At 43.6% G+C, this 70,023-nt stretch overlaps 3 long non-coding RNA genes across 3 annotated transcripts; 1 reads left to right on the forward strand and 2 right to left on the reverse strand.

Annotated features, from left to right (window-relative positions):
- Nucleotides 1-24,095: 24,095 nt before the first annotated feature.
- On the reverse strand, nucleotides 24,096-27,019 carry LOC139081434 (uncharacterized). Its single transcript, XR_011536540.1, has 2 exons — nucleotides 26,913-27,019; nucleotides 24,096-26,629 (listed from the first exon to the last, which is right to left on the reverse strand). It is a non-coding gene; the product is annotated as an uncharacterized lncRNA (long non-coding RNA).
- LOC139081433 (uncharacterized) lies at nucleotides 25,774-32,824 on the forward strand. Its single transcript, XR_011536537.1, has 4 exons — nucleotides 25,774-26,841; nucleotides 28,182-28,434; nucleotides 28,806-29,077; nucleotides 30,386-32,824. It is a non-coding gene; the product is annotated as an uncharacterized lncRNA (long non-coding RNA).
- Nucleotides 32,825-45,916: 13,092 nt separating this feature from the next.
- LOC139081432 (uncharacterized) lies at nucleotides 45,917-60,013 on the reverse strand. The gene is made up of 3 exons (XR_011536536.1): nucleotides 59,105-60,013; nucleotides 57,756-58,087; nucleotides 45,917-46,043 (listed from the first exon to the last, which is right to left on the reverse strand). It is a non-coding gene; the product is annotated as an uncharacterized lncRNA (long non-coding RNA).
- Between the last annotated feature and the right edge of the window lie 10,010 nt (nucleotides 60,014-70,023).

Here is a 70,023-nt window from a genome sequence, read left to right on the forward strand (position 1 = left end):
CTGCGCTGAACCTAGCCTGCTTGGCTATATTCCCAACGCCTGTGTCAGCTCTCATTGCCCTGGGTGTCAATTCTCATTGCCTATTTCCTGCCTTCCCCCACCCTTGAAGAGTTAATGTCATGAATTGGACATATGTTCCTCCAGCTGAAGCCACATGGTTGCCTGATGTATGGAATCTTTAGCTGTCATACACCACTCCCGGGACTGGACACCCAAGTTTGGATTCTTAGTAAAGTGAAGCCTAAGCTTGCCTTGCATCTGGGACATTGTGCCTTACATGGCATGTCTACACTTGGCGGAGCAGCCTCTACAACTGGGTCAGTGCTCCTCCGCAAGCAATAACTTATACCTGAGGAAATGGAACAATGTCAATACCCGCTCATCTCCACCTCTGGTGTCTTGTCATCCTGTGCCAGCATGCTTTTCACTTGACTTATGATGGCACAAGGGGTACCAATTAAATAAATGCCTTCTTTAAAACAATCAAGAAGTCTAGCTTGTTTCCGGTTTCACAGTCACTTCTGAGGATAAGAAATATCCTAAGAATAATAAACAAATGCAATTGATAGACCATGAGCATTTTTCCCAATGGGTGGCACCCAACGTCAATTCAGCTCAGTGCATTGGCCAGAGAGTGCCACCTAGTGGGGGCAAAGCTGCTTATCCTGGAGATGCAGAAAAATAAAATGGAGAGAGGCTAAAATGAGATATATTAGTCATATTAGAGATGTTTGGAATCCCACAAAGACAAATTATTCTGCTAGAAACAGGAAATGTGATGAGTCTCTTGAAGATACAAAATAATTCGGGCAAAATTATTTTGATACTTTTTCAGAATAAATACACGAATATATATTTTCAGGTCGACAGTTACGCACTTTGTTAGGATATTATATAACTGAACTTTATACTCCCTATTTTTAGGCAAATGTGCAAATAACAAGTTAAAAACTTACCATAGTTCTTTACTGAAGTAAATTATATCCAATATATGTCAGAAAATCCAAACCAATTAGATTCAATGCCCTGCTTCCTAAAGCTTCCGTACATGTTAATGTTCACAGTGATGAACCTGGAGCAGTGCTGCTCAAGTAGTGCACGTAAGAGCCGTGTTTGTAAACATGGCAAAGTCGTTTAAAGTCCATATTCTTGGTCTCTAATAACAGCCACTCAGACTCATTGGTCTGGACTGGGGCCCAGAGATCTGCCTTTTTCACAAGCACATGAAGTGATTCTAATGCACACGGTCTCTTGCCAGGCTTGGAGTGATGACTTAAGGCACTGTAAAACGCCGCAGTTCCTTCTGAATCGTTAAAGAATAATGAAATTATGTGTATTCAAATGTATTTCAGTGCTGGAAAGCCAGTAGCCCCGTGTGAGTCATGTGTTACAGCTCTCTGCAATCAGTGTACTTAATACGAGACCGCTCCCTGCCTGAGCTCGTTGGGCGACAGGTAACTCACCCCTGAGTGTCAGAAACAGGGTTCTAGATTCAGTGTTCCCGCTGGGGAACAGAGGTGTAGGGAGACTTGTTACCTGCCTGATATCTCCCCGCCCACTAACCAGAGCACATTTCACAGCACGTATGTTCTGATTTCTCCCTACAGTCTGCCTCGCCCCCCTGCTGAGCCGCTGCCTCATCTGCAGGCTCAGCTCTGTGGCCTCCCTAGCTTCACTCTGAGGAGGCTCCACTACCCTCAGAGGAGCCCCCAAAGCGTTGAAAGCCAGAGACGTGAGTACTCCTGACTTCTTTAAACATCTCCCTGAGGCTTGAATAATAAAACTAGATTCTCTCCAAACAAATTAACCAATTCAGAGAGTACCAACTCTTACCTTTAGCCCAATTTTATCACACTTTTCTCAAATATACATGTACAGGTGTCCTCCAGTCCTTCTGCCTCAGCTATTTAGGGCAGTGATTCCCAACCTTGGCTGCCATTAGAATCATTACAGAAGCTTTTAAAAATTCCAATGCCTACCCACCAGCATATACAAAAATTGACTCAAAATAGATCAAATATCTAAACTTAAGAACAAAAATGATAAAACTCCAAGAAGAAAACATAGAGGTGACTCATCAAGACCTTGGATTTGGCCATGGATTCCTAAATAGGACACCAAATCAAAAGCAATGAAAAAAATAGATAAATTGGACTTCATCAAAGTTAAAACCTTTTGTGCATCAAAGCACACTATCAAGAAAGTGAAAAGAGCACCCACAGAATGGGGGAAAGTATTTGCAAATCACATATCTGATAAGGGTCTAGTATCCAGAATATATAAAGAACTCTTATAACTTAACAACAACAAAAAGACAAGCCACCCAATTAAAAAATGGGCATAGGACTTGAATGGACATTGCCCCAAAGAAGATATACAAATGGCCAACAAGAGCATGCAAAGATGCTCACCAACACTAATTACTAGGGAAATGCAAATCAAAAGCACAAAGAGAAACCAATTCATACCCACTAGGATGCTATAGTAAGAAAGAGGGCAGGTAAAAATCACTTTTAGTAAAGATATGGAGAAATTCAAACACTGCTGGTAGGATTCTAATATGGTACAGCCGCCATAGAAAACAGTTTAACAGTTCCTCAAAAAGATGAAGATAAAGTTACCACGTAACCCAGGAATTCCACTCCTAGGTATACAAACAAAAGATTTGAAAACAGATATTCAAAAAAGAATTTGTACACAAATGTTCATAGCAGCATTATTCACAATAGCCAAAAAGTGAAACAACCCAAATGACCATCAACAGATGAATGGATAAGCAAAATGTGATATATCCGTACAACGGAGTATTATTCAGCCATAAAAAGGAATGAAGTACTGATAGGTGCTACAACATGGATGAACCTCAGAAACACTATGCTATGTGAAAGATGACAGACGCAAAAGGTCACACATTGTATACGATTCCATTTACGTGAAATATCCAAAACAGGTAAATCCACAGAGATTGAAAGCAGATTAGTGGTTGCCAGGAGCTGGGGGAAGGTCGTGGGGAGATGGGGAGCGACTGCGTAAAGGGTGCAGGGCTTCCTTTGGAGACGATGAAAATATTTTGGAACTACATGGAGGTAATGTTTGCACAACATTACGAATGTACTAAATACCACCGAATTGTTCACTTTAAAATGGTGAATTTTACCTCAACTAAAAAAAATCCCAATGCTGCACCCCAGACTTGTTAAATCTTGATTTCTGGGGTGGGACCTAGCCATCAGCATATTGTGAAGCTCTCCAGGTGATTTCCATATGTGGGCTGGGTTAAGAGTCACTGACGTAGAGAGTCAATGGCTAATATATATCTCACCCTTCCCAGAGTCCCAGTGGGATTTAGGATTGGTGGCCTACAGGTGTCCAGGTGGCATCTTTGTTGAGCACACCAACGGCCTTTTGTCTTGGCTCCCTTGGCTCTCCAGGGTTTGCCAGTCCTCCTTCCAGGGGCTGGTGTCCAGGAGGAATCTCGCCTGTCATCCCCAGTCAGCTGTGGGCTGCTTTGTTCTACCAGATGGTCTCTTCCATCGAATCCTGAAGTGGAGCACAGACTTGGATGAGTACAATCCTGATATGTTTTCCAATGGTCTGGAAGGAATTCTTACAACGACCAGGCTTTGCAGTTGCTTCTCACACTGTCTCCACCATTTGCCATTTAAGCGACTGTACAGAGTCTAAAGCCTTTCCTTCCAGGAATTCTAAACTTACAAGTCATGAGGAGAGGCAAAGGTCTAGCTTAAAATGCCAGGTACTCCCTGCAGCTAAGGTGTGGGCATGTCACTTGACTTGGCCAATAAGAAGAGCCCATTCCCAACTTTGAAAAGAGCGAGGGATGCAGAGAAGCAGCAGTAGCAGGGAAGCCCCCTGGGCAGTTGCTGGGGTCTCAGTGGTCGTCGTCCAGTGCAGAGGGATCAGCCGTCCAAGCTGTGGGATCTTGTGCTCAGCAGCATGAGCAGCATGGGTGTCCAACCAGTTCGGTGCACGGGTTAGGGCTGGTTTCTGCCTGCATAGTCTCTGATATTTTAATATGTTCAATTAATTCTTAAATAAGTCAGAGTTGATTTCTTGAACTAGAAGTATTATATCCTTTTCGTTTGCATTCAGACATTCCTCTGTTCATCTGCCCCACATCCCTCCCCTTGCCTGCCTGACTTTGGCCTAGACTGACTGGTGGTTCAGGGTGTGGAGAAATACCTTCACACCCTCTCTTTTGTCTTAGCTCCTGCCAGCTCCTTGTCTCCTTAGGCATGGCCCTCCCTTGCTCTCAGCAGGCCTCCCAGCCATGACAGCTGAACGGGGGTGACTTGGATGGGGAATGCTAGCCTTAATTGAACCCCAGAGCCTTGGAGTCCTCTGTGGACAGTGTCACACCTATATCTACACCTAGATCAACCCATCCCTCTGCTCAGTTCTGTAACTACTCATTCATTCATCAGACATTTTTTGAGTGCGCACTCTGTGCCAGACACTGTTCTAGGCCCTTGGAGAAAATGGGGAGAAAGACAAGGTCCCAGAGTGCATGCTTTTTAGACTTTATGGGGAAAAGACAAATAAGCAAATTAATTCAAATGATGATGAGAACTATGATGACGATCAAACAGGACAAAGGGGAAACCATATGACAGCATGAGAGGGTGGGATAGGCAGTATGGCACACTGATTACTGTGGTCAGGGGGTAACACTTGAACTGACGCTTGAGTCATGAAAAAACCAGGCAAGTGACCATCTGGGAGAAGAGCGTTTCTGACTGGGACAAACTAAACAGGGCCACACATTCTTTCTCTCTCTTCCTATTGAGAGATGGGATCTATGAATCTGGCTAAATCTTCTGAATCTAGCTGCACTCCATAACTGCCTTGACCAATAGAATGTGGCAGGATTGACACTGGGGCCAGTTTCCGGGCCATAAGAGACCAGCAGCCTCCATTTCCTGTCCCTTGGGACCCTTGTTCTGGGGGCTCTGAGCTACCAGTTAAGAAATCGGACTCCTGACTCCAACTAAGTGGAGAGCCCCTAAGAGTGCCTGGAGAGAGAAAAGGGCATGGCCTTCCAGAACCTTCCAGAGCCTTCCAGACATTCCTATCCAGGGAGGGATGTGTGAGTGAAGTTATCTTAGACTCTCTAGACCAGACCAGCCACCAGCTGAATACTAGCATATTACCCACATCAATACCATGTGGAATAGAATTACCCAGTTGAGCCCTGCCCAAATTCCTGACCCATAAAATCATGATAAATAATAAAATGTTTGCTGTTTTAAACCACTAAATTGTGGGGTAATCTGTTATGTAGCAAAGGATAACGGAAATTCAGTCCAAGGGAATGGCTGATGCAAAAGTCCTGAGGCAAGAACAACTTTTCGAGTGTTCAAGGGACCAAAATAAGGCCATTGTGGCTGACACTAATGAAAGGATAGAGACGAGTAAGAGGTGAGTTGGGAGAGCTGAGCCAGGACAGATGGTGTGGTGCCTGGTGGTCCATGCAGTGGGTGGCCATTGAAAGGACTTTAGTAGATGAGTGCTATGGTCTGAATTATGAAAGTTCTTTCTGGCTGCCTTGTAGCAAACAGACTGTAATGGGGCAAGAGTGGACAGAGAGCAACCAGTTAGGAATCTGCTGCAATTGGCGATTTTCCTGGTTGGGAATTTGGCCTGATATGTGGAAACTCACCTTGCAACACTGTCATCTACTTCCTGACCTTTGTTCCAGTTCCAGCAACTGGATCTCTGCCTTATTTCCGTAACTTGTCCTTCACATTGCATCTCGGTTCTATCGACGTTGTCCCTGTCATGCTCCTCATTGTCCAATGTTAATGGAGGCAGCAAGGAGGAGAATCTTTCCTCCTTCTGCTGGTTCTTTATATGTAGAAGAAGCCCTACTGGTGTGCCCTTGGGGAGGAGGGTGACTTATTTGGGAAGAATAAACGTGTTGGGCATTCTCGGCTCAGCTCCCCACTGCCCATAGATAGCACTAGTCCTGATCTGCTTTCCTCTGTGTGAGGAAATAGCCCTGTCCCTGTGGAAGAGGCCTAGGGTGGCCAAGTGCTGCTATGACTGAAGGGTAAGTCCACCTTATTCTGGGATTCAGTATTGGGATGCTCCCTCACCTCCTGACATATGCCACGTTCTTCAATATCAGCTGTATCAATAAGAAAGGTGATATTTTGACCTCCATTGCCTGATTTCTATCTCTCATTTGGATTCAAACTCAGATCGAGAAAAGGGGCACTATTTAGTGGGACCCCAAATCCCTAACACCTGAGATCCTGTGTCAATAATCTGTCTGGTAGTCAGGACCCGGGCCTTGCTCGCTAGTGCTCCCAGGAATTACCTGCCCCAGACCTCTCTGTTGGTAACTACCTGGTCACCCAGCCGGATTTTCACATACTTCCTGTCCCTAGATTTTCCCATTGTCATATGACATCCACTTCTCCCAGTGCTTGCCCGTCACTTCTGGTTTGATTTCCCAGAGTGGACTGTTTCCCAGCCTGTCACAGGTCGTCTAACTCTGGAACTGGGCGTGGACTTCCTCCCACTAACACCAGTGGGCCTGCTCCTTTACGTCTGTCCCCATTTGGGCTGCAGTAGGTGTGTCTTATTCACGTGTCTGAGTCCCTCCCATTGACTAAACCCACAGCCTACTGAGCCACGAGCTCCCATCCTTATAACACAGATAAGAGAGGATAACACAGTGCTGTGAGTTCTAGAGTTCCACGAGGTCCTAACTCTGTGTCCTTTAGCTAGTTTCTTAATCTCTCTATGCCCCAGTTTCCTCTGAGGAGGGTAGTGATTATAGCATCTACCTATTTCTGTGAGAACTGAAATAATACCTGTAAAATACTGAGTACCTTGCCTAGCATATAATAAGAACAGGATGAATACTAGCTGATACTGGACAAGGCCCCTCCTCATGCACGTCAGAGCTGGTTTAGAATCTGAGTGGAGAGAAATGTAGGAGAGCAAGGCGGCCAAGAGCCACTCAAGAAGAACATGAATTTCGCTCTAGGACTAGAGATGAGTTCATTGAAACCGTGGGCTGTGGCTTTTCATTTCTTGTGTCTCTGACACATAGCTTGGTGCCTAGCACAGAGTAGGTGCTCAATAAACGGTTGCTGAATAATTCCAATGAGCATACATCAAAGAATTGGGCATGACTGGGAAAGTCACCTCACAAAAACTCCAGAAATGGGACATTTGACCAGATATGTGTGCCCCGAATTCTTCTCTCTCCCCCTTCCCCTTCTAAGCCCAGATGGGGCAGACCCAAGGGCTTTATTCTGAATTTCTGGGTCACTGTGGTCCTGCATTTATAGATCCGGGCTGAGGCCCAGCCATGTGAAGCCAGCAATCTCCCAGAACGTCAGCCCCAAGCTGGGCCCCGCTGAGGCAGTGCTTCAGGCGATGCTCTGTTCCTGCAGGATGGGGCAGGCATTATAATGAGAAGTGGAAGCTGGAGAAATAACGAGGCAACGCCAGGCCTCCTAATCTTGGAAACTGGTGCCGTTTCCAGCGAGCAGCAGCGGCGGTGAGAGGTCAGGGCAAGAATTTGGATTCCTGCTGTGATTCATTCTGCAAGGAACTGGAGGGTTTTCTGTAAAAAAAATCTCCTTGTAATACCAGATGCCGATGACTATGGTGAACTCAGAGTGGGTGAGTAATTGTCTCTTTTTTTCTTACTGGTTCCTGTTTTACTTGAGCCCCCCTTCCATCAACAGTGCCCCCCACTGATGTCAACAGAAGCACAAATGTATGAAGAGAGGACATTGGGGTGACAGTCTCAGGCTCTGGGTTCTCAGCTCTACAGCCTGCCCCCTGCTGGGGGCTCTGAACAAGCCATTCACCTGCCTCTGCCCCAGTTTCCTTCTCTGGGAACCCAGAATTCATAACACACAGGCCATTCCCTTTGTCTGGGTGAGGTTGTGAGCAGTCTGAGAATGGCGGGCAGAGGCAGGAAGCGGTCTGCCCTGGAGGGCAGCAGGGATAAACGATCCTCCTATTTCTAAGCGCTGCTCTGTCTCTCGTGCAGACCATTTCCTCCCAGTGCTGTGCCATCGTGCCTTCACCCCCTCCTAGCAAGAGGTCCTGCGAGAGCGCTAATGTTAGGATGATAAGGTCCCTCTCAACTGAGAACCTCGCACCCATAACTTGGCACCAGCTTCGCAGTCCCCAGGCCATTCACCAACGCCTCCCCCAGCTCTCGGTCTAAGCATGGGCATGTTCTTTTTTCCTTTCTCCCCTGCTTTATGAAGGTATAATTTGTATAAAAAAGACTGCATATAATTAATGTATACAGTTTGGTGAGTTTGGACATAAGTATACACTCGTGTTAATCAAACTAGCAAACACATCCATCACTTTCAAACCTTTCCTCGAGTCCCTTTGTTGTGTGTTGTTTTTGTGGTAAGAACACATAAGATGAGACCTACTCTCTTAATAAATCTTTTAAGTGCACAATACCTAATTGTTAACTATAGGCACCACGTTGTAGAGCTGATTTCTGGAACTTACTCATCTTGTATAATTGTAACTTTATACCCGCTGAACAATAACTCTCTATATCCCTCTACCCCTGTCACACCCCCCCGGTAACCATCATTGTCTTGTCTATCTCTGTACATGTGACTGCTCTAGGTACCTCAAGTAAGTGGAATCAAGCAGTATTTGTCCTTCTGTGACTGGCTTATCACTTAACATAATGTCCTTGGGTTCCTCCATGCTGTGTGACAGAACTTCCTTCCTTTTTAAGGCTGAATAATATTCCACTGTGTGGATAGACCACATGTTCTTTATCCTTTCATCTGTGAAGGGACAGTTGGGTTTCTTATTTACTCTCAACACCCCCATGCCTCTTACTCTCATCTCTGGAAACCACCCAAGTCCACGTCGCCTGTCGGTGGCAGAGGCGAGAACACAGCACCTACCAGAGCAGGGCAGTGCAGAGGTTTTTCTTTCAAACACTGCCAGAGAGGAGATGGGGCTGGGAGTCATCCTTTGTAGGTCATGTTTGGGAGCTGGGACTCAGGGTCAGAGATGCTGGCCAGGCAGTCTCCAGGGTTCTGCTTTCCCCGGACAAGCTGATAGAACCAGCGGAAGTTGTGGCCGAAATTAGAGGATTCACTCCTCTCCCTTTGGTCAAGGTCAAAAACCAAAGCCCTTCGTGGAAACTCTGCAGCCTCCATCAGGACCCAAGTTTGACGGGGAAGCTCCATCTTCCCTGGGGCCCGCGGGGGTGACGTGACAGATTTTCCTCAGATGGAATCTGGTGAACTCAGCTCAGGTGGTGCTAGAACTCCATCCATCTTTGTAAAGACTTTTGTCTTAAATCTACATCTTAAATTTTAAACACCATTATTTTAAGTAAAGAAGTAACATATATTTATAATAAAAAGTCCCAAAAGCTTTTGAAATGCAAAAAAGGAAATAGAAATCATTTGAATTCTTCTACCTAGAGCTAATCACAGTTAACATTTTGGTTTATTCCCTTAGAATCTATTTTATTGGTACCACATACATATGTTTTTAGGTGGTTAATGTAGGAAGAATTACAGATCCTAGATGAACAATAAGATAAACAGGGGCTTAGTTGTGTAGGAAAATCTAAGTCCCTAAAACTAAATAGTGATATAAGACATAAATAGTGGCTTTCTCTTGGTGGTAGGATTATGAAGTGGTTCCTACTTTCTTCTTTTTACTTGTCAAGTTTCCAAATCTTCCGCAATGAATACTAATTTAGAGATAAGAAAAAACCAAAATTATTCAAGAGGCAGATATCCTAATTCACAAATGTGTATCAGAGTGGGGCTTTCTGGTCTTGGTTTTCCCCACCTCCAAACCCCTTCTTCTTCCGTCTTCTCACTCTTTTCTGGAAGTGAGTCTTTGGTGAAGACTCTGGCAGCCTCAACACTGCTCAGGCTTGCAGGGAAGGAAGGCTCCCAGGGCAAGGGAAAAGGTCCGCGGTCTCAGGGATGCTTCACCCTAAGGAATCTGACGGGCTTGATGTCCCTCCACTAGCACACAGGACTTGAGGGGCTGATGTTGCCTCCATACCCAGCCCAGGAGCGAGCTAGGAGGACAGCACAGGGATCAATAAGGCCATTGTGTGCGGGAGCAGAGGGAGGACGCCTGGGGAGAATGAGAATTTAGAAGCCTGGGAGGAACAGACTCCAAAGGGGCTAATGGGTGACTAGATGGGGTAAGTAAATAAATATGTTATACCTCTGGACTCCAACAGTCTGTGATACAATAATAGTATGGTCGCTAAATATGTTAACAATACTAAGAAAAAGAGGAACATGATGACCACCAGGTGGCATATTAGTTTGTCAAAAGTCAAACAAAATAAAAATAAATTATACTGGCAAAAGAATAGACAAACAGATCAATGGAACGGAACAGAGAGCCCAGAAATAGACCCACATAAATATAGTCAGATGATCTTTGACAAAAGGTCAAAGGCAATACAAGGGAGCAAAGACAGTCTTTCAACAAATGGTGCTGGAACAATTGGACATCCACATGCAAAAGAATGAGTCTAGACACAGACCTCACACTTTTTTAAAAAGTTAACTCAAAACGGATCACAAATGTAAATGTAAAATGCAAAACTGTAAAACTCCTAGAAGATAACATAGGAGAAAATATCAATGACCTTGCATTTGGCGATGACTTTTTAGGTATGATACCAAATGCTTGATCATGAAAGAAAAGGTTGATACAGTGGACTTCATTAAAATTAAAATTTTCTGCTCTGCGAAAGACAATGTCAAGAGAATGAAAAGACATGCCACAGACTGGGAGAAAATATCGTAAAGGACTTATCTGATAAAGGACTGTTATCCAAAATTTACAAAAAACTCTTAAAACTCAACAATAAGAAAACAAACAGCTGGATTAAAAAAAATGAGCCAAAAATCTTAACAGACATTTCATCATAGAAGATATACAGATGGGAAATAGGCATATGAAAAGATGCTCCACGTCGTATGTTATCAGGGAAATGCAAATTAAAACAAGAATGACATACCACTACACACCTATTAGAATGGCCAAAATGGGACACTGACAACACCAAATGCTAGCAAGGATGTGGAGCAACAGGAACTCTCATTGCTGGCAGAAATGTAAAGTGAGGCGCCGCTTTGGAAGGCTCTTTGGTGGTTTCTTACAAAACTAAACATACTCCAGTCATACAATCCAGCAGTCGTGCTCCCCAGTATTTACCCAAAAGAGTTGAAAACTTATGTCCACACAGAAACATGTATATGAATATTTATAGCAGCTTTATTCATAATTGTCTAAACTTGGAAGCAACCAAGATGTCCTTCAGTAAGTGAATGGATAAATAAACTGTGGTACATCCAGACAATGGAACATTATTCAGCAACGAAAAGAAATGAGCTATCAAGCTGTGAAAAAACATGGAGGGAACATAAATGTATATTATTAAGTGAAAGAAGCCAATATGAAAAGGTTACATTCTGTATGATTCCAACTATATAACATTCTGGAAAAGGCAAAACTATGGAGACAGTAAATAGATCAGTAGTTTCCAGGGGTTATGGGAAGGGAGGGTTGAATAGGCAGAGGACAGAGGATTTTTAGGGCAGTGAAAGTACTCCGTATGACACTGTAATAACGTATAGATGCCATTATGGATTTGTCGAAACCCATAGAATATACAACACCAAGAGTGAACTGTAATGTAAGCTGTGGACTCTGGGTGATTACGATGCGTCAATGTAGATTCCTCAGTGGTAACAAATGGACCACTCTGGTGGGGATGTTGATAGCGGGCGAGGCTGTGCACGTGTGGGGGCAGGGAGTCTACGGGGAGTCTCTGTATATTCCTCTCAATTTTACTGTGAAGCTAAAACTGCTCTAAATAAAGTCTTTAAAAACAAAAAAAATTAAATTAATTAAAATAAAAATTAATAATTCCTGTAATATGAGTTTCTTAGATGCAGAAAATCACTACCTGAGTTCCAAAACTATGAAAATGTCTATTATCTTGGTCTATGCAATTCTTCCTAGAAGATATGGAAAAAAAAAGTTCTTTCTTCTCTAATTATCTTAGACCAGAGTTCCAAACGTGTAAAATAAAACCCTTTTTAGCTAGTATCTATCACTATCAGTTATTATTTCAAGTGATCATCGCAATAATAACGAAACAAAACAAAGCATGCTAACCAAGGGTAGGAGGATAGCAGGCAAGAAACGCATTTCCCGGCCGTGGGAAGGAGTTGAAGCAGATCAGCAAGAGCTGAGGAAAGAAGTGGCTTGTTGAGTTTCATCCCCAGGCTGCAGAATTCACCTGAAAGGATGCAGTCCGTAAGGATTCCTCAGTTTGAACTCAAACCAAGGAAGTTCTTCACCTGGAGGTCTTTTTACAGAATGACTTACCCATGCTTGAGTTCTTAATTTGATCCATCTTTAAGTTGGCAGTATTAAGCCATTTTTCTCAAGAAGAATGCAAGAGTGGTATATTTGTGAGCTCTGCATATCAAAGAATGTCTGTGTTACCTTCACACATGAAGGAAACTTTACTACATATAAAATTCTCAGAACACTGTAGTTGCTGGTACTTGATATTTTTCCAGCGTTCAGCTGTGCAGATGAGAAGTCCGTGGCCAGTCTGGTTTTGTTCCCTTTTAGGCTACTCGTTTTTAAGCCTGAATTAATATATAAGACATTTTTCTTTATCTTTGTCGTTCAAAACTTCTTCCAGGAGGTGAGATGCTATTTTCAGAGACTCACTTTGAACCACAACGATTCTTTTCTATTTATACACAATGCTTTTTTCAAAAAGCTTTCCTCAATTTCATCTTTGATTGTTGCTTCCGAGTTGTTCTGTTTTTTAAGGAGCCTCTGTCATCCTTGAGTTAGCTCTCCAAACTCTATCATCCAAATCTATTATTTTAATCATCGCTCACAGTTGTCTTTTCCCTTATGTTTCTCAAAAGCTTTTCAGATTTGTTACTCACATCATTGACTTAGCTTATCCACTATATCAGCTCTATCTTTTGTAGCTTCAAATGAAGGTTTTAATATTGCTCTGATTACCTTCTAGATCTTAAGCTGTCATTGATGGCAGTTAACCAAAAATTTTGACTCAGTTCAATGTACATAGTAAGGAAATCTATTACTTCTCATAACAAGGACTTCTCAGACCCTCAGCTGGATATTGGGATGACATGCCTGGCTACTAACCCAATGTCCCTCATTTGGGAAGTCATCATCTACTCTGTCTTTGCTGGATTTAAATGGAATCCTCTCCCACCTCCACTGCCTATTTCTCTGATTTAATCATCAATTGAAATATATGAAAAGATATAATCCTGGAGATCTGTTGCCAGAACTTCCTGTCTCCAACTTTGCCTTTGGTATTTCCTTGAGGGTATTAATTGTTCTTTCCAGGACACACCAGGGTGCAATGCAGTTCTCCCCAGGGTCAATTCTCTGTCTCTCTCTGTCTCTGTCTCTGTCTCTCTCTCTCTCTCTCTCTCACACACACACACACACACACACTTCCTGTCCATCTCTGGGAGCTGTAGTCACTGTATGGGTATATTTTGAACTGTAGTAAATGAGGTGAGGATGGAGAGGGTGGAATGGTGATCATGCTGTGGGCTGCCTCAAAGAGCAGCTCTATAGAGACAGCTTCACCATGCTTTGCTTGGTTCAAGTCTTGAGGGTTTTGTCGTTTTTCTGGTGAGGAAGATTAGCCCTGAGCTAACATTAGTGCCCATTTTGCTCTATGTTGTATATGAGATGCCGCCACAGCATGGCTTGATAAGCAGTGTGCAGGTCCATGCCCAGGATCCGAACCTGCAAACCCCAGGCTGCTGAAGCAGAGCGTACAAACTTAACTATACCACCAGGCTGGCCCCACAAGTCTTGAGTTTTTGATCCAGGGTGAGGACTAAGAGGCATGAGCCCTTATTTCAAGCTGGCAGCAGACTGAGGATGAGTAATTCATTCATTTACTTTCAAAGCGATTCCCTTGGCCTTGTCTGTAGTAGACACTCCTTGCAAATTCAGGCATTACGCTGATTGTCAGTACTAGTTTATGATGATTAGCAGGTGATGGTCTTTTTCTGTGTCATAGATACAGGTATCTTCATCAGAACTTGAAGAAATATGCTACTTTCTACAAAATCCACTATCTAAATCAGAAATCTACTGTACAAAATTTGCAAGCCTGAGCCAGTGAGCACAGTGAGCACCCTGAGGGAGGGTTACAGGATTTAGAACTGTCACCTTCCCACCGTCCCCCATGGACGAAGCCCTTCGTGATTTCCATGTTAGATTCCCCAGGGCACCTGGGAGCGCCAACAGCCTGGATCCAGGGTAGATGGAAACCTTAATGCTTTTGACATGTTATTTCATTATTGACTTAGATTGCAGTACACGGCGCCGCATGATGCAGGGTCAAGATGTAACTGTAAGTCACATGGCTCAGCAATGTTGTCTGCATCCCACAAAGAGACCCACTGATGAGTTCCTTAACTGTTATGTAATTGAGGCTTCAAAATGCTTCATTTTATTAAAAAACTCTGGTGAGTTCTTATATAGATGTTTATGAGTATCTTAGTGGTGTTTTTTTTTAATTTTCAGAAAAAAGGTAGTTGAGGTTTTAGATGACCGGGGAAGCACTATTATTTTTCCCATTTAAAAAAAATAAAGCTCCCACTCTCTAAAAAGTTGTTATTCAGCACATTGTCAGGGAAGAGGTAGCTTTGGGTATGAGGAGAGGACTGCGTTTCAGTGGGAGTTGGGAACTGTGACAAGCACTCCTAGCCGATGACATCTTCCTGTCCCTTCTTGACCTGCTTGTCTCCCGTTTCCCTTCCCAGCCACTGCAGGTGGATGTGCCTCAGTTTTTATCTCTGTAATTTATTGGAACTCCAGGGCTATACTGCTGTCAACCTTTGTCTCTAATGACTGACCGCAGCAGCCAATTTTCCTTCTGGTGGAGCAGGCTACGGGCCGAGCATGAGCAATAAATAATGGTGGGCTGCAGATTGCACAACGAAGATCTGAAGCAAAGCAAAGGCTGGATCGGTGCCTGTAGGAAAGAGGGCACCCCTCACATGCCCCACACACCTTCTCTCTCTCCCTCTCCCTCTCTCTCACACACACACACGTGCACGTGCTACAAACAGCAGCGTAAGGGGTTAAATAACATCAGAGAAATGAATCCATCCTCCCTCTTTCAAATCCTCCAAGCCTGGCAGCTGGTAAAGGTTGCTCTCACAGGCGTCATGTGTCAGTGATAACTGAAATGATCTCATTATTTCCTCATCACAATAGCATTTTCTAACATCACCATTGGCAAAAACAGGCTTTACCAAAAAAAAAGGAAATTGCACTAATCCAACAATATCTGATTTATTTTTTTAATCAAATATTCAGGCTTAAACCAAAGCTGATAACAGATTTTTGCATCCCCTTTCCCCCTACAAAAAGAAAATCCTGCCATCTTACTTTTGAAAAATTAGGGATGAAGGAAAGTGCATTCGTTTATATTTACATAAGATATCATACATAAGATATTTGCAGATATTTATTAGCTCAGGAATTGGCAGAATACAGCCTGTAGGCCAAATCCAGTCCACTGACTGTTTTTGTATAGCCTGCAACGAAAAAGAGTTTTTACATTTTTAAATGGTTGGGAGAAAAAAATCCAAAGAAGAAGAAGATTTTGTCTCGTGAGCAAATTATATAAAATTCAAATTTTGGTGTCCAGCAATAAAATTTTATTGGAACTCAGCCACATCCATGCCTTGACATGTTGTCTATGGCTGCTTTTGTGCTACAAGAGCAAAACTGAAGAGCTGTAGCAGGAATCAAGTGGCCCACAAAGCCTAAAATATTTACTATCTGGTCCTTTGAAAAAGTTTGCCACCTCCTATGTTAGCCCATTAAAATAAGTAAACAAAAAATCAAAATGGTACTCGCATGGTATTATTAGGATACATTACATGATTAGTGAGCGAAGCAACTGCGTACCACAGAGCATAAACCGTCTTAAATCAAGACTCCAGGGAATAATGACCCTCTCTCTTGATTTTATTTACCTACAAAGAAGTTCGGAGACGTCTGGCAAAAGTGGGTGAGTCAAAGTCCTAGAGAAGTCAGCAGCAATCACACACATGGTGTAGTGGGTTGAAAACCCTGTCCCATGCGTTCAGGGGGCCAGAAAAGTTTACTCCTTTGCTTTCTATAACCATTACTCCGCTTTTCCTTGAAGTGGAAAAGAGCAGAGGTTGGAGAAGAAGGGTGTACGGACTTGCCAGCTAAATATATCTCCATCTTTTCCAGTTTAACACTGTTTTTTTTGGTTTACTTTAGTCTCTTGCATCTTTCAGGATTTCTGCCCTGCTCCCACCCCCACTTGCCCTTCAGTTGTTGTAGGGAAAAGCTTACAGGAGCTTTGCCCGGGAGAAGACTCTCAGACCCCAGTGTGGTCCTTATGCAAGAGTCAAAGTTTCTCGTCCGTCTTCGTCACGGGCACACTGCTTGTGCCTCTCCTCCCAGTTCTGCCATCTTGGCTCTCTCTGGCTCTCGCTGGCTTTGCAAATGCTCTGAATCTTGACAACATTCTCCTTCATTCCCACAGCCTCTGCTGTAGGGTCCCAGCTGCCCCAGGCAGCCCCATAGGCGGTCTCCTGGCTCTACTCAGCTACCCTTACATTCTCCACCAGGAGCACACAGGACCATCAGGACCTTTTCTATGCCACACAGGGGCCTAGAAACACGTGCAGAGTGGGACTGTCTCTATCCTCTCTCTAACTAGGCCCTGCATTCAGCCCTTTGTAACTCACCCCCTGGGTGGCATCATGTTGGATGCAGCAACCCTCTGGGATTGGCATTTTTCCCGTCTGTACCTGGAAAAGTGAGGAACAAAGTCACTGCTCTGGGATTCCCTCAAACGACCTGGATGTTTCTAACACAGCCTCTTTCAGGGGAAGAAGCCAGGACACAGGTCTGATGATTTTACTTCCTATCTTCCTCTTCCTGTCCAGTCGGCTCCTCCCTTATGAAATAACCTGAGTTCTCTCTACCTAAGGCTTGTATGTCTAAATGCCAGCCCTAACTCCCCGTATATAAAGGGAGCTTTTAAAATTCAGAAAATAAACATTTTCTCTCTCATAAAGCCTGGCTTTCAAAACTATTATTTCAATATGGAGTCAACAAAGTCAGCTTTTGAAAATCAAAGGCCATCAATGGCCTTTTTATTCCAGACACTCCCCTCCCCTCCCCTGCAGGTTGTGGCTTAGCATTCATGGTAGAAGGCTTGGGAGTGCCTGACTTACTGGGGTATGAAAACTGGGTCAGGTTAATATTTCATAATATTATTCCTGTTACCCTTACAGAGTGAAAATCCCTTGTAAACATCATTCTTTAAAAAAATTTACATTATACCTCAGCAGAACGCTTTGGATTCAGCTATTGTATCAGTCTGCTCGGGCTGCCATAGCAAAATGCCACAGACTTGAAGGCTTAAACAACAGATATTTATTTTCTCACAATTTTGGAGGCCAGAAGTCTAAGGTGTCAGCAGGGTTGGTTTCTCCTGAGGCCTCTCTCCTTCGTTTGCAGACAGCTGCCTTCTCGCTGTGTCCTCACGTGGTTTCCTCTGTGTGTGCTTATGCCTGTGTCTTTCTCTCCTCTTCTTATAAGGACACTAGTCACATCGGATTAGGGCCCACCCATACGACCTCCTTTTAACTTAATCATCTCTTTAAAGGCCTTGTCTCTAAAGACAGTCAAATTGAGGGTCAGGCCTGCAACATACGAATTTGTGGGGGACACAATTGTGTACAAAACAGTCGTCAAGGCTAGTATCAAATGAAGATTTTATATTATTGCTGCAGGTACCTTTTTTGCAAAAGGATTACAGGAATGCAAACTTCAGTTGACAAATGCCAGTTGATCACTTGAATTTTCATTTGCTTGACAGGTTCTCGGTACTGTGTAAGCCCAGGGTCCTCCTGGGTGAGCAGCAGTGACAATTCACTTTGCAGCAGTGGTTCTCAACCCCGACTGCACATCAGAAGCATCTCGAGAGCTTTAAAAACAATTACTTGTAGCAGGTGAAAAAGCCATTATCTTGACAACTGCCACCAGAGTTCCTCTTAGGGAAGGGAACTTTCTGTTTAGGAAAACATCTTGAGATTAAGAGTGAGAAGGGAACAGCCTCTGGAGATCAAGATTAAAAGATCTGGAGCACAGAAATAGCTAATTGTTGTAAGTAAGCAATAAGCTGGAATTGGGGGTACAGGATAGAGAACGAAAGAAAAGGGAGGAAGAGGGAGGGAAAAGAGAAAGACCAGATGACAGGAGAGGAGGATGGAGCCTGAGGAGAAAGGTGTCCCATGGAGGGAAATCCCTAAGGCCAGGGGATGCGTTCATTTGCTAGGACCACCATAACACAGTGCTGCACGCTGGGTGACTTAAACGAAAGAAATTTATTGTCTCCTAGTTCTTAATCTACAAGTCCAAGATTAAGGTGTCAGCAGCATTGGTCCCTCTAAGGGCCATAAGGGAGAATCTGGTCCAAGCTCCTCAACTTGGCTTGTAGTTGGCCACCTTCATGCTTACATGGCGCTCTCCCTGTATGTGCACCTGTGCCCACATTTCCTCTTCTTATAAAGGTATCAGTCATAGTAGATTAGGGCCCACCCTCGCGACCTTATTTTAACTCATTACCTCTGTAAAGATTCTAAAAGGTCACATTCCAAAGGGATTAGGACTCCAACATATCTTTTTTGGTGGGACACAATTCAACCCATAACAATGGGCCAAAGAGTATACAGTGATGTATAATATTCAAGGCAGAGTTGTTTGTGTTCTGGGGTAAACCTCTATTTCCTCAGAGGGAAATCACTGGGGATTTGAGGTCTGGCAGCCAAGAGCATCCTGCCCATGTCCACCCTCCACTGCCAGCCGGAAGGTGAGGAACAGTGATCAGAGGCAAAGGAAGGCTTTGCACAGGTTAGCAGAGAGGCGCCAGGAAGCAACTGTGCTGAGACCAAAACTTTTTTCCCAAATAGATAATCTCAGAAAGAAGGGAAATTGCCATCAGAGCCACATATAGACATACAATCGGGCCCCACCAGACCTACAGAATCAGAATCTGAGGAATCTAAGAGTTTCTAAACCCGCAAAGTGATGCTGACTCTGAGTTTCAGAACCACTGCAATCGCCTAACAAAGAAAAGGGTCGGGTCACATCTGTTTTCTCTGGAACTGTTTAGCCCTAATTTTAGTTCAATTCTTCACCCTCGTTACCTCCCAAGGTATAGAATCTCCCAAAAGTGAACAATCATAGAATTGACACCATTTTCAAAATGGCGGCCCTCTGTCTCCCCAAAATTATGGCTGAATTATTTGAGAAAGGGGATGTCATGTCTTTTGAAATCCACCCCAGCTCTTCTTCTGATTGAATCATTTCTCATAGAGTCTTGTCAGAGGATTCTAGTAGGTCTCAGATGCAACTCTTCCCCTGCTGATCATTTTCACAATGTTTGATAGGACTGAGAGATGGCCAAGACCGCCTACAGTTTTGTGCTGTATTCACTGATTTTTTTTTTTTTTTTAACAAATTGCTGCTTGAAAAGAGATGGGCAAGCCAAATGATCTTTCCAGTGTGAAGATAAACCAAGCCAGGCTGAAGTGGTGAGGACCGATCGTAATTGGTGATATATATCCTATTGCAGGAGGGAAAAAGCGCAGCGCGAACTGAACTAAGTGAACTCTGATTTGTCCAGAGGTCACGGGGACGTTTTCAAGGAGGAATGAGGAGATGGGGAGGGCGGTAAGTGGGGGCTCAGCAGGGTCAGGAAAGTGAAAAATTACAAAAAGGGGAAGGAGGTTGGTCCCTGTGAAAGCTCTCTGGGTTTGCTACCTGGGGCTTCTCCAAGCTAGGGTCCTCCCCTCCCACAGGGGCCCTGTCTTCAGGTGTTGGCTGGAACAAACAGTAAGTTTTCTCAGCAGTGAAGGTTCTGCACTCATTTCCAACATGTGGGGTCTTTCCCCACACCAAGCAATTCTCTGACACTGTCTGGGTGTCCTGCAATTTAACTCAATTCTGACACTGTCTACCTGGAAATAGTGTCAGATCCCACAGGTTAAGGGCTTTGTCCTACAAGACTGCTCCTCCCTGCCCCACTTCAGATGCCAGTGGCAAGTCTAGGTTGTCACCTGGGCTTCTGACCAACTGACTGTAGATTGGAAGTTCCAACCACCCTCTGCTTGGGTTTAATTAATTTGCTAGAACGGCTCACAGAATTCAGAGAAATATTTTACTTACTAGATTACCAATTTGTTGTAAAAAGATATAACTCAAGCACAGCCCTATGGAAGAGATGCATAGGGCAAGATATCGGGGAAGGAAGGCTTGCTGTCTCCAAGCACAGTGCTCTCCCCAGATGTCCATGTGTCCACCAATCCAGAAGCTCTCTGAACCTTGTCCTTTTGGGGTTTTATGGAGGCTTCATTACATGGGCACGTTTGATTAAATCATTGGCCACTGGTAGTTGAACTCAATCTCCAGCCCTCTCCCCTCCTACGAGGCAGGGTGTGACTGAAAATTCCAACCCGACCTTCTGATCTCATAGTCGGCTCCATTGGCAACCAGCCGCCCCCCACTTAGGTCACCCAGGGGCTTTCCAAAGGTCACCTCATTAACATAACAAAAGACACCTTGATTGTTCTCAACACTTTCCAAGATCCAAGGATTTTAGGAGCTCTGTGCCAGGACTAGAAAAGCAAATATTCATTTCTTACTATAAATCACAGTATCATAGCAGTCTTGAGTTTTCTCAAGCTTTAAATTCTCTCAGACTTTAAGGGGGACCAGGATCATTCTGGGGAATGTGGCCTTGAGCTGTTAGAAAGTATGCTAGCATTTGTTCACGTCTTTATGGGCCAAGGTTGAGGCCTAGTCAGGAAGAGGGCTCAGAGGAGCCCGGCTGGGTTTGGTCAAGGAGCAGATCTTCATCAATCTGCAGGCGGAGAACTCACTCAGAGCCTCGTGCCTGCCAGCATCGGGACAGAGGCGACTCTTTGTTCTGACAGACAAATCCAAAGGGTAACGGGACTGTCTTAACGTCTTGGGTGTTTTTAAGTTTACTTTTAAACAAGACACAGCCGGTTAGCTGAACTGTGTGCATGGCTGCAGCCACAGCAAACAGAGACTTCCGTCCTGCTGGTGATGTCTGTTTATTACTAAGAACCAGAAGCAGCCTTAAAAACAACTGAACTTGCTTCCCAAGCTGGAACATGGGCTTGATTATTATAATTACAACATGAGATGAAGATCTGTGTATTCTGCTGTATGAGCCCATGTGATAAAGTTAATTTGCACATTGGGACCCACAAAATGGAGGCCAGCCCAGTGGCCTGGCGCATGTCACAAATCTAAACCTAAGTCAGCCTTCATTTACGGGAAACGCTGTCAAGGAGACCTGACATACACCAGTCACAATCCACCAGCTCAGCTTTGGCTAGCTTGCTGTCCCTTAGAAAACAGGATCTGTCAGTCTCCCAAGGAAATGCCCTCCCTCCTAGCCAGTCAGGCCCTGTTTCCATATTTCCTCATCTAACTTTCTCTACAAGACTCCCTCTGCCCCAGATCCCTCGAGAACAGTGCTCTACTGCTTGTGAGGCCCTGTACTCCCCCAATCCGTGAATTGTTTTGCCTCAAATAAAGGACAGCAAACTTGTTACTAAATTGTTAGAGTTTTGTCATTTGACACGTGTATCTAACATTCTCAAAATGGTAGAATCATAGAAATAGAAAACACATGACTGGTTGCCAAAAGCTGGAGATGGTGGGGAGAGGATGACTGCAAAGGGGCAGCACAAGATGCCACCGCTCGTGTTATTCCTTTATGGTGGCCGTGGAACAGGTCTTCACTGAGTCGTGGAGGACAGGTCTGTGTCTTGACTGTGGTAGCATTGACAGGAATCTCCACGTGTGATAAAACAACACAGAACTATGTACACACATTGTACCAATGTTAATTTCTTGGTTTTTATTCTGTACTACACTGATGTAAGAGGCAACCATTGGGGCCACAAAAAAGACAAACGCTGTATGATTTCACTCACAGGAGGTACCTAAAGCCGTCAGATTCATAGAGACAGACAGTAGAATGGTGGCTGCCAGGGACTGCGGGGAGGGGCATGGGTACGGAGTTTCAGTTTGCAAGATAAAGAGTTCTGGGGATTGGGTACAAAACTATGGGAATGTACTTCACACTCAACTATGCACTTAAAAATGACTCAGATGGTAAATTTGCACATTTTACCACAATTAAAAATACAAATTAAAAAAATATTTAACTTAAAGAAATGTAACTAGGGACAGCCCAGCGGTGTAGAGGTGAAGTTCACACACTCCGCTTCAGTGGCCCAGGGTTCATGGGTTCAGATCCCAGGCACAGACCTACACGCCATTCATCAAGCCATGCTGTGGTGGCATCCCACATATGAAATAGAGGAAGATTGGCACAGATGTTAGCTCAGGGACAATCTTCCTCAAGCAAAAGAGGAAGATAGGCAACAGACGGTAGTTCAGGGCTGACCTTCCTCACCAAAAAAAAAAAAGTAACTATTGGAGGAAACTAGGTGAAGGGTAACTGGAACCTTTCTATAAAATCTTTGCCACTTCCTGTGAATCTATAATTATTTTAAAATAAAAAGGTAAAAGAGCCAATGCATCAATCAACGTGTACCCCACATTCACTAGAGTTTAGCTATTACATCAGACAGTAGGTTAACTCATCCCACTAAATGGGGGTGGAGGTAATTCCTGTGGGCACATCGCAATGGGTTCCCCCTCAATCAGATGCTCTTCAGGAGTTTCAACCAGGCTCTTTTATGGTCTGAGAGCTGTTCTACCTACTTTAAACCATTTTAGTATGGAAAGTGTGCTATATATGTGTGTTAGTTGGTTTTATTCTACGTCCCAGGAGTGGTGAGAAAGCATCTGAAGTACCCAGTCACGACTGCACCCTCCAGGTGTGTTGGTCACCATAGGCAAGAACCAGAAGACCATACACCTGTGGCAGCTACTGCAACTATTTTTTGTTAATTTGTCTCAATACTAGAGGATTTATTAACCAGCATGGTGATGTTAAAATTATTTTTAATTGATGAAGTGTGTGATATTCAAGATCTACAGATTGGTTCAATATATTGGAAGGGTGCCTCCACCTTTGCATGAACAGGATATAAGAATTCGGCCAGCCCAGGAGTCTATACTCCCCGGAGTGGCACCCTGGGCTTAGAACTGTTAGATCTGGGACAGGCCATTAGCAGGGGATTCTGTCTCCTCGTCCAACTAGAACATAGGTTGAAACGTGACTCAAATAGCATTCCATTTGCCTCAAGTAAACTTCATTAAGGTACTTATTGCTATGTAGGAAAGGACAGAGAGCTACAACTTCATCAAATTTACAAACTAAATGATTATATGACTCTATCTGTGTTCCTTGCTAATAAACGTTGATATATATATAGCAGAATTCAGTGTGATACAAATTTTCCTGGAAGCATACCACTTGACAGCAAGGTGGAAGGGAAGACACCTGTAGCCCCCCATTACCTGTAATTTTTGAGGCTACTGAGCTCTATCAAAGAGACTCAGAATTGCAGGCAACCAAATTGACTCAGATCTGTTCACAGTAGGTACTCAGCCTTGACATTTCTCTGCCTCAAACCATCTCTTTCATGTCTTATGACAGAGTGTTCACAGGGGGTTCAACTGGGTACTTCTTACAGAACTTGAGTAGACTGACGTGTGTGTGTGTGTGTGTGTGTGAGTGTGTAAATTGCCTTATGCTCCCCACTCCATGTAGCCTCCCCAGACCTCCTTTTCTGAGCCAGTGAGGCCACTCCTTCCCTCTGTGGTCCACACTTCTGAGAAAACATCCATCACACTGCATTACCATCTTTTGTTTGCTAGTCAGCCTCTCGTGTGAGGCTTCAAACTTCTTGAGGCCAAAGATCTTCTTCATCTGCGAGGCATCAGCTCCAAGCACAGAGCTGGAAAGCATTTGAGTGATGTAATATTGACATAAAGACGGAATGTAAAGACTATATTATCCAGGGGTCACGTTACATTCTTCTCACAGTGCTACAGCAGACACACTCCAAGGCCCCACATTTTATATATTTATTCGTTTGTGTTTATTTATATAATGATGAATTTTATAATTGATTTTAGCAACCAAATTCGAGCCCATTTAAAATCTTGTGATATTATACACTCTCAAGAAAGATTTTGGGGCTGATCTAAGGAAGTGTGAATAATAAAGGGGCAGTTGGTTAGGAAACAATATCTATAATACTTCCAGCCTTTTCATTTAGAAAAAATCTGGTATCTGAGTGCTCCCAGCCAGATGCAGGTCAGTCTGAAGCAAGAATGTGAACAGAGTGTCACCCCAAAATCCCGTTGGTGAGATGCCCAGGACTTGTGCTAGAATCACTCATTTTGCTGAATGCTAAAAATACAGCTTCAGTTTTAGGTGATTGCCTTGAAGTGATCTGATCTCAATTTGTTTAGGATGCCTGAGCCCATCATTGAAGCTAGGAACAATAGTAACTGCAATGGCCGACATTGGGGACAGGAGCAGAAATCCCTACCTGGCCGCACTGGCCAGACCACAGTCGTCAGGTAGTGGTGGCCAAAGAGCCACCGGTTCAGTGGTTTGAGGATTTCCTGTCGGAGGGGTGAGGCCGGCTGTGTAAGGTTGTAGGCACAGGCGGCATTCAAGGTTGGTCAACAGCCCCTCGCCTCCAGGGAGATGTTCCCTGGCGCCTGGTCATCATCAGTGACTAAGGGAGATAAACCACTGATTCTCAGCCCCACGAGGCCCAATGCTCCTTTTTATAATAAATATTTTGTAATACTCCCATTACTAACCTAAAATGAAATTAATAGCTTATTTAAGCTACTGATACATAATTTAAAAGAAAACAAAATGCCGTAACTTGGGAATAAAAAGGAATGTAAAACATAATAAAATAATACATATTTCAATATGTGAATGTTCAGACATAATTACAGTAGAAAACATTAAAGCATCAAATGCTTGCAGCCATGTTCTATGTAGCAGTTACAAACAGACTGATGGATGTAAATTTTATTGATGATTAAATACCACGCATGGCCTTGTCACTGGTGATGGTAATTTTCCAATACCATGAACAACTCTTGGTAAAGTTTTTGATGAAACAAAGGACAGATATTATATGATTCCCCTTATACGAAGTACCCAGAATAGGCAAATTCACAGAGCCAGAAAGTGGATTAGAGGTTGTAAAGACCCAACGGGAAGGGGCCTGGGGAGCTATTGCTTAATAGGCACAGAGCTTCTGTCTGCGGTGACGAAAAGTTTTGGAAATATATAGCAGTGATGGTTGCACAACATTTTGAAAGTACTTAATGCCATTGAATTATACACTTAAAAATGGTTAACATGGTAAATTCTATGTTGTGTATTTTTACTACAATAATAAAATACCCAAAAAAGTCTTGCAAAAAAAGTATTTTGTTTATATACAAAACAGAGTTAGATTCTAGTTCAGATAATAGTAAATGGCCTTTCACTTACATGAACGTCCTGCGGGACATTTGAAAGTCATGCAAGACAATTCTTTGTCGTGCAGGCCTATTCCATCACTGGCCAATCCCACGCAGTACCAGTAGGGCACCCCTTCGCTGTGATGAAAATGCCCCCGCCGTGTTCCAATTGCCGTAGGAGGATAGCATCTCCCTCTCGAGAACCACTGAGATGCCGGAAGCAGAGCCACGCAGGTTGCCTGGGTTGGGACCGGCCAGTGCCTGGAGTCCTCGTTGGGACGAGAGTGCTCGGTCCAGAAACCGCAGAAATTCAGTTCTTTGAAGGATCAGCATGGAGCATGAGGAGCCAGGGGAAGAAGGATGTGGGAACTATGACATGAAAGCTGCCGCCGGTTCTGACCCCTGGCACCCCGGCTCCTGGTTTCTCACGCAGAAATGCTCACGGCAGTCCCCTCCCAGACGGTGGAGCTAGAGAGCCTGGGACTCGGCTGGGTGGTGTGGGCTGGCGCGGGATGGGGCAGGGCTGACTCGGCCATCCACAGATGATGCGGCAGTGCTGCTGACTATGACGGTGGCAATAACAGCTGCTATTTATTGAATAATTAGCAAGTTCTTTACTATATTTTCATGTAATTTTAACAACTATTTATTACAGGTGGGAAAACAAGTTCAGGCAGCTGGGAGGTGCTCGGAAAATCAAAAGTCATGGAGAGAAGGCGGGAGCCCAGTCACAGAGATTCCTAGCCGACAGATTCGAATCTGCTCGTTCTGAAGTCCCACGTGCGGATGCGGCCGAGTTCCTCCCCCCAACCCCGCGGTTTGCTGGGGCGTCAGCTGGGGAGCCAGTGCCGCCGGCCGTGCGGGGGTCCAGCCACTTCCCCGCCGGCCGAAGGACACTACCAGCGCCCTCTTCTCCCGCTTTCCTCCGGTCGCAGGGATCTGACTGATGGAGGGGCGCTCAGCCCGCCACCGTGATGCAGCGCCGCTTGGAAAGCACTGACTTCTCCCAAGAGGCTTGGAGCTCCTGGGGCTAGAATGAGTGTGGTTGGCTGACAGCTGCTTCTGGAGCGGCCTCCCTCTCGGACTTCACGCCCGATGGTCGCCTGCAGAGGCTTCCGGGTCCAGCGTGGGACCCCAGGCACAGAAGCAAGACTGAAGTCCCTGTCGCTACTCCTTCCCCTCGTTACAGGGGGCTGGAAAAGCCCACCTCATGCCACTTCCTCCCCCAGAGGACCCTTTAACGTAAACCTTTAATTTTAACCCTTTCCCTGCCGTATCCTGCCCCCGCACACCCAGCGCTTACCGGGACTCACCTGTTTGTGAGCGCTGACGGCCGCAGTCATTTGCTTCTGTGCACAAGATCTTTGTGCGCAGGGCCAAGCCTTCTGCGTCCTCGAACCCAAGCCCGTGCTCCATTGTAATTAAGACAATAATTAGATACGTAGCACTAATAATTAGGGCAACTGCCTTCTTCTTCTTTTTTTTTTTTTTAACACTTTCACACACCTCATTTGATCCTCTTGACAATCCTGTCAGGCAGGTGTTATTGTCATTCCTGTTCTACAGATGAGGAAACATGAGGCCCGGGTCACACCCCTGGAATCCGGCAGAACTGGGTCAGGAGTTCAGGTCCTTTCATTGCAAGCCCCAGTGCCTTCAGCAAGGGATTTGTGTGTCTGCTGGAGAGTCCTCTGAGGGAGTCTCTTGAAAAATCATTCTGCCTCAGATTTTGATGTCTCAAGTACTTTAGCAGTTTCTTCAAACAGGAGCAAGACTTTGTACTTTTTCCTCAAAGTATTTCAATTATTTCACACTCATGAACCAGTTTAAGACTACAGAACTTCAGTAAGACTCACACAGCGGGCGTTGTGTTCTTGTTTCTCTGAGGGAGCAACAGAGAGAGTCATCCACGTCTATGGGCCCGTCTGGGTTCCTGGACCAGGAGGGAAATGGAGAGTCCAGCCAGGGAAGGCCCAGACCCCTTCCTGCCTCCAGGGTAGCATTTGCAGCCAATGGGTAATTATGAAAGGTGTGCGATAAAGTTCAGAGGCACACATGTGGATCCAAACAGGCATAGCAAGACAAGGAGCCAGAAGGCCAGGCCACGCACAGTGGAGAGCACGAGAATCGAAGGAAATCAAAATATGTGTTTATATCCATAGGACTGCCTGGAGGCAGAGGCCAGGAGCTGGGGAGTTAGGCTCCAGGAGGCTGAGGTTCTTGGGTCTCAAGGTCCCAGCCAGCTCGGCTCCCCACACTGCTCCCCACGGTCTTGATGTGTCAGGTCAGAGGGCCAGAACCCCCAGCTTCATCACAGGGAGCAGTGCACAGAGCTCAGGAGAAAGGCTAGAGCGAATCATGAATCCAAAGGGACAGGCAAACAGGAGAACCCAGACAGGAGGGCACACCAAAAGGAGCCAGCGGATCCATTCCTCGCGGGGTGGGGCTGTGACAGGCAGCAGCGTGGATCGGTAGCCACAGAAAGGAACAGTCAGCTCACACCACGAATAGGTGTTCACACCAAAAGAGTTCTAATCTTTTGACAATCAATCCGATTGCTTTCTCTTCTGTTCCCTCTCAAGTTGCAGGAAGTCATGATTTTGAAGGAGGCAGTTCTCAGAACGTGATGCTCTGATTGGCCCCCAAACCTCCATCCTGAGCTCCAGCCTCCGCCCTCCTGAAGCCGTTGGATTACCTGCTGCTGCTATGAACAAGGAGGGTCTTCAGACAGCTTCTAGAATTTCAAGCTGGAAACGCTCCCAGGGAGAAGACATGGTCAACCCTACATCTCTGGTGAGGCCCAACCACCCTCCTGGAACTCAGAGGCAGCCTGAGGTATGTGTGAAGGAGATCTCAGAACAGGATCAAGCATTTTATTACTTTTATCTAATAACTCTTATTCTTTATTAAATAAATGACACAGAGACATAAATTAATAGAACATCGAGGAAAGGAAAAAGTTTACCCACGCTATCAACACTCCAGGTTGAACCGGTTTTCATTTGTTCCAGTTCCGGTTCTATTCATTAGCGTACGTCATTTTTATGTAGCTGAAATCATAGTAGTGTGTAATGTATTCTTTTTATCACTTAAAATGAAACCATACACTCTTTTTTATGTTGTTACGGACTCTTCATAATTGTTTTTGGCTCAATACAGCTCCTGAGAGGTTGTGTCCCCTCACGTGCCCGACCTTCTCCCTCCAGGGCTCTTCCACACTGCTTTCAGCTCTTCACCACTGTGCCGAAGACTACGAGGAACACGTGAGCGCATGACTCAGAAGCCTCAGGGAAGATGGAGGGCGAGGTGCTGGCAATTTTTCCGGCAACTCTTTGCGTGAGATGACATGCAACAGGGAGCAGGGCTATTCTGGCCTTGTGGGGAGAGAGATTGGAAGACGTGACATTTGTTCCACAGCTGGCTGGCGGCACTGGTTCTGAGCTTTTGTAGAGAGGAGGTGAACAGGCAGCAGCAGAAGGTGTGTTTTTGATGAAAGGTCTATGAGACCTGGGGCAAAGCACTGTCACTTTCTGGTCCAGGTGTGGAAAAGACAGTGGCCCTAGGTCAGGGAAGCAGGGCGCATCAGCAGGCGTTGCCGTGCCCCTAAAATGGCGCAGATGGAACCTGTTCATGTGGGTGGAGCAGCTGGGGTAGAAGCAGAGTGCCCCCCTCCGAGAGCTTACAGGCTGAGGGATCCACGAGCAGGCAAGAGCAGAAAAGAAGTAGATCTGGTCCTTAGCATGCATGAGACACTTGCAAGGGACTCTAAGAACTGACTGGGGGCTCTGAGGCAGGGGCTTGAAGTCCTCCAGTTGTGCATGTGGGCCCGGAGTCAAGGACTCTGGATGCCATCGCTATCCGATTCTCGTCTGTACCCGTAGGCCGGATAGGCTGGGAAGAGTCCGGGGTTGGATCTTTTCTTTTGATTATTTTCCTAGGATAGCTTCCCAGAAGCAGAATTACTGGGTTAAAGGGCACCAAAGGTTTTTGCCCCTGTGGGAATTCCCAGCATCAGTTCTCAGGCCCGGCTACCATGTTCTTCTTTTCTCTGCCCCAGTCCCTTCCCTACTCTCCCTTTCTCTCAACACTGCCACCCCTCTCTACACCCATGGGGGTGCTCCCCATCCAAGACCAACCCTACCCCCTCCCTCCTCTCTCACTGTCTCTGAAGACAGACTCGTGGGTCCATTGCATTTTGAAGCACTGCTCCAAGGATATAATGAGGGAATGACTGGGACATTTAAAACAAGCGAAAAGGTGCAAAAACTTTAGAAGTCTTGTTAGGACTATTTCACTTATAATCCCTGATTCTTTCTTGAGACAGTTACTAGATATCCATTTAAGACATCAGATCCTCTTCACCTGGGGGCCATGGTGAAGATTTGGGGGTCTAGGTCAGCCAGGGGCCTGGTCAGGAAAACGAAACCACACGAGTTATGTTTAACAGAGAGAATGTAATGTAAGGAACTGATTAATCAGGTACTGAGTGACTGAGAGTAAAAAGGGAGACACTAGGTAGCCCAGAAACAATAACTGCAGGAAACAGCGCCCAACCTGGACTAGGGGAACTAGAAGCTTGGAGAAGGTTTCCACGGAGTTGAGACTCAGACTCTGAGGAGGGGTGTTATAGGTTGAATTATATCCCCCCAAAAAAGACATGTTGAAGTCCTAACCCCTAGTATCTCTCCATGTGACCTTATCTGAAAATACGGTCCCTAGAGAGGTAATCAAGTTAAAACTAGTTTATCAGGATGGGTCCTAATCTAACATAGCAGTGTCCTTATAGAAAGGGGAGATGTGGACACAGAGACAGAGGCGCAGAGGAAAGATGAGAAGACGCACAGGGAGAAGACCGCCGTGTGACTGGAGTGATGCATCCACCAGCCAACGAAGCCCCAGGATTGCCAGGAACACCCAAAGCGACAAGAGGCAAGGAAGAATTCTCCCCTAGAGCTGTCAGAGGAAACACAGCCCTACGGACACCTTGATCTCAGACTTCTGGCCTCCAGAACTGTCACAGAATACATTTCTGTTGTTTTAAGCCACGCAGCTTGTAGTGCTGTGTTTTGGTAGCCAAGAGAGTGCTCAGCCAGTGCTCTCTCTGAGGGGACACCATGAGCTGGTTCTGAGAGTATGGAAGCAACTGGAAGCTGGAACCAACCACTACTAGAATCACCTGCCACTACTAGGATGGAACACTCTGGTTGGCATGACGCTGACAGAGACAATGAGCAAAACAGAAGTGCCCTCTCTCTCTTCCAGCCTTCCTGTCACCTCTTATTTGCTCCTTGGCCAATGCCCATGTAATGGGGGGCCAGCTGTCAGGGGAGAAACATTGTGTGCCAAGTCCTGGCTTCACAGAACTGACTCTGGCAGGTGGAGGGGGAGCTGAGAGACAAGAGCCTAGTACCCAGCATCGGGCATGGAAGCTTGGGTGGGGAAAAAAACCTCATCTTTATTTTCATTATCCTCTCTCTGAGATCTAGCATTCCCTTCCCTTATGAATATGGGCCAAAAATAAATGGAGAAAACCACAGTAGTATTAGCAGAACCTATAACTCTGTCACTAATGTTTTCATTGCACGTTAGAGTTGCTGCAGATATTTCAAATTATCATTTACGCTTATCACCACTACTTAAAAATTACGGTAGGTGTTAGACTTGCTGCTAGATCTGGTAATTCAATATGCTAATAAAGGGGCAAACGGATTACCAGCATGATTTTGTTTTTTAATGTTTTCATAACTTTATTTAGTGTATGACTTCCTTTTGTACTTGAGTTATTATTGTATTTTATGCATTAAAAATCTTATTTTGGAAAGATGACCAAAGACTTCACCAGACTGACAAAGGAGTCCATGGCACCAAAAAATAGCTGAAGTATCATTAGGAGGAAGGAAGGATAACCAGGCAGAGCAGAGGATTTTGGGCAGTGAAACTGTTCTGTATGATACTGTAATGATGGACACGTGACATCATATATTTGTCCAAACCTGCAGAATGGACAACACCAAGCATGACCCTAACGTAAACCATGGAGTCTGGGTGTTAATGACGTGTCAATATAAGTTCATCAATTGTAACAAATGGACCGCTCTGCTGGAGGATGTTGATAATGGGGGAGACTATGCATGTGTGTAGGCAAGAGGTCTATGGGAAATCTCTGCACCTTCCTCTCAACTTTGCTGCAAACCTAAAACTGCTCTAAAAATTCAAGTGTATTAAAAAAGGAGGTGACAAACCTCTGACACAGATCCTTTCCTCTTTATTCCAGAAATTGGGTCTCATCCACTGGTGACACAGACACTGGTTCAGTGGGTGGGGGCTGGAGTTCTTATTCCAAACACAGACATGAAGGGGGTGCATTGGGAGTGGTGGTCTGACCCCAGCCTTCTTTGGTGTGACCTGGTGCACAAGGTTGCTTCTTTCTTGGGCATCCACTGGTAGAGTAGAAGGTTTACCTTTCCCTTTCTCCCAGGACTCAAATGCTGGTCACCGCTCCCAAGCGGGCCAGCTCCACGGACGTCCACCCAGGGCTCCTCACTCCAGCGGGCCGTGCACTGGGTTTGAAGCTCTGCTGTTGATGTCTTAAATTCTGAACAATTTTAAGCAAGGGGTGCCTCATTTTCATTTTGCACCGGGCCCTACAAATCGTGTAGCCAGTGTTCCTCGCAGGAAACGTGTGGGCTGGGCTTTGAGGTCCAAACATTTAGGGTATAAGAGACTGTACTTTCATTCCTCACATGAATTAATAATTCAGTTCTGCTACTTAATAAAGGCCAAGCCTCACCCCACTGACTTCTCCCAGTCATTCTCATAACGATTTGTTTTTCTACCTGAGGAAAGGAAAAATAGTGAAAGGAAGTGGGGTTTTTGTATTATTCAGATACTCTTGGTCTCGACATCTTTGAGAACTCCTAATTGAGAAATGGATAAAGCGTTTGTAAAATGACGTTTGACGTCACTTCTGGATGTACGGCAGATCAGAAATTTGAGACTTGTATACAACCTCCGGGTGGTGTGGGGTTTGCTTGGCTTTTGTTATTTTGTTTTTTAACATGTCTGACTGGAGGTGCTATCGAAGTCCCAGAGACAAAACTTCGCAGGTACTGATGGCTCAGTCCCGAGAGCCGCGGTTCGAAGGCCTCAAGCTTGCAGTGTCTTCAGGAAGATGCGTCCCTGGGCCTGCGGCAGCCTGAGAAGCTGGCTCCTTTCTTCCTGCATCTGGATGGGGCAAAAAACCAGTGGTGGGACATCCACAGCCTGGACTGCAGCACTTCACCCCACCAATTAGAATTTTAAAAGCTTTCAAAAAAGCCAGGGGGTGGCTGAGCAGTTAAGTTCACATGCTCCGCTTCGGTGGCCCAGGGTTTCACCGGTTCAGATCCTGGGGCAGACATGGCACCGCTCATCAGGCCGTATTGAGGCGGCGTCCCACATGCCACAACTAGAAGGACCCACAACTAAAAAAAATATACCACTATGTACTGGGGAGATTTGGGGAGAAAAAGGAAAAAAAATTCGCAATAGTTGTTAGCTCAGGCTCCAATCTTTAAAAAAATTTTTGAAAGAAAAATAAATTAAAAAAACCAGCCGTGGAATTGTTTCATTGGCTCTTTCAATGGGTACCTGTGTCGCCGGCTGAGGGACAGCACATCTCCTCAGGCACATTTCAGAGCAGCAGCACCTTCCTCCTTCCACATCAGGGACCGTCTCCCTGTGAGTGAGCTGTCAGAGATGGAGCCTGGGGAAGCCATGGAGGAAATCCACAGGGCAGGCAGGGTTCCTCAGCTGGATTCTGATGCTGTGAGGTTTTCCTCACACCTGAGCTCACTTGCTCCTCATCTAATCACTCAAACACATATTTAGGAGCGCATGCAGAGGGCATCAGAACACAGCTCTGCAGCTAACTCTGTAGCTAGACCAGCCGTGTGGTCCTGGGCAATGATTACCCACACTGCTCTGGGGTTCCCTGTTCACACGATGTGGATAATGAAGGCACTTCATCAGCTCCACCAGGGCTGCTGGGAGGATTAAGTGAACTAACTGACATAAAGCACTAGAACAGGGCCTGGCACACAGCAGGCATTCTGGAAACAGTAGCTTGAAAACACGCCTGAGGGTTATGCACATCTCTCTAGGCGCCTGGGAAACGTACACCATAGTCTGTCTTCTAGGACTGGGTATTTACATCGTGCTTCTCGGATCCTCGGGGTTCCAGTGAAGGGCATCCATGGCCCATGGGAGATGAGGAGGGGAGGACAGGAAGCAGGCAGCACCTCACTTCTACTCCACTTAAGACAAGAATCTTTTGGGCCAGCCCCAGTGGCCTAGTGGTTAAGTTCAGCACACTCTACTTCAACATCCCAGGTTCAGTTCCCAGGCTCGGACCTATACCACTCTGTTAGCAGCCATGCTGTGTTGGCAGCCCATAAACAGAGGAAGACTGGGATAGACGTTAGGTCAGGGCAGATCTTCCTCAGCAAAAAAATTTTTTTACAAAAAGAGTCTTTATCTAATGTATATATTGAGTTTTCAGAAAAGATTTCACTTGAAGAAAACCTCCCAAGCAAGGCCATAAAGGGTTTGAAACCACTGCTCTTGGAACCTAGTATCTAAATGGAGACCCAGGAAATGCACCCAGGACACAAGCAAGCAGTCCCACACGACTGAACATAGTTAGGCTTCGTATCAGTCAGGGTCATGGAGGGAAAGAAGTGGCACACACTCAAATGGGTTATTAGAGGAGTGTCATGAAGGGTCTATCAGTGTAGGTAGGGTTTAGGGAAGCGAGGGAGAGATGACGTGGTGCCCGGAGCCAGCACCCCTCATAGGGCTGAAGAGGGACAGGCAAGGAGTGTCTGTATTCCAGAGAGGATGGATGTGGAGAGGGTGCCTGACAGCAGCTGAAGACTTTGTAGAGGGAGGCACCCAAGCTGGGGGAACCCGTTAGGGACGGAGCCAGGAGAACGGATACTCTGACTACACTCTCTTCCCACCCTTCAACCCTCTTCAGGTGCCTCCCAATGTCCAAACCCAACCAGAAGCCAAAGGGGCAAGGGAGGCTATTGATATATTAACATAGCTCCTGTGGTGTGCTGGTAAATAAATATTTAACAAGCTCTCTGCGTGTGTGCACACTTATTTATAGTGTTTGCCAATTTCCATGGTGCAAATATTCCTACCATGGTCACCAAACATGGAGCTAAGAAGAGATGCACATAATCAGCTCTCACGGGCTCCAGCACACCACTCAAATGGACCATATGGGTCAGGCTCCCAGGTCACAGAGCAGGGTGGAGAAGGACAGAGAACAGATCTGGAAGGACAAACAAAAGATGTCCGGTGCTTGTGTTGCTGCCCATGCTGCAGCTGCCAGTATTAGGCCAAGGGTTCTGTCGTCTGCACCAAGGATGTCAGTGCCTCCATCTTCAGCATCAGCATAACTGCCATTTGCAATGCTAATAAATAATGGTATGTTCAATAAACATTCAGCAGGTCAGTAGTGTAGGTGAGAGAGAGAACGAGACAGGGAGAGAGAGAGGGACATGTAAATTGCACTCCAGGCTGGGAAACGTCTGCATTCCTCACAGATAGCCACACTGCCAATAAAGACACAAGGTGGGCAGTGGTGGGGAGCTGTGCTTCTCCAACTTCAATTAACTTCATCTGATAGCTCAACAGTATCCTATAACTAGCTAGGGATACGTCTTGTGGAGGAAGGAGGGGTGACACACTAGAAATGGGAGTCCCAGGGGTGGGGGCAGGACAGAATACACCATCTGGCATGAGCTCCAGGTTTTAGAGATCATAGCACCACCTTATGTAGCTGCAGAGCCGTTCAACTGTTCTGAACCTGTGTGGCCCATCTTGACTGAGCCATTGCTCGAGGGACCAAAATTCTGTGATGCTTAGGAGTAGCTCTCTGGGTCCTAGCACTGTTTCTCTGCATGTGGAAAGCATAGTTCCAATTCTCTGGGCAACTGTGTGAAATAGGAGCTCAGCAACGGCCACCACCTACCCACCAGACCTACCACAAATGGTCTGTCCTGACATCACCATTATCCACCACGACAATGTCTCAAGTTCTGCTTCCAAGACAGAAGCATCATGAACTTACCAGGTAAAATTGCTTACCAGGTATAGAGGCTGGCCCAGTCAGAAAGCCAGGTCCAAAAGAGGACTCTGTGACAAAAGAAATGACACAAAAGTGAAATCTTCCCTTCCACTCCCAAAATCCACTTCTGCATCATCCGTCTCCATTCTCCTCTCGGAATTATGTACTGATGAGCAGGTAACGTGAATTTATATTGACAATCCCTCCTTAAGATTTGAGAGGAGAATTCTAACAGCATCCACTCCTATTGCTTATGGGAAACCAAAGGCACTGGGCAGACCTCTACCAGAGGGCTGGTAAAGAGAAAAGAACCAGCACAGGGCCTGTGAAAATATCCTGGGGCACAGAAGACAGAGCACAGCTCTCAACGCAGAGGAAGAGCACAGCCTTGAGCACTGCTTAATACACAAGACAGAAGAAAATGCCAGAAAACAGACTGTAAACAAGACTTTAACAAAAATGAGGGGGAATTGAGATCTGTGGATCTGGCTAAGAGGCAGAGAAACAGAAAAGGAAATTGATGAGATGGGGAAAACGAAAAGCTAAAAATTCAATTAAAAAATTAAATCTGCATTAAAATCAGGAAAGAGAAACCAAAAACCCGCAGAAAACATAATCCAAATATAAAGAATAAGTTTGCCTAAGAGGGTAGATCTTAAACTTTCTCATCACAAGATAAACAAAATTTTGTAACCGTGTGCAGTGATGGATGTTAACCAGACTTATTGTGGTGACCATTTCACAATATATACAAATATCAAATTATTACACTGTACACCTGAAACTAATATAATGTTATATGTCAATTATACCACACTCTAGAAAAAGAATAAGTTTGCCAAGCTCTATGATAATATAGAAGAAAAAGATGACAAAATGAAACTAGCAGATATAAAGACTACACAAGAGGGACCCAATATATGGGCTATTGTCTTGTCTCTGAAAGAGAATCAGAAACCGAGGAAACAAAAGCAGAATGCTAGATATTATGTAATACAGGAGTTCTTTTTTCCTTTGGAAAAACAATTGCATGGTATAGTGACTAACAGCTCAGACCCTAGAGTGAAGTAGACCTACGTTCCTCTCTCTTCTGAGAGAGAGGGGTCCGGGGGAGACCCTGGATGCTGAATGCTGTGCTGGGGCAGCGGGTGGAGCCCAGGCCTGGAGCAGGCAGATCAGGTCTCATGCATCCAGGGGCACCGAGCAAGGGAGAGGGGCTCTCGGAGGAGAGGCTGATGGAGCATCAGGAGAGCAAATGAAATCGAAGATTCAGAGACAGGATGTTCTGCACAAAGAATCTTCCTTCAGGCCCTGCTACTGCGTCTCAGTGCCGTCGAGTCCCGAGGGTTTGAGCTGTGGGGGGAACACCGCCGACACGGGCGTCCTGTGACGCGCTCACAACTGGTCATTTCTGTCCACAGTCACGCAGCTGCTCTCTCCAGCCCAGGCCAGCACCTCAAGTGTGAGAGGTTTTGAGGCAGAAGATTCCAAAACCCATGAAACTGCAAGACAATCGATGTTTATTTTTTGAATACATTCGGGGTAATTTGTTATGCAGCAATGGTTAATTAATATATAACTCTCCTGAGGACGGATGTATTTAGGACTTGCCCAAGGCCTGTTGACCTCCTATGAGCGCTGGAACTCCATCTCATCATCTCTGAATGGGGAAGGACAATAGCTATCACCTCATAGGGTTGTCACCAGTGATACGTACAGAGCACTTAGCACTGTATCTGGCAAAAGTTTCCACATTTCAAAGGGGTTCACTGAGTACCAAGAAAAGTTAACGACAAGAGACCAACCCATAGATACACATGACAGAATTTGTAAATATCAAGACTGCAGGAAAAAAATCATATAAGCATTGAGGGGAGAGGGATAGTTAATGTAAAAAGGAAGAAAACCCATGTGACTTCAAACTTCTCCCATAAATCCATGTTAAATGCGAAAAGAACGTGTCAACCGTTACAGTTTTGAGGGAATAGGGTAGTTAATCAAGACCATGGACTCAGTCAAGTCCTGTATAAAAACAACAAAGAAATAGTCTCAGCTCTTCACGCACTTGGAAAGTCTGTCTTCTCTATACGTCCTTCTTCAGACAAGGACTGAAAGGCTTTTTACAGAAACCAAGACACAGCAAATAAAGAACTCAACAAAGGCTAATTTGTGTTGTGAAAGGGCAGTGGTGAGCACTAAAACCTGTTATATGTTAAACGAAGCCTAAATAATTATTGGAAATATGATTACAAGATAGAATGCAAATGTCAAAAAAATAATTAATTATAACTTTGATGAGACTCCAGATTATACCAACAAAGGTAGATAGGCGAGAAAGTAGATGGAAGTAAAAGCATGCTAAGTTTTTACCTTACTCAGGGGGAATTAATAGATACTGTTTCATTCTTGTCATTGGTGATAACAGAACGATGAGTCAAGTGTATGTTTAGAGATACAAGTAGGCACTAGCACTATTTTAAAATATTGCGTGTGTTAGGGTAGACTAACTGCTAAAACGAAGAGTCCCACAATCTCAGTGAGGCTCAGAGTAAAATCTACTTCTTGCTCATGGCACAGTCCAGCGCAGGCGGTGCGGAGGAAGCAGGGGGTTCTACTCACAGGCCCCACTTAGCTGCAAGGACAGCGAGAAGCGTGGCTCAGCTGTCCGCCCAAGAAAAAGGAACGTGGGTTCGAATGAGCGCCAGCAGTCTGGTCACCAAATATTTATACTTCCTTCTTCCTTCAGAGAGAAGGCCTACCTCTCCCACTATCAGTACTGTACTAGTCAGGCTTCAGTCAAGACAACAGAAACTAGTCTAGTATTTCAAATGAGGAATGCAATTCAGGGAACCGGGTGCTTACACAATCATTGGAACCAGAGGTCAGGGAAAACCATGGCTAGCTGTTGAGAAACAATGTGCAGAAATTACAGGAAGCTACCATTCATGACCTCGGCTGTCTGAGGCACCCGAGCAGGCAACACGCAATGTCTCACTGTACGGTGGCTGCAGCCCGCGTGTAGCACAGAAGTCAGGACACCGCCATCCGTCCGAGATTCCACCTGCTGCTGCCGGAGGAACATGTACCTTCTCCTTCTCTTCCACCTTCCTAATCTCAAACGAGTAATTCTCAATGGCAGAACCTAAACTGGAACCTCAATGGCAAGGGATTCTGAGAAATAAGTGCTCAGAAGGGGGTGAAGATAAGGAGGAGCTGACCGCTGACCTTCTAAGTCACTGAGAGAAAAACCGTAGAAAACAGTGCAATCAGTTCTCATTAGCCACTGTAGTTATGTTCTGTAAAGTCACCGCGAGCACTGAATTAGCAAATGCTGAGCCATTGCTCCTGGGGAAACACAGGGTTAGAGTCCTGTGAGCTTCTGGTCACAACAATTTTGTCAACTGATCACTACATAACCTTATTTTATGTGTGTTTCTGTGTAAAGACACCTTATTTGATATATATTGTTGAATGAAGTCACTGAAGTCACTGCCAACAGCACTGTAACTCATGCCTGAACGAAGCTGATCTAACACGTGTATTTTACCTATAAGGCACATCACAGCTTCCTTGGACCAGGGAACACTTGACAGCTCTTCAGCACTATGCTTGGTGGTCATTCTAAACAGTGAAATCACCAAAAAAAGGCATGAAAATGCAAAAAGCATGGCACTAAATAGGCCACACAAAGGACGCTTGTTTACGACGAGAGCTGAAACGAGAAGGCAGAGCGTTGCCTTGTTCAACCTCAGCTGGGAACTTGTGTGTTGAGCGGCTCAGATTTTCCCTGCTCTGCACACGTCTGTGTAGGACCACAGAAGGGCCTGCAAGTTGACTTTGAGGTTACAAATACATTTTATTCAGTAAGTGAATTCTCAAGTAGCAAGCCCTCAAACAATGAGGATGCACATATATAACAAAAGATAGAAAGTAGAGAAAATAAAGCACTAAAATAGAAAACAACAAATAAAACACACATTTAAGATATCCAGTGTAATCAAAGGCAAATGAAATTACCAAGGCAACACTGGTCATCTATCAAATTGTCAGACCAGAGGGGCTGGCCCCGTGGCCGAGTGGTTAAGTTCACGCGCTCCGCTGCAGACGGCCCAGTGTTTCATTGGTTCGAATCCTGGGCGCGGACATGGCACTGCTCATCAGACCACGCTGAGGCAGCGTCCCACATGCCACAACTAGAAGGACCCACAACGAAGAATACACAACTATGTACCGGGGGGGTTTGGGGAGAAAAAGGAAAAAATAAAATCTTTAAAAGAAAATAAAAATAAAAAAATAAAAGTGACACATTTATTTATAAAAAAAAAAAAAAAATTGTCAGACCAGATTAGAATATTGGTAAGCAATAATAGAATTATTGGTAAGCTATTAACTTTCTCAAAAGAAATTTCATAGAAATATCAAAAGCCTTAAAAATGTTCAGACTCTGGGGGCCGGCCCAGTGGCGCAGCAGTTAAGTTTGCACACTCTGCTTCAGCAGCCCGGGGTTCGCAGTTTCGGATCCCGGGTGTGGGCCTACACGCAGCACTTGGCAAGCCATGCTGTGGCGTGCGGCCCACATATAAAAAAAATAGAGGAAGATGGGCACGGATGTTAGCTCAGGGCCAGTCTTCCTCAGCAAAAAAAGAGGAGGATTGGCAGCAGATGCTAGCTCAGGGCTAATCTTCCTCAAAAAAAAAAAAATGTTCAGACTCTGATCTAGCTGCAAATCTGGAAGCTCCATCCTAAGTTAATAGGCCTGGAGGTACACCAAGATCTAATTACAAGAATATTTATCTCAGTAAAATTTACAACAGCGAAAAGAAAGTATAAATAACCTAAATGTCCTATAAGAGAAGACTGGCTAATAAATTATGGTCCCTCTGCACAATAAAACACTATGCAGCCTTCAGTCATAATGTCATAGAATGATATTAAATCATGGGAAGAGGCTTATCATAAAAGTCCACCAAAATTTAGAAAATAGTATATAGAGTTTGATTTCCTTTTTTTATCTAAAAGAGAAAAAGGAGAAACTTACATAATTATTTAAATAATGGTGAAAAAAGACATGGAATTAATTTAAAGGTTATCTTCTTAAACGCTTAGCAAATTAGGGTGAAATATAAGTATATTTAAGGAATTAAATGTTCCAATGCCAATATCATCTTTTGATATGAAACTGATTATGTTAAAGTAAGGGAAAAACAAAGATACCACTATTATTTAAGTTCTCATCAATGAAATAAGATAAAGAAAAAAAGAAGTACAACATCATTATTGAAGGAAGGAAATAAATATCTTACTTACATGAGATTTATCTGTGTACCTAGAAAACAATTAAATCAATAAAAATCTTTTAGAAATAAATTGGAGCATTAGGTGAGACTTCTGGTAAAAATAAATACAATAAGCACATGAAAAGATGTCCAACATCATTGATCACTAAGGAAGTGCAAATTAAAACCACAACGGTGTACTAATACACATCCACTGGAATGGCTAAAATGTAAAAGTCTGACCACACTGAGTATTAGCAAAGGATATGGAAGAAGTGGGACTCTCATTTACTGCTGGATCAAAGTGATATGATCATTTGGAAAATGGTTTGGAAAACAGTTGGGCAGTTTGCTAAAAAAAAGTTAAACACATCCCCCACATAGAACCCAGTCAATCCACTTGTAGGTATTTACCCAAGAGAAGAGAAATCACGTGGCCACACACAGACTTGTGCACAAATATTCATAGCAGCTTTATTTGTAAATGCCCCAAACTGAAAACAACAAGCAAACGTCCATCAGTAGGTAAATGGATAAACAGATTGTGGAATATGACAGATATGACAGAAGACTAGACAGCAATAAGAAGAAATGAACTATTGATACACAAAACAACGTGAATGAATCTCTAAATAATTATGCTAAGACAAGCAAAAAAGGGATACATACTGTATGATTCCATAACAAATTTTAGAAAATGCAAACTAATCTATAGTGCCAGAAAGCAGATGAATGGTTCTCTTGGGCCAGGGGCTGGTGCCAGGAAGGGATGGATAACAAAGGGACATATGAGAGCTTTTGGGGTGATGATTGTGGTTATGTTTTTATAAATGTATACAGATGTCAAAATTCATGCAGGCATCATTCTAAGTATGTACAGTTTATTATGTCAATTATACCTCAATAAAACTAAAAAATAAGTAAATAAACAAATAAATACAATAACCCATAAACACTGTTTTTACTTACTAGGAATAGCCAGTTAGAAAATATAATGGGAAAATGTCTCATTCAACAATCCATCACTAAATATCAAATAGCCTATAACAAATTTAATAAGCAATGTGGTTGGCAGCATGTGAAAAAAATTATAAGTCTTTGTGATGATTTTAATCTTTGGAAAAAAACAGATTTGACTAAATGAAAAGCACAATATGCCCTCATTGTGTTGTAGTGGATGCTGTGATGCGCCCTCCAGATTTCCCTCTTCAGGAACTCACCTCCTTAGCTGCTGATGGCTCTCAGCTGCCTTGTCCTCCAGGAACCTCCCTCAATTGAAGAAAGCCACCTCCTCTCCCGGGGTGGTCTCATCGAGTGACCGGTCAACGGTGGAGGAGGAAGCTTTACAAAAACCTGGTCCCCTTGCCTCAATTTGGGACAACTACCAAGTTCCATCCTAGCCCCAGAACTCCCCTGGGGTTAGCTGAGGGCTTTGTCCTGACTTCACTGGGGTTCAGCCACTTCGTCTGCTCGGTCCCGCTTCCTTCAGCCCACATAGGCACCGATCTCAAGAGGACCCCCTAAAAAACCTCCTGCACGCACTCCTCCCTCTGCCTCTGCTTCCCAGGGAACTCGACCGCCAACAGAGTGTGACGGCATCAACTACACCCACACTGAAGCGCACATTCAACACGATTTCTCATCAGAATAACAGTGGAATAATTTTATTAAGCGAAAATAACTAAGAAGTTTTGGAGAGAAAAAAGAAACAACAAAGTTAGACTTGAAACACTAGAAATTAAATTTTGTTATAGAGCTATAATAATATAAACAAAATATTAATGATAAATAATAGGAAAAAATCAAATGAAACAGAAAACACTGTATGCAATATAAGCAACCCCCAGGATGACATTATGCTTCCATAATGTTCTCTCTACTTCCTCAACTTTTTGAATCCTGTCTCTTCCCTGAGAAAATGGCTCCCCAAGAACCCTTTTCAGTGGAAGCTACTCATGCTCTCATATGGACACCAGAGGCAGCATTAGCATTTAACTCTCTAATAACGCTAGCAGGACACTATTTCCACCTCCTTCTACCAAATCCCCCTTTTTTTTTTCTTTTAAAGATTTTATTTTTCCTTCTTCTCCCCAAAGCCTCCCAGTACATAGCTGTGTAGTTTTAGTTGTGGGTCCTTCCAGCTGTGGCACGTGGGACGCCGCCTCAGCATGGCCTGATGAGCGGTATCATGTCCATGCCCAGGATTCCAACCTGTGAAACCCTGGGCCGCCAAAGCAGAGCACGCGAACCCAACCACTAGGCCACGGGGCCGGGCCCACAAATCCCCTTTTTGAGGTTCCAGGCCATTTATTATTCCTTCCTCTACACTTCTCTTTAATAATCTACCAAAGTGAGCATCATGCTTCTACTTTCATCGGGCACTTGATAACGGCTGTCTTCCTCTCCACCTTAGCATCTGCTATGATCTTAATGAATCCAATATCCACATGGGCGGCACGTCAAACACCCCAGCCTCTTCGTTCTTTAACCTCAATGGCAATAAATTCCAACTCCCTTCCCCCTGCAGTCTACGCCCACAGACACAGTGTCGCCACGAGGAACAGTTCTGCCTCTAAAACCTTAAACTCTAACGTTTCCATCTATAACAACAATTCCTTGCCTTCCTGCTTGTTTATTACTTCTCTTCTAAGCCTACTCTTTTAGTTCACAGAGATCGCAAGAGAATTGCTTGAACTCCGAAATCAATTAGAGTCCCTCAATTCCACCTGAAATTTCTTCCTTTCCTTTTGAACTTGAACCCAGCCTTTTCAGCTCCTGGTCCCTTGTCCTTCCACCACATCCACCCAGCAAATCCCCAGTGCTGGGCCAAGGTTTTAATCTGACATCTGAAGGTTGCTGAAGGGCCGTTTTCCTGCAGGCTGGCACCATGATTGATGGGGTTTCCATATTCAAGTGTGCTCTCATGGATGCTAGAAAACGCTTTACTTTCACTTATCCTGTTTCTGCTCTCTCCCTAGTTTCTCCTTGTAGCTGTCCCAAGTCATCCTCCTCGTGCTCTTTCTTGAGGCACTTTCTTCCTTTAGCTTCCTAGACCTCACACTCCCCAGGTTTTCTGCCTACCTATTAACTTCTCATCACTTGCCTTCATGAGCTATCTTCCTCATCTGTCCTTTAAATTGTAGTGCTCCCTGTGTTCACTCTTCATCCCCTGTTGTCAACCACAGACAAGACTTCAAAGACTCTTTGTTTTCTGATAATGCCATACCCATTCTTCCAGCCCAGACCTCCCTCCTGAGCTCCAGAATCCTATTTTCAACTTTGCGCTGGACGTTACTACCCGGACATTCTACAGTCATCACAGACTCAGCATGTTAAAAACGGAATGGTTATGATCTCCCCATCCCAAGTCTATTTCTCCTTCTATATTTCTTCTTCAGGATATGGAGGAGGAAATTCTTTTTTTTTTTTTCAAAGATTGGCACCTGAGCTAACAACTGTTGCCAATCTTCTTTTTTATTTTTTCTGCTTTTTCTCCCCAAAGTCCCCCAGTACATAGTTGCATATTTTTTAGTTGTGGGTCCTTCTGGTTGTGGCATGTGGGACACTGCCTCAGCATGGCCTGATGAGCGGTGCCATGTCCGTGCTCAGGATCCGAACCAGTGAAACCCTGGGCCGTCAAAGCGGAGTACATGAACTTAACCACTCAGCCACAGGGCCAGCCCCCAGGGAGGAAATTCCTGCTCCTTTTTTTCATTTTCCTCCTACTTTTCCATCCTCTCTAATCAAAATGGAAAAGTTGCAAAACAGATTGGTCTTAATCCAAGACATAGACTGAGGCACATTTACCGGTGGCATGAGATTACTGTAAATTACAACTCTGTATACTCTTGCATTCTCTTGCTTTTCCATCTCATTTGTGCATGCAGCTGGGTGGGCAAGTTGACTTGGCCGGCTTTCTCCTTCTTTCCCACATCTAGATGGAATGGCTCCAATATTTGGATTCAGAGGAAGAGTTAGGTCCTCATCTACATGCTCCAACCCCAAAACTGGTTCCAATAGGAAGGATTTTGCTGCTGCTGCTTCCTTGGCAACTTCAATAGAGAGGCAGGAAGTGGTGATTGCCGAGACTGATTTCTAACACTAGGTAGTGGGCAACTATAATCCCAATTGCCCTATCCAATAGCTTGAGGTTATCCTAGATTTCCCTCATCCTCCCCTCCATCATCCAATCAGTCATTAACTTCTATTATCTTATAATAGTCACTGGAGTCCATGGTGCTTTCTCACCTTCAACATCCCATTTAGGCATTTATCAGTCTGTATCTAGGCTGTTTTAACAGACTCCTCTATGGAGTCTCCTAGGCTTCATTCTCAACTCCTTCCAACTCATCCTCTGCAACACTGCCAGAGAAGTCCATCAGAAAGACATATTTCATCAAAGCATTTCTCTGCTAAGGCATTTCCCCCCTCGTCACAAAGCCCGAACTCCTTGGGCTGGCCCAGAAGGCCCACTATGGTCAAGTCACTTCCCTCCTCACTCCCTGTGTTCCAGCCACAACAACTTCCATAAGGATGTTCTACGCCCTCATGAGTTTGCATACACTGATCCATCCACCTAGAAGGCCCTTCCCACATTCACCTTATTCTCTTTCCAGTCCTACTTCCCCAGGCTGCATGATTACTCCTGCCTGAAAAATCGTCATTGTCCTTTATACATACCCAAGGCACCTTAGTGTCCTGTATGGAAACTATCTCAATGTCAGAGTCTGCTACTAGACTGTCAATGTTCAGGCAGATGTGAATGACATATTCATCATTACATTACCACACCTATCTCATTGTACATAGCCCAAAGCAGACACTGGACAACCATGAGTGATAGCTACTCTATAAGGATGGCTCAAAGCTGCAAATGTGATAACAATGTAAAATGCATAAGATGGTTCCTGATGTACAAAGGGCACTCGATAGTTTAGTTTCCTTTTTGTTTCTCATTTCTCCTTACCTCTTGCTCTCTCTCCTCCCCATTCCTTGCTTTTACTCCTCTTGGTTCTCATCTTTTCACCCTCTCCTCCTCATGCCTTTGGAAACTGCAACAGAAGGAAACAAATCCAACTTACCTGGACTCAATCATCACAAGCTTCTCAGTGCTCCAACTCCCAGCTCATGACTCAGTCACTGCTTACTCACCTCATTGTTGCTCCACCTTAATAAATAGTTAACCTTTTAGCTCATCTGACAAGGAAAGGTTGCTAGAAACAAACTGAATGTACTCATCTGGGTGTGTCCTAGAATCTTCCTAATGAGGAACTACTGAGAGTCTAAGCACTTCGTTTAACAAGCCTTGAGGGAAAGAAGCTGTGGAATTCCGACAGCCAAACTCAACTTCATCCTCAGTGAAGGATCTGACTGCCATGGTCATTGAAATCCAGATGCTACATAATGTTGTACCGATGAAACATATAGGGAATTTCCAACTATTCTGGTGACTCAGAAAAGAAAACGAGCTAGAAACAGAGAAATCACTAATTTACAAATTTCAGCCAGATCTAAGCCTATGCCAGGGTTCCTTGATGCTCATGAGAGAATGTGATTTTTATAGCATAGCCCTATAGATTCTATCTTTATACAGTCTTGCATAACTTAACAACAGGGACATGTTTTGAGACATGCATCATTAGGCAATCTTGTCATTGTGTGAACATCACAGAGTGTACTTACACAAACCTACTGGTATGGCCTACTACACAGCTAGACTATATAGTACTAATCTTTTTTTTTTCTTTTTTTCCTGTCTAAAGATTGGCACCTGAGCTAACAGCTGTTGCCAATCTTCTTTTTTTTTAATTTCTTTTCCCTGCTTTTCCTTCCCCAATCCCCTCAGTACATAGTTGTATATTTTTTTTATTTGTGGGTCCTTCTAGTTGTGGCATGTGGGACGCTGCCTCAATGTGGCCTGATGAGCGGTGCCATGTCTGCACCCACGATCAGAACTGGCAAAACCCTGGGCCGCCGAAGGCAGAGTGCACGAACTTAACCACTCGGCCACGGGGCTGGCCTCCTATATAGTACTAATCTTATGGGACCACTGCGGCCTGTCATTGATCAAAATGGCATTAGGTGACACATGACTGTACAGAGACAAGGATGACACTGAAGGCTTAACATGGAAGGCAGAAGAGGTAGTAAAAACAGTTACTGTTAGAAGTGAACTAGTATAGCGGGGCACAAAAGAAAGTAAGGAAACAGAAGGGAAAGGAAGAGACCTCCCCACTATCATACCCAGCTCTCTCCTATTTTCTAAACTAGTAATAAAAATAATAACAGTTATGCACTTCTATAAGGAGTAGAATCTAATTCCAACTTTATATATTAGAAAACTGAGGCTCAGAGAGATTAAATAACATGTCCAAAGTAACACAGGTAGACATCAGTCGCATCAAGATTCCAAACCAAGTCTGTCCAACTCCACAGCCCATGTCATTTCTAAGTCTTTCATGCTCTCTCAAATAAAGCATACTAAACATGTATGAAATTAATCCACCAGGATGAATGGGGTTTATCTAACTCAACTGGTCATCATCTGGCAGAGAAATATTTTAAAATATCCAAAACCATTAGGAGGATAATTCCAGTTTCTGGTCCAGCATTTAAGTTTCTTGGAGGTCCTCACTCTGAACAAACTGAAAATCAACAAGTCTCTTAGATCTGTCAGAGAATTGGAGTCACAGGACAAACCACTTTCCCCAAAACTGGGATATTCTGGTGGAGACAAATAGACAGGTGGATCCAAAGAATCACAACCTACCAGAGCAGAAATCTCAGCAGGAACCATTGCTGGCATAGGAAAACCTGCCCTGGTACTGATGAATTGCTCAAGGCTCAGAGTGGAGGCTCTGAGAGTCAACAGTTCAAAGGGGACCCAGTCATAGGGAGGATCCACGCTTTTGCAATTTTTACCTCCTGGAGTTCTACCAGGTTCTCACAGTGAAGATCAGAGAAACATCTCCTTGTGCTTCCAACAAGAAGAGGAGAAAAGGAGCATTCTGTTCTTCCTAACAAGGCCTGACTTCAGGAGAAACTATTTAACCAGATCCTAAACTGCTGAGGTTTTATCAGAGCCTAAGTGACTGAGAGAAGGGAAATACCCAACTCCAGCCCCCTCTAGTCATCCTGTCTCACCTAAGGGGGAAGGGAGAACTGAGAAGCACTTGTGAAGTTCACAGGCTGGGGGAGAGGCTCACTAAAAGACTAAGATCTAACGACAAGACTGTAGAACAATTCCACATACACACATCTTACCACCACACTGCTAAAGGCCTATTTACTGCAGTTGCTTTTACCCAGTACATCATGTCCAGCTTTCAACCAAAAATTACAAGGCATCTGGGGAGTGATGTCAGCAACAAGGCAGAGTGAGCTGTTCCCTTTCTCTCTCCTGCTTCAAACTACAACTAAATGGTCATTCATAGATTAGCAGAGGACACCCACACAGCACATCAGGATTCCTGAAAGACCTGCACAGCTATACATCTGAAGGTGGATGGGCTACCCCTAGGGAGGTGGTGGAGATAGGTGAGCACTCTCTGGCCCCCTGGCAGCCCTGTGTATGTGTGCTACTGCTCTCCCAGCTGGAGCTCCCATAGTATCACTGTGGCCCCAAGGGTGGGAGCACACCTTGGTGCAACTGCAGGTACAGGTATGGCAGCCCTGAGCCCCCACATGATTGTTTTCCCAGCCAGTGAGAGAGCCCACAGTGCTGCCACAGTCCCAAGGAGTGGCCCAGGCTCAGGCCCACTAGTGAGGCCCCACCCACCAAATACAGCCTGTGTGACCTAAGAGGAGATGGCAGCAGATCTGTATGCCCAGGTGAATTACTTCCCAGCTGCCAAGAACACCCATAGTACCGCTGCAGCCCTGAAGTGGGAGCACACCTCAGCAGGACTGTGGGAGCAGGTGGCAGCATCACTGAGACCCCTGTGATCGTTTTCCCATTTGTAGCGGAGCCCACAGGGCCGCTGCAGTCCCAAGGAGTGGCCCAGGCTTGGACAGGCACAGCTGCCAGGGATCATGGCAGGCTCATAATACACAGTGGCAGCAGGTGGACTCTGCGACCAGATACTATCACCAGGCAAAGGCACAAAGCCAGTCCATCAAATAGTACGAAGAGGTTTATTAATACCCCAGGCAAGAAGGAAAAAGACAAACACCCAGAAATCAATCCTGAAGCAGAGAAATTTACAATCTAAATGACAGAGAATTCAAAATAGCCACCATAAAAAAAACTCAATGACTTACAAGAGACCTCAGAAAGACAGTTCAATGAAGTCAGAAATAAAATTAATGAACAGAGGGAAATCTTCACAAAAGAGATTGAAACTATAAAGAAAAACCAATCAGAAATGTTAGACATGAAAAACATAATGAATGAGATAAAGAAGAATCTGGAGTCCTTAAATAACAGAGCTAAAATTATGGAGGACAGAATTAGCAATTCAGAGGACAGAAATGTAGAAATGCTTCAGATGGAGGAAGAGAGAGAACTAAGACTAAAAAGAAATGAAGAAATTCTCCGAGAAATATCTGACTCAATTAGGAAATGCAACATAGGGATTATAGGCATTCAAGAGGGAGAGGGGAGGGAGAAAGGAGCAGAGACCTTGTTCAAAGAAATAATAACTGAGAACTTCCCAAACCTGGGAAAGGAGCTGGAATTACAAGTAAAAAAAGTTAATAGAACTCCTAATTACATCAATGTAAAAAGACCTACTCCAGGGCATATATTAATAAAACTGGCAAAAGTCAATGACGAAACTATTAAGTGTAGCAAGGCAGAAGAAAATAACCTACAAAGGAACCCATATCACTCTTTCAGCAGATTTCTCAGCAGAAACTTTATGGGCTAAGAGAGAGTGGAATCATATATTCAAAACTCTTGAAAGACAAAAACCTTCGGCCAAGAATGATACTCTAGCCAGTGAAAATATCATTCAGATATGAAGGAGAAATAAAAACTTTCCCAGATAAACAAAAGCTGAGGGAGTTCATCTACAAGAAATGATCAAGAAGGCCCTCATACCTGAGAAAATAAAGAAATGGTTTACAAAATCTTGAGCAAGGAGATAAATAGGCAGAAAAATCAGAAAATTGCAAATCTCTATCAGAACAGGTTAGCAAACACTTAACTATAACATTAAAGATAAAGGCAAGGAAACATTAAGAGTAAATATAATCACTTCATTTTAACCACAAACTCATAACACAAAACAGAATGAGTTGTGACAGCAATAACTTCAATGGGGAAGAAGAAAGAGGTAGAACCTGCTTAGACTAAGGAAATAAAAGGCTATCTCATCTATGAGATCTTTTATACAAACCTCATGGTAACCACTAAACAAAAAATCAGAACAGAGACACACATTACAAATAAAGAGAAAACTGAGAAAACCATCATAGAGAACCACCAAACTAAACTGGCAGTCTGAAATACATGGGACAAGAAACAAGGGAAATACAGAACAACCAGAAAACCAGTGATAAAATGGCAGCATCAAGCCCTCATATATCAATAATCACCATAAAGTAAATGGATTGAATTCATCAATCAAAAGACACAGAGTAGGGACCAACTCAGTGGTGTAGTGCTTAAGTTCACCCACTCTGCTTCAGCAGCCCAGGGTTCACAGGTTTGGATCCCAGGTGTGGACCTACACACCACTCGTCAAGCCATGTTGTGGCAGTGTCCCACATAAAAAATAGAGGAAGATTGGCACAGATGTTAGCTCAGCAACAATCTTCCTCAAGCAAAAGAAGAAAAAGATTAGCTAGAGATGTTAGCTCAGGGCCAATCCTCCTCACCAAACAAAAAGAGAGAGAGAGAGAGAGACAGAGAGTGGCTGGATGGGTTAAAATACAAGACCCAACAATATGCTGCCTCCAGAAAACACATCTCAGCTTTAAAGACAAACACAGGCTCAGAGTGAAGGAATTGAAGATGATACTCCAAGCTAATGGCAAACAAAAGAAAGCAGGTGTTGCCATACTTATAGCAGACAAAGTAGACTTCAAGGTAAAAGAGGCAGTGAGAGACAAAGAAGGGCAGTATATAGTGATAAAAGGGAGACTCCACCAAGAGGACATAACACTTATAAATATATATGCACCTAACACAGAAGCACAAAAGTACATGAAGCAATTATTAATTGACCTAAAAGGAGATATTAACAGCAGCACAATCACAGTAGGGGTCCTTAACACCCCACTTTCATGAATTCATAGACCATCCAGACAGAAAGTCAACAAGGAAATAGCAGAACTAAGTGAAAAACTAGACCAGATGGACTTAATGGATATATATAGAACACTCCATCCAAAAATAGCAGAATAAACATTCTTCTCAAGTGCTCATGGAACATTCTCAAAGATAGACCATATGTTGGGAAACAAGGCAAGCCTCAATAAATTTAAGAAGATTGAAATCACATCAAGCATCTTTTCCTACCATAATGCTATGAAACTAGAAATCAACCAGATTTCTAGAAGAAAGCTCGGAAAGTGACAAATATGTAGAGACTAAACAACATGCTACTGAACAATCAATGAATCATGGAGGAAATTAAAAAGAAATCAAAAAATATCTGGAGAGAAACTGAAATGAAAATACACCACACCAACTCTTATGGGATATAGCAAAAGTGGTCCTAAGAGGAAAAGGCATAGCAATACAGGCCCACCTTAACTAACAAGAAAAATCTCAAATAAGCATCTTAAACAATGCCTAACAGAACTGGAAGGAGAAGAAAAAACAAAGCCCAAAGTCAGCAGAAGGAGGGAAATAATAACAATTAGAGCATAAATAAATGAAACTGAAACGAAAACAAAAGAGTAGAAAGGATCAATGAAACTAAGAGCTGGTTCTTTGAGAAGATAAACAAAATTGACAAACCCTTAGCCGTTAGCTAACTCACTAAGAAAAAAAGAGAGACGCCTCAAATAAACAAACAGAAATGAAAGAGGAGAAATTACAACAGATAACACAGAAATACAGAGGATTATAAGAGAATACTATGAAAAACTATATGCCAAAAAGTTGGACAATCTAGAAGAAATGGATAAATCCTCAAACTCATTCAACCTCCCAAAACTGAATCAAGAAGAAATATAGAATCTGAATCTCAAGTAAAGAGATTGAAACAGTAATCAAAAACCTCCCAAAAAATGAAAGGCCAGGACCAGATGGCTTCTCTGGAGAATTCTACCAAACATTCAAAGACAGTTTAATACCTATCCTTCTCAAACTATCCCAAAAAATTGAAGAAGATGGAGCACTTCCTCACACATTTAACAGGCCAACATCACCCTGATCCCAAAGCCCGACAAGGATGACACAAAGAAGGAAAATTATAGGCCTATAACATTGACTAACATAGACGCAAAAATCCTCAACAAAATATTGGTAAACTGAATACAGCAATACATCAAAAGGATCATACGCTATGATCAAGTGAGATTTATACCAGGGACACAGGGAGGGGTCAACATCTGCAAATCAATCAATGTAATATACTACATTAACAAAATGAGGAATAAAAATCACATGATCATCTCAATAGACACAGAGAAAGCGTTTGACAAGATCCAACATCCATTTGTGATAAAAACTCTCAATAAAATGGGTATAGAAGGAAAGTACCTCAACATAATAAAAGCCATATATGACAAACCCACAGCCAACATCATACTCAATGGGGAAAAACTGAAAGCCATCTCTCTGAGAACAGGAACAAGACAAGAGTACCCACTCTCACCACTCTTTTTCAACATAGTACTGGAGGTGTTGGCCAGAGCAATTAGACAAGAAAAAGAAATAAAAGGAATCCAAACTGGCAAGGAAGAAGTGAAACTCTTGCTATTTGCAGACAACCTGATTATATATATATAAAACCCTAAAGAATCCACCAGAAAACTATTAGAAATAATCAACAACTACAGCAAAGTTGCAGGGTACAAAATTAACTTGCAAAAATCAGTTGCATTTCTATACACTAATAATGAACTAACAGAAAGAGAACTCAAGAATACAATCCCATTTACAATGCAATAAAATGAATAAAATGAATAAATTTAACAAAGGAGATGAAAGACCTATACAATGAAAATTATAAGATATTATTGAAAGAAACTGATGATGACATAAAGAAATGGAAGGATATTCCATTCACATGGATTGGAAGAATAAACATACTTAAAATGTCCTCACTACCTAAAGCAGTCTACAGATTCAGTGAAATCCCAATCAGAATCCCAATAACATTCTTCACAGAAATAGGACAAAGAATCCTAAAATTCATATGGCACAACAAAAGACTCCAAATAGCTAAAGCAGTCCTGAGAAAAAAGAACACAGCTGGAGGCATCACAATCCCTGACTTCAAAATATACTACAAATCTACAGTAATCAAAACAGCATGGTACTGGCACAAAAACAGACACAACAGATCAATAGAACAGAATTTAAAGGCCAGAAATAAAACCACACATCTACAGACAGCTAATCTTTGACAAAGGAGCTAAGAACATACCATGGAAAAAGGAAAGTCTCTTCAATAAATGGTGTTGGGAAAACTGGACAGCCACATGTAAAAGAATGAAAGTAGACCGTTATCTTACACTATACTCAAAAATTAACTCAAAATGGATTAAAGACTGGAAGGTAAGATGTGAAACCATAAAACTCCTAGAAGAAAATATAGACAGTGCACTCATTGACAACAGCTTTAGAGGGATCTTTTCAAATACCATGTCTACTCTGGCAAGGGAGACAAAAGAAAAAATAAACAAATGGGACTTCATCAGACTAAAGAGCTTTGGCAAGGCGAAGGAAACCAGGAACGAAATGAAAAGACAACCCACCAACTGGAAGAAGATATTTGCAAATTATATATCTGACAAGGGGTTAATCTCCAAAATATATAAAGAACACATACAACTCAACAACAAAAAAACAAACAACCTAATCAAAAAATGGGCAGAGGATATGAACAGACATTTCTCCAAAGAAGATACACAGATGGCCAACAGACACATGAAAAGATGTTCAACATCACTAAATCTCAGGGAAATGCAAAGCAAAACTACAATGAGAAATCACCTTACAACTGTCATAATGTCTATAATTACCAAGACAAAAAACAACAAATGTTGGAGAGGATGTGGAGAAAGGGAACCCTTATACACTGCTGGTGGGAATGCAAACTGGTGCAGCCACTATGGAAAACAGTATGGAGATTTCTCAAAAAATTAAAAATAGAACTACCATATGACCCAGCTATCCCACTGCCGGGTATTTATCCAAAGAACTTGAAATAAACAATACAAAGAGACTTATGCACCCCTATGTTCACTGCAGCATTGTTCACAAAGGCCAAGATGGGAAGCAACCCAAGTGCCCACTGACTGATGACTAGATAAAGAAGATGTGGGGTGTGCTTGTGTGTGTGTGTGTGTGTGTGTGTCGGGGCTCCCACACAAACACCGACTGAGACACTCCGGCTGGCATCTTTCCTAAGGATGGACGTAGCATTTGGTTTTGGAAGCCACAGTTCCACTGCCAGGCTAACCCACGGTGTGATGTGGAGCATTGTTCTGGAAATTCAGCTTCAATCTATTTTTCTCCAGAATGCCCCGAAATTCAGTAAGCCATCTAAAATCCTTTAATATGTTTGTTTTCTTCTTAATGAATAACAAAATTCACTTTGGTTAGTTCACTAACAACCAGAGTCAATATAAGCTATATACCAAATGTTATTTGGAAATTTGGAGGCAAATATTAGGGAAACAAAGACCAAAAGGTTAAAAGTGGTTGCCTCAGAGAAGTCACAATCAAGAAAAGGAGGGGTGGAGTGGAGCTGCCGTTTTTTATGAAAAATTTGGTAGTGCTAAACTGCGTTTATTTCATTTATATATTGCTTTGATTTTTTTTAACTATTTTTTCTAATAAAGTCAAAAACGTTTAAGAGAACCATTAAAACAGCATCATCAACAACAACAAATCCTCAGGCCACTAAACGCAGAGGAAGACATTTTATAACGCAACACAGAAAACATCAGAGAGCCCCGATTTCTACGTAACGAAGGAATTCTTTTAGCCTCCACTTGCTCTGGAATGATGCTTCCTTTCCACACAATCCTCCAGAGCCGTGTCTACCACTCCTTGTTCACCACCGAGCAGAAGGGAGAGAGGGCCCGCCTCAACTGTGGCTGCGGTGGAGACAGAAAGAGGAGAGACAGAACAGTCAGCGTTCTGAGAACTTTGCGACCACGTTAAGAGCTGTGACACCAGGAAGTGCCTGTGAAGGACGAGGAGATGCTGCCCCGCCAATACAGGGCGAGGAGCCCCAGGCAGGGTCTGAGCCACACTGGGCAGACATCGATTTCCCACAGCCTCACTGCTTAGTCTCCAGCGAGAAGGATGGAGAGCCAACAATAAAATTAGAATGTGGATTACTCTATTTACAGTTGAGGAAATCGAGGCTTCGAAAAGGTAAGCAACATGTCCAATCCATCAAATTGTTTAAGAAGAAAACAAACACCCCCAAACACTGTCGTCAGCATAGTAATTTAGAACACCCTTTTGTTAAGGGACGTTCCTATTCAGATTCGACAAACGTGTACTGAGGACCTCCTAGGCACTAAACCCTTGGCTGAGTGTTTTTGCACGTCTTCAAGAGCATTCATCTCCTTCAACCACATAGCTCCACTCCTGGGCATCATCCAAAGAGTAATCTAGCAGACTAGAAAAGTCAACGTCATGGAGAGATTCCTCACAGCATTATCTAACTGGAAACAATTAAAAGCAACATAAATATCCACTGGGAGAGAAGTAATTGAGTAAATTAAGGCTTATCTTTTTAAAGCACTTTTTTTTTTTTTGCTTGAGGAAGATTAGCCCTGAGCTAACATCTGTAACAATCTTCCTCTATTTTATAAGTGGCTTGCCTCCACAGCATGACTGACAAGTGGTGTATGTCCACACACAGGATCCGAACCCTGAAACCCAGGCCACTGAAGCAAAGCATGCCAAACTTAACCACTAGGTCACAGGGCCGGACCCTTAAGGCACTTTCTACGGCCAACAAGATCTGTTTTCACAAAAGCTATGTAGAAAGATAACAATAATCTAATTCAATGCTAACTTTAAATATAAGATAATTGTATTATTCTGTGATAACTGTAGGAAAATTATATATATAATATATATATATATATATATATAATATATATATGCAAGGTCAAGATTGAAAGTGAACCAGAATGAAGGAAGTTACTTCAGGTAAGTGAACTTGTATATGATTTTTTTCTCTTCTTCCATTTCCCTTCTCCTTGCTGTCCTGAAGCACTCAGGCCTCAGGCCATTAGATGGGGCAGAGGAGGTAGGTGGGACAAGGTGGTTGGGGGGTAAGGTGCTTGGAACAGAATTCAGAGCCCGAGCAGGCTGAGAAGGGCATGCATGTAGAGGGCTGCTCAGCACAGGGGGCCGGAGCCAGAGCAGCGTACAGAGGCATCTGAACTGGAAGATGCTTTGTGGGAGGTGTTGGAGCCTGGGAGGGAAGTAAAGGGAGGAGGGCATCCACATGGTGGGGGACACCCAGCATGAGGAATCTGACCCTGAGCAGGGTGAGGAGAGTGTCCACGCAGAGGAACAATGGGCAGCCCAGCACAGGAAGTCAGAGTCCTCTAATCCAATGGTGGATTGGAACTGAAGGTATCAGGGTGAACTCGGGATTTTCAATATAGGGAACTAGATAGATGATGATGATGATGATAGATAGATAGATAGATAGATAGATAGATAGACATAAGCAGATAGATACATAGATACACAGATACATAGACAGATACATAGTTACATAGTTACATGCATAGATAAAGAAATAAGTGTAAGTGTGTAAACATATATACATACATATGTTCTTAGCTTTATTTTCTGAGAGGACATGGGAGCGGTGACACCCCCATAGCAATGAGCATACTTACTTTCCCAATTTTGAATTTTAAATACCATTGTCCACTAAAAGCAACCAGGGCTCCTTGGAGAAATGGCCAATTCTAGGCCTAAGGTAGGGAAATTACAAGACGAGCCTAGAACATCTTTTTGTGTTAGAAAGCAAGAAAGTGTTCAAAGAATATTGGGACATGTCAAAAGAACACAGAAGATATCTTGAAGAAGCTCCCATTTTCTAAATCACAGGCAATTTAAGCATCAAAAGAAATGGTAGTAACAGATTATAACCTACTAAATAAAATAGGAAAACTTGAGCTCATAGTGATACAAATAAATAAATGAATAATTTTAAAGTTTGATAAGGAACAGGATGTTTTCATATTTTTGAAATAGCTCTTCACAAAATACTTAATTTTTATAAAGGGAAAATACTTTCTCTACAGAGGAAAAGCCTGGCAGATACCACGTTAATCAAGTGATCAAAGTGAGTGTCACCTGGAAAAGGACAAATGGAAATCATGTACCATCTTTCCTGAAAAGAGCACAATCTGAATCTTATCATGAAAAAATATGAGACACATAAAAATGAAGGACATTCTACAAAGTAAAGGGCTGATAATCGTCAAAGTGTGAGTGTCATGAAAGTCGAGAGAAGACTGAGGAGCCATTCTGGACTAAAGAAATGTACCAACTGACTATAAGATGTGATTCTGAACTGGACCCTTTGACTATAAGGGCCATTACTGGGACAACTGGCAAAGCTTGAATGAGATCTAAGGGTTCGATGAGAGTAACGTACCAGTGTCAATTTCCTGGTTTTGATCTTGCATGGTTGGCCATGTAGGGAAGTGTCCTCATTCGTAGGAAATGTCCACTAGAGTACTGTATTGGTTGCCAGGCCTGCCATAACAATGTACCACAGACAGGGGGCTTAAACAACAGAAATGTATTGTCTCACAACTCTGGAGGCTGGAAGTCCAAGATCAAGGTGTCAGCAGGGTTGGTTCCCTCTGAAGGGCATGAAAGAAGGATCTGTTCAGGCCTTTCTCCTTGGCTTGTAGGTGGCATCTTCTCCATGTGTCTTCACATCATCTTCCCTCCGTATCACGTCTGTGTCCAAATTTCCTCTCCCTATGAGGACATCAGTGATATTGGATCAGGGCCCACCCTAAAGAGCTCATTTTAACCTAACTGCCTCTTTAAAGACTCTGTCTCTGAATTCAGTCACATTCTGAAGTCCTGGGAGTTAGAACTTCAACAGACAAATTTCGAGGGCACACAATTTAGCCCATAGCAAGTATCAAGGGCAATAATGGGGCATTATGTCAGCAATTTACCCTCAAATCGTTCAAGAAAAACAAGTTCTTTGTGCAGTATTTCCAACTTTTCTGTAAACTTGCTTTTGTTTAAAACAAAGAAAAAAATGTACTTGAAGGCTGATTTTATATTCTTTCTATAATATTCTAAAACGAAATGAAGGCAAGAGAGTGATTTTTTTAAAAAAAGATTCAAACGGAAAAGTATTAATTTTATCTCTGACATAATAAACTTCCATTATTTTGAACATGCGCTTCTGTGGAAAGCTTCAAGCCTTGGAGATGCGGACACGGGCCACGCGGGATAACAGAACCGCTTCAGCACCGAATCACACGCTCTGGGTGGACTGGCCTGCGCCAGGTCCCTCCTGGGTTTCCCTATACGGTTCAGCTCAGGCATTGTGCAGGATCAACGTGATTATTTCTGAAGTGGTATCTTACATCATTTTATGGCTCCTTCAACAGGCTACCAGCTGTGTGAGCCTCCCACAGAACCACAAAGCATATTAACTAGCAACAGAAGGAAGTAGGAAATGTAAAGGAGAGTTTAATTTCACTTTACTGGTTTTTGCCAAATTATAACCTCATGCCATATGGTGCATGTATGATGGTACTGGACCTGGAAAAAAGCAGGTGGAGTTAAAGGAAGAAGGTGGGAGAGGACAGAAATTGGAGATTGGCCACATAAATAAAGCAAGCGGGGGAAAATGACACTCGCTGGGGACACCAGGATGAGCTGTGGAACCACCAGGCCCTCTTCCGGCCCTCGTCCACAGCCCTGCTCCCTCAAATGCACACCCCAAGACGGAGACCCCCCTCAGCGCTCACTTACCCACTGCGATTACCGGGTTATGTTCTCCAACAGTGTTCCCTGGCCAAAAGGACGTTGCTCCTACGCCCCTCGCTCAGGGTATAAAATCCACCAGGGGAATCCCGTCAAGTAAATCATTGTGTTCTTAAACTTTTCCCTTTTAAGATGTAGATTTCCACAGAAACAGTAGCGCGTTAAGACTTTCTCTGTCAAGTCACCTTAGCATGAATCGGTTTGTGAAACAACTTCTGCAGGACAGCTGCCTGAAATCCACCAGGCCTGAGACAGAAACGCAGGGGAGCGAAACACCAGGTGGCCGTGCTTTCCCGTTCTCCCTCTCTCAGCGACTGCGCCTCCACTCGGCCTCACACACCACAGTCAGGGAGGCGGGATTAGCCACCGTTGCACCAGGATCCGCCATGTTTTCCAGGTCTTCACTTAGTCTCTTTCTTCCATCTGGATTTCCCATCCTGCCCAGGATGCCCAATTCAGCTAAGATTTTATCTGTGCTTTAAGAGTCTCCTAGGGGGTACCGGCTGGTGGCCGAGTGGTTAAGTTCACAGGCTCCACTGCAGCGGCCCAGGGTTTCACTGGTTTGGATCCTGGGCACGGACATGACACTGCTCACCAGGCCACGTTGAGGCGGCGTCCCACACGCCACAACTAGAAGGACCCACAACTAAGATATACCACTATATACTGGGTGGCTTGGGGAGAAAAAGCAGAAGAAAAAAAAGAGTCTACTAATATGTTGCTTATTCTTTGAAGTCTTCTGGCATTCTCCCACCTACTTCCCTATCTCTTTTTACACTGCTTTTAGCACCTGATTCTGGCATTTATTCGTGTACTTGTCAATTCCATTATCAGGTTGTGAACTACTTAAGTGCAGGTACCACGTCTTGCTCCTCTTCTGTGTCCAGCTCCTACTACACTGCCTGGAACATACAAGAGTTTCATAAATGTTTGCTGAATTAAATAGACTCAGACATAATGAGACCTTTGATTGTCCAGGACCTTATTTACACATTCTTTTCACACTACGGTGTAGGAAGGCATTAAACCAAAAATGCATGGGAGCAAGCCTCTTCATGCAGTAAAATAAGCTTCAAAAGTGTTAATTAAAAAGCATTTCCCATTAAAAGGAAAAAACAGATCCAAGGGCAGTAACTTCATCTTCACATACGCAGTTAGTTAAAATGCATATGCTTTTGTGCTATGGATTCAAAAGTCATGAACTTGAAAATCAGTTCCCCTTGGCTTTGTGAGCTCTGAATTGCATTTCCTTCCCCATTTGCTTAACATCAATGACACCCAGAACAATGCCAGGAAGGCCTCTGGAGGTGCCTGTGATGTTATCAGGGGCTGCACAGGAACCAACCTGGGAGCCTGAACTAGGGGCTGGCCAGAAAAGAAAATACATTTCAAAGGATTGAATTTATCACTCTCATTTGTTAGTTGAACCCAGCTCTGAAAGGTCTGATTCTGTATTAAACAGATTTTTCAAACCAGTACACTAGAATTTACAAATCTAAAAAAGTACTGTCCCCTCTAGAGTCCGTATGCTTGCTCCATTGACACTACCATTGTTCGCAATGCATTTCGAATTTCTCCTTGGCGTTGTCTCTGATTGGAGTCATCAGAAAGGACATTCTCAAGTTGGGTCAGTCACCTTTTACCAGACTTTGCTCCAGATGACCTGGAGCTGATTTCAAAAATGAAATCTGCTCTAAAAATTGACCCCTGAGGATAAGTAAGAGAACATACCTCTGACGCTGACATCTACAGCAACAGCGACCTCTGGAACAAACATCGAGAACAACACACTGCTGCCATAAGAGAGGATACTCATTCAGATATACAAAATTCTGGCATGCTTATTTAAAGGTCCGGCTCCTTGCCTTCATCTGTAAAATAGGCATGATGACCCTATCTGTGAAAGGAGTACAGTGATCTACCGGGGGGACAATGGTAATTATGCGAGGTAATAACTAACCTTATCATGGTAATCATTGCTTAGTATATACATGTATCAAATCATCACGTTGTGCACCTTAAGCGTACACAATGTTACGTGCTAACTATATCTCAATAAAGCTGGAAAAAATGAAGAAATGGAGATTATAGAAGAAAACGATCTACAGAGATTAAATAAGAAGGAGAATGTGAAAAAGAGCAGGGCTCATTTCTTCATTCATTTATTCACTCAGCTCATATTTAATAAGCACTGACTTTAAGCAAGCTCTGCCTCAGGGGCTGAGGATACAGATGTATGAGACTCAGGTCTCACTCTCTCAAAGTATTCCTACGCTGGCTGGGGAGAGAGACAGAGATAATTTCTATGCTGTTTGAGTGTTTTCAATGAAGCACGCACAGAAGAGCTGGAGGAGCAAATGGGAGGGGAGCTGACCCTGGATGTGGTCTGTTGCATGTGGGGACAGGCCCAGGATAAACATGATGGGTTTTCTGGAGGAGGGCAAACCTGCTGTGTGAATATGAGCACTAGTTTGCTTGGAGGCAGATCACGCTGCAACATCCCATCCAGGTTAAAATACCCCAACACCCCAGAAAGGCTACATGGAATTTATCCAAAGCCTAATAGAACATGAAAGGTGATAATCCATACAAATAGTTACATAATTAATAAAACATAAGTCACCATTCTATTTAGTGTGCAACACCATAAAACATCTCAAACTCTCGGCAATAACAAAGAAAACAAGAGTAAAGAAAAGCGACCACTGCCTCTCAGTGGGACCTCCCACTGCTGGGTTGGAGGGCTCCCTACCCAACCCCCCTCCCTTCCCCAGTTCAGCTGCTTCAGTTGTGCTGTGGGGCGGAAGGGGAAGGGGGTGTTGCGTGGTCTGAAAGTGAGGCATTGTCTCTACCTTCTAATCATGCTTCCTCATGGGGAACTACCAATTAGCCCTGCTGGGTTCCCCGCCTCTGCTGGCCCCTTCTCCTCCCAACACAGCGCTCACTGTCCCGGATTCTGGTCTAGAGTCAATCCCGCAACTAACCCAGGCCCAAGCCCGGGAGGGTTCAGAAACTGCACAGTCTGGCGCCCATCTTGTCCTTGTTCTGACACCTGGACTTCCGACTTATTCTCTGATCTAACCACCAACTCATAACACATTCCATGATACCAGTATTATATTGCCTCTCTGACAAATAAAAACGTCAAGGTTCAGAAGAAATTAAAATGTTGTCCGGGAGCCCATGGTTAGAAAGCCGTGGAGCAGGGACTTGAATGCAGATCTGTCTTGTTCCAGATGCCCTGCTTTCTCCTCGATTTTGCTTGCCTCCAATAACTCGCTCTGTGACCCCTGAACAAATGGCCTCACCTCTCTTCTCCCTACTTCCTCATCTGAAAAAGGAAGGGACCATACAGCATTTCTAAAATTATTGCTCCTTGGCATGCTATCCACAGTTAATAGTGTGGGGCACCAAGGTGGGGGAGGGCTCCACAGCCAAGCACACTTGGGAAGATGTATTTGAACAACCACCAGCATGTTTGTCTCCTTCAAAACTTCTCAGAGCCTTTAGCTCGATGATATGCTTTGGGAATCTTTGAGACAGGGATATAGGCTTATCTCCCTCATTTAGCCACGGAACCCCGTTTTTCCTGAGACACCCAGTTTGGAAAACACTGTCCTGGATGCAACACAAGGGCTTCCGGTTCCCACATCCAGGGCCTGGACCCAGAACCTCAGACTCTTGCTCTAATACTACGCAGTTTCAAAGACCTCCGGGGAAAATGAATACATAATGTTTCTTCATGGCCTACATCGAAGCTGCGGAGAGAGTCTGTTAAGCTAATTAACGGCATCGTGAATTCCTTAGGTACCTTTCAGTGTCCTCAGTGAGGACCAGAGCGAAAGCAGAGCTGCAGCTGCCAAGTGCTGTATGCACAGGCCCGTTCCCACACGGCTGTCATGGGTTCACTCACTGTTTATTCCTGGTCCTTTATTTCTCCCTCAGCACTTAGACTTGGATTCATTTTCATAAACTTAAAGCTGCTATTTTGGGATTTGCCTTTGTAACTCTAAATTTATTTAGTTCACGGTGGACTACACTTCACTGCATCTTCCTAAAAGGAGAGCTGCCCATTTGTTTGGATTTAGTGTAAGTGCAGTGCTGTCTGGATGGAGAAGGATGGGCTGGAAGGTTTATGGAGGCTCTTCAAAGCCCAGCATTCTGTGATTCTCTAATTCTTCATCCTACTCATATATTTCCAATTCCTTCAGAGAGCCGTAGAAAATTCAAAAAGAAAAAACGAAGAAGCAAAAGAGGGAGGGAGGGAGGGAGAGAGGGAAGGAGGAAGGAAGGAAGGAGAAAGGAAATAAAGAAGGAAGGAAGGAGGGAAGGAGGAAGGAAGGAAGGAAGGAAAAGGAAGAGGAAAAAGCTCTGATTTCCCTTCCCTCCCATTGCTTAATGCTTCCTGTCCCCTCTTTATTTAAAAAAAATAAAATAAAATTTTTTAAAGTTTCTGAAGTTGTTAAAGCCAGAGTGGCCCTGGCAGCAAGATGCGAACCCCCGTCTTCGTGGTTCGGGGGCTAGATTCTATTCACACTTGCCCCTAGTTTTCTATAAACTAATGGACAAGTCACAACAATTTGGTCTGTTTTCCCAACTATAAAATGGGATAATAATCTCTCCAACCGTTTCGTCCATACTTAGATTGTTCCAAAGATTAATTTAATCTTATAAAGTCACTTTGAACACTTCAGTGAAAGGAACTATGCAAACAAAGGACGTAATTATAGAGCTGCTGGGTAAAGCAGCTATTCCTTCTGACTACAGGGAACCCAGACCAGACATTTTATTGGATTTTGCCTCTCTGCTTAACCACCATTTAATATATGACACATCCTGTTTCCCACTGAAAAGACCCAGGGCTCCTTGGAGAAAGGACTAATGTCAGATCTGGAGTATCCTGTCATGACAAGATGACAAGGAAATTAACAAAGACTATAAGAGTCATTTCAAAAGGACCATGGCATAACCCAAAAGCTCCTATTATCCAAAAACGGGGCCATTTGAGCTTCAAAAAGAGTAACTAAAATGGTTGGAAATATCAACATGTTTAATTTTATCAGCTTATAAAATACTTTAAAAATCTAATTTGTGAATAATATACTCATTTTCATAATAGTGGTGACAGTTTCACAGGTATAAACATTTGTGAAAACTTGTCAAATTATACACTTTAAATACATTCAGTTCATGTTGGTTATAACTCAATATTAATATGGATATATTAATAAAGAGTTGAATTGTTTACAGTTTAATGATACTAAAAGCTAACTCATGATTTTGAAAATTAGTAAATAAAGGGAGAGAATTGAGGATTTTTTTCAACCCAACTGCACTTAGAATAACCAAATAGTAGACGAAGTTTCTCTTTATAGATACATTCCCATTAATAAATTATAAAATAAGCCTTAATAAATTAATGACTGCAGGTATAGATCATCAAAAACTGCTAACATCACAAAAAGAAAGATGGCTAGATACGATCTGCCTCCCGATGGAAGACAACACCACCACCTATAAAGTTGTCTTGCCAGAAAAAAATCAAACCCAGTTCTGAGCAAGCCTCTAGGCCCAACTAGCAATGTGCAGGAAATACAGAGGAGAACATGTTAAATGATATATGAACAAGCCATCAGAAAAACCCAGAGAGCAGGAACTCTACAGGACGAAACCTGATTTTTCCAACAAATAAACTACAAAAGGGAGAAAAGAACCTATAAGTTTAAAAGAAATATAAAAGATATATCAATCAACACAAAATGTGAGCCATATTTAACTCTTGATTCAAAGCCACAAAATTTTTAAATTTATGATATTTATAGAACAATTGGAAATTAAAAATGGATTGGATACTTGATATTAGGAAATCATTGTTTATTGTCTATAGTGTGATACTGTCATCATGTTTACCTTTTTTTAAACAGTCCCTATCTTTTGGAGATACTGAAATATTTATGGATGAAAATGTATGGTGCCTGAGATTTGCATCAGAATAACACGGGAGGGTCAAAATGGGTAACACAAGGTTAGCCACGACTTCATAGTTGGATGGTGGGTATACAGAGGTTCATTATGCTGTTCTCCCTATTTCTGTGTGTTTAAAATATTCCATAATGGAAAGTGTGTTTAAAAAATAATAATCTATGCATCCTCTTGGCAAATTAGCTAACTCTCCAATCATATGCTTAACCAGCAGAGAAATGGATCGAGTAGCATCAAACCCCTGGGGCTGTTCATGTCTATTAATATTTAGAAAAATGCTTTGAGGTTTGAAGATGAAAGATGCCATATAATTGTAAGGTTTTATTACTATATTAGAATTAAATAAATTACACAGTAAATTTGGAAATCCAAAATGATCACCACCTATCTCAAGCTTTGGGTCATGTAGAGAATGAGCTTCCTGAGAAATGCTCATAAAGGGCCAATGATCAAAGGTTGATTCAACTGACATTCTTTCTCACATAAGACATCCCCTTAGAACAAATCTGAGGCAAAATTACCACGAAAATTAAGTTCACCTCAGTGTTCGCTCGTCTTCCTATTCAAAATGCATCTTCTCCCTCTCCTGATGCCTCCTCTAGGCTCCTAATTAACCCATGCTAAACTTGTACGCTCAAAATCACCCCAACCATCAAGGCTTCATTCTTTCATTTGTTCATTTTTCTCTACAAACATTTATTGAGTGTCTGTTTTGTGCTGAGAATGCATAAGAATAAAGCTCATCCTGGAGGAGCTCATAGTCTATCGGGCCAGCAAGGCATCTAAATAAATCATTATGCTGCAACTATACAAGGAATAGACACAGTGGGAGCAGAACAGACAGAGTTACTAACTCTCTGTGGAAGGATCTCGGGAAGTGTCACTAGGGCAGTGACATTTAACCTGCCTCGTCAAGGATAAATAGGAGCTCACAAGTGGAGTCAAAGGAGAAAGGCACTCAAGGGGTATTAGTCAGGGTTCTCCAGAGAAACAGAACCAGTAGGATGTATAAGATATATAGAAAAGGAGATTTATTATAAGAATTAGCTCACATGGTTATGGAGGCCTAGAAGTCCCACAATCTGCCGTGTGCGAGCTGGAGACGCAGGAAAGCCAATGGTGTGAGTCACTAGAAGTCCAAAAGCCAAAGAAGCAGGACAGGAGAAAATGGGGATCCCAGCTCAACAGAGAGCAAATTTGCCCTTCCACTGCAGTTTTGTTCTATTTGAGTCCTCACAGGAGTGGATGATGCTCACCCACATTGGGTAGAGCCATCTGCTTTACTCAGTTCACCAATTCAAATACTATCTCTTCCAGAAACACCCTCACAGATACACCCAAAAATAATATTTCACCAGCTATCTGAGCATCTCCAAGCCCAGTCAAGTTGATACACAAAATTAACCATCATGCAAGGCAGGGGGAGCAACACAATCAAAGTCATTGTAGAACCTGGAGATCACTTACTTGTGCGTAGAGGAGGTGCACTTGGTAAGCTGGGTGGAGTCAGGTCGTGAGGAGCCCTGTGCACTGACCTGCGACCTTGAACTTTATCCTGGGGCCCCTGGATGCTTTCTAAAGAAAGAAATACCTCATTCAGATCACATTAGGACTGCTCGTTGACTTGTTTTTGGACCACATGAGACTATAAATTCTTTGCCCGGGCTTGTTCTATCTCGTAATCCCCGTTCCCAGGACAAATTTAGACCTTTTGCAACAGACAGGCTTAGAATCAGTACTTTTCATTTTTTTTAGACACAATAGCTACAAACAATGCTTTGGAAAGGAGCCTGAGGAAGAAAAAAATAAAAGGGGGCTCTTTCCCTTAAAATAAGTCTAGCCTGGCAACTTGAGTTAATCTAACCTTCAATCTCACCTCAGAACTCTGGGATGTCCCTCCTCTTTCTAAGTGCCCCTCGAGAGAAAGTGAAAAGGGACGTAGAGGTCAGAGGTCACATCCCTGGGTGTAAGTACTAAGGTGCCCATACAAAGGAGAGGAGAAGAATGTAGACCCCGAGTCTCCTGAAAGGAAAGGAAAGGGAGCTCTCCTTAAAGGAGGACGGACCTGAGTCCTCATCACAGGAGCTGGGTCAGGGGAGGAGGATCATTGTGTAGCACAGAGCAGAATCTTCCCCACGGAGCTACCTTCCCCTTTCATGGGAACTTGGTCTGAGCTGGTGACCAAGTGGGCTGGATGTCTGAAATATCAAGACTACCGCCGGGAATTTGAAAAGAGCTATAAACTGCCAGAGAGCTCAGGGGCTAGAGTGCCCACAGCTGGCAGGGAGGAGGTCCCAGTTGGAGGGGCCTCCTTTGCTTGGGTAGAGAGAGTTCCAACCCTCACAGGTGGGTTTTCAGGGGCCAGAGAACAGCAGTCTCTTGGGGTGTGGCAGGGACTTATAAAAGGCAGCCTAGAGACCCCAGCCTTCTCACTGGGTCTTTGGGAGTTGCCCCTGGACTTGGAGGGATAGGGCTATGCAGCATGCCTGTGGACAAGAAGTTTCTAGGGACCAGGTAGTGGACCAGAGAGCTGGTGAAGTCCCGGCAAAAACAGTTGGGAGGCCCATCCTGTGGACTGGATTTTCTGCCTCTGAATCACAGTCGCCTGGATGAGGAAGTCTTCTCGGATGTCCCTGATGCTGGTCCCTGGCTGGAGCGTGGACTGCATTAATACCATCTCAGACTTCGCTGGATTATTGATACTTTTAGTCTTCTGATAATACTACTTGGTCTTAACTCACCCTTTCTCCAAGAAACTGTTCTGCCTTTGGATTCATCCCCACTGTCCAACCTTAGCATTTAAAGCTGCTTTAGAGAGAGAGAACACCATCTTGGGTAAAGCCATACATGTGACAAGTTTTGTTTCTGCAAAATAAACTGCTTAGGCAATTTGAAAAACTTGATTTCTATTTTCCGCCTTTTTTTCTTTCTTCTTATTCACAGACATTTTGAGAATGTGTGTGATCTTATTAATTTATTAGTTATTACTAACAATGGATAATTCATTTTTTTTTCTATTGTTCCATCATTGGCAGCCTGTCATCTACTACCATGACAGCTTAGCTATCAATTGCTGGTATAAACACCATTGTGTGTGTGACCAGCTTGGATATTTTCATTGTTTGAATCCATTTGTGGTCCAATTGGTCTACCAATCAGTGATGAACAATCAGGCATGATAATCACTCATAAGTTAAAGTTCTGGTGCACAAAATTTACATTTTGCATTTTATCTAATACTATCTTTTGTGTGTGTGTGTGCGGAAGCTTGGCCCTGAGCTAATATCTGTTGCCAATTTTCCTCTTTTTGCCTGAGGAAGACTGTTGCTGAGCTAACATCTGCACCAGTCTTCCCCTATTTTGCACACGGGACACCGCCACACTATGGCTTGATGAGTGGTGTGTAGGTCTGCACCTGGGATCTGAACCCACGAACCTTAGGCTGCCAAAGCAGAGTGCGTGAACTTAAGCACTGTACCACCAGGCTGACCCCATCTAATACTATCTTTAAAAATTCTGTTGTAAATATACTGGCGTATTGTATCTGTCCATGTTTATTTTTTTAATTTTAATAAAATAAAGTCAAAAGTTTAAAAGAATTGCATGGGAATTGAACTAATACCTTATGCTGACAAGCGAACGTCCTGATTTTTTTCCATGTGATTGGTCGATGTTAGAAATACATATGACTCAAAGATTTGGAATTCAGTTTTTAGGTTGCTTTAGTGCACAGGAACCTTTGAAAAGTGTCCTTGAAGCAGCACTCAGTAGCGTCTGGAAGAAAAGGGACACACTTCTCCCCAGGTACAACACATTAGTGTGTATTTGGGGGTGGGGTGGAGAGTTGAGATAATCATCAAAAATAAAAGTTTTATATTATGTATTAGTTATCACTCTTTTTTTTTTTTTTAAGATTGGTACCTGAGCTAACAACTGTTGCCAATATTTTTTTTTTTCTGCTTTATGTCCCCAAATCCCCCTGGTACATAGTTGTATATCTTAGTTGCAGCTCCTTCTAGTTGTGGTATGTGGGATGCCGCCTCAACGTGGCCTGACGAGCGGTGCCGTGTCCGCGCCCGGGATCCAAACTGGTGAAACTCTGGGCCGCCAAAGCGGAGCGCGCAAACTTAACCACTTGGCCACGGGGCCGGCCCCTAGTTATCACTCTTGATCGATAACAAATGACCACAAAACTTAACGACTTAAATCAACAATAAACATTGCCATATTATGTACTGTCTCTCAGTTTCAGGAGCAACTTAGGTGGGTCTTTCTGGCTCACAGTTCATGGGTCTCTTATGAGGTTCCAGTCAAGATGACAGCCAGAGTTGTAGTCATTGAAGGCTTGACTGGGACTGGAGGACCCGATTTCATGGTTGATGAGTTGGTCCTGGCTATTGGCAGACATCAGTTTCTTGCCTCACAGACCTTTCCAGATGACTGCTTGTGTCCTCACCACATGGCAGCTGGTTTCCCTGGAGGAAATGATCCAAGACAGAACCAGATGGAAGTCACAATGTCTTATTTTTACCTAGCCTCAGAAGTCACACACCATATTTCCATAATATCCTCTTGATTACACAGGTCAACTCCATTCAGTGTGGGAGAGGACTGCGCAGGGGTTTGAATACCAGGGGCAAGAATCACTGGGAGCCTTCTTAAAGTCTGGCTACCACAATAACCCAGATAGATATTAGCCCCTTAATATTTCCAAGACTGCTACCTTGCTAGAGCTTCCTTGCCCTTCACACCATAGTTATAAATCAGTTCATACACCTATCCCACATATAGTGTAAAACCTAATGACCATCCCAGCATCTGCATCTAGTCCCAAAGGCCCAAGGCCCCATGTTGGACATGTAGATGCTCAGCCCAGATTCCCTTCAAAGAAGGACCAGCTGCCGAGAATGCTGTGAGAGGACAAC

This window comes from Equus przewalskii, chromosome 2 (genome assembly GCF_037783145.1).
Source record: "Equus przewalskii isolate Varuska chromosome 2, EquPr2, whole genome shotgun sequence".
NCBI classification, from domain to species: Eukaryota; Metazoa; Chordata; class Mammalia; order Perissodactyla; family Equidae; genus Equus; species Equus przewalskii.